General features: G+C 42.1%; 2 protein-coding genes and 1 long non-coding RNA gene across 7 annotated transcripts; all 3 read left to right on the forward strand.

Annotated features, from left to right (window-relative positions):
* The first annotated feature begins 28,685 nt into the window (after nucleotides 1-28,685).
* Nucleotides 28,686-34,578, forward strand: LOC124651400 (glutathione S-transferase-like). Of its 3 annotated transcripts, XM_047190490.1 has the most exons (9): nucleotides 28,686-28,823; nucleotides 29,094-29,138; nucleotides 30,768-30,853; nucleotides 30,961-31,032; nucleotides 32,680-32,733; nucleotides 32,829-32,904; nucleotides 33,091-33,152; nucleotides 33,306-33,365; nucleotides 34,139-34,578. In XM_047190490.1, exons 1-9 carry the CDS (start codon nucleotides 28,739-28,741, stop codon nucleotides 34,241-34,243), a joined length of 645 nt encoding a protein of 214 aa, XP_047046446.1. In that variant the 5' UTR covers nucleotides 28,686-28,738; the 3' UTR covers nucleotides 34,244-34,578. The 3 variants fall into 3 exon arrangements, with proteins under 3 accessions (XP_047046446.1, XP_047046447.1, XP_047046448.1); XM_047190491.1 differs by lacking the exon at nucleotides 33,091-33,152 and having other exon boundaries at nucleotides 32,809-32,904; XM_047190492.1 differs by lacking the exon at nucleotides 33,091-33,152.
* A 944-nt stretch (nucleotides 34,579-35,522) lies between these two features.
* Nucleotides 35,523-38,879, forward strand: LOC124651402 (glutathione S-transferase). 2 transcript variants are annotated; one of them, XM_047190494.1, is made up of 9 exons: nucleotides 35,523-35,776; nucleotides 36,520-36,564; nucleotides 37,209-37,294; nucleotides 37,414-37,485; nucleotides 37,630-37,683; nucleotides 37,794-37,866; nucleotides 38,238-38,299; nucleotides 38,413-38,472; nucleotides 38,557-38,879. In XM_047190494.1, the coding sequence occupies exons 1-9, from the start codon at nucleotides 35,695-35,697 to the stop codon at nucleotides 38,617-38,619; spliced, it is 597 nt and encodes a 198-aa protein (XP_047046450.1). In that variant the 5' UTR covers nucleotides 35,523-35,694; the 3' UTR covers nucleotides 38,620-38,879. The 2 variants fall into 2 exon arrangements, with proteins under 2 accessions (XP_047046450.1, XP_047046449.1); XM_047190493.1 differs by having other exon boundaries at nucleotides 35,525-35,776; nucleotides 38,588-38,879.
* A 389-nt stretch (nucleotides 38,880-39,268) lies between these two features.
* LOC124651403 lies at nucleotides 39,269-44,380 on the forward strand. Of its 2 annotated transcripts, none has more exons than XR_006987394.1 (4): nucleotides 39,269-39,396; nucleotides 39,501-40,569; nucleotides 41,502-41,683; nucleotides 41,758-44,380. It is a non-coding gene; the product is annotated as an uncharacterized LOC124651403 (long non-coding RNA). The 2 variants fall into 2 exon arrangements; XR_006987393.1 differs by having other exon boundaries at nucleotides 39,501-39,633.
* Nucleotides 44,381-72,089: the final 27,709 nt, after the last annotated feature.

A 72,089-nucleotide genomic window follows, 5' to 3' on the forward strand; every position in this document is an offset into this window, starting at 1 on the left:
AGGTGACACAATCATTCTTAACACTTCTGGACATTGCACAAAGCTACTTGGAAGGTAATGGAACAAAGAAATCCATCCAACACAGCAAAAGAGGCAATGCGAAATAAAAGGCAGAATCTGTCAAAACAGAACAGTCCGTAAAGACGAATTTTAAAATGGCACCAGACTTGCTCAGATGAAAATGCCCAAATTTAATGAAAGTTGCGTACATATCTGAGGATCACTCACGTAAATTTGCAGATTTTTCTGAGTTACCTACAGAGAGACATATCGAAATTCGTGACAGACAGAAATCTGTTTCTGCGCAGTAATCCAAATCTAGTATCAACCTTTCTATCAAAGACTTTACTTGGCACAACAATGCAACAAAACTAAGATAAGGAGAGGTTGCTACAGTAGTAACAACTTCCAAGACTCAAATATAAAACAAAAGTACTGTAGTAAAATAAACACATGGGTTATCTCCCAAGAAGTGCTTTCTTTATAGCCATTAAGATGGGCTCAGCAGTTTTAATGATGCACTCGCAAGAAATAGTAGTTGAAGCAAAAGAGAGCATCAAGAGGCAAATTCAAAACAAATTTAAGTCTAACATGCTTCCTATGCATAGGAGTTTTGTAAATAAACAAGTTCATGAAGAAAAAAGTAACAAGCATAGGAAGATAGAACAAGTGTAGCTTCAAAAATTTCAGCACATAGAGAGGTGTTTTAGTAACATGAAAATTTCTACAACCATATTTTCCTCTCTCATAATAACTTTCAGTAGCAACATGAGCAAACTCAACAATATAACTATCACATAAAGCATTCTTATCATGAGTCTCATGCATAAAATTATTACTCTCCACATAGGCATAATCAATTTTATTAGTTGTAGTGGGAGCAAATTCAACAAAGTAGCTATCATTATTATTCTCATCATCAAATATAGGAGGCATATTGTAATCATAATCAAATTTATCCTCCATAACAGGCGGTACTAAAAGACCAATATCATTATAATCATCATAAATAGGAGGCAAAGTATCATCAAAGTAAATTTTCTCCTCAATGCTTGGGGGACTAAAAATATCATGCTCATCAAAGCCAGCTTCCCCAAGCTTAGAATTTTCCATATCATTAGCAACAATGGTGTTCAAAGCGTTCATACTAATATGTTCCATAGGTTTTTTAATTTTCGCATCAAACCATCCATGTCTTAAATCAGGAAATAGAATAAGAAGCTCATTGTTGTCCATTATGCCTAACTAGTGTAAAGAAGAAACAAAAAGATGCAATTGCAGGATCTAAAGGAAATAGCTTCGAGCACACACACAACGGCAACAGAAAAGTACTTTACCTGGGACCGGAGTATGAGTGCCTTTTACCTTTCCTCCCCGGCAACGGCGCCAGAAAAGTGGCTAGTTGCCGGGGTCCGGTGTGTGAGTGTCGTTTACCTTTCCTCCCCGGCAACGGCGCCAGAAAAGTGCTTGATGTCTACGGGTGCTTCTATTCTTGTAGACAGTGTTGGGCCTCCAAGAGCAGAGGTTTGTAGAACAGCAGCAAGTTTCCCTTAAGTGGATCACCCAAGGTTTATCGAACTCAGGGAGGAAGAGGTCAAAGATATCCCTCTCATGCAACCCTGCAACCACAAAGCAAGAAGTCTCTTGTGTCCCCAACACACCTAGTAGGTGCACTAGTTCGGCGAAGAGATAGTGAAATACAAGTGGTATGAATGAATATGAGCGAGTAGTAACGGCGCCGAGAAAAGTGCTTGCTGGCGTGCGGTTGATGGTATTAATATTGCAGGAAGTAAAGATGCGAGTAAAACAGTAAACAAGCAGCGATAGCAGTATTTAGGAACAAGGCCTAGGGATCATACTTTCACTAGTGGACACTCTCAACATTGATCACATAACAGAATAAATAGATAGATGCTAGACTCTACACCCTCTTGTTGGATAATGAACACCACTAACTGTGTAGGATTACACGAACCCTCAATGCCGGAGTTAACAAGCTCCACAATATTCAATGTTCATAGTTAAATACCTTAGAGTGCATAACAGATCAACATAACCAAACCAAGTACTAACATAGCATGCACACTGTCACCTTCACACTACGAAAGGAGGAATAGATCACATCAATACTATCATAGCAATAGTTAACTTCATAATCTACAAGAGATCACAATCATAGCCTACGCCAAGTACTACACGATGCACACACTGTCACCATTACACCGTGCATGAGGAATAAACTACTTTAATAACATCACTAGAGTAGCACACGGATAAATTGTGATACAAAACACATTGCAATCATAAAGAGATATAAATAAGCACTTCACTATGCCATTCATAACGGTGAATAAGTATTCTATGAAATATAGCCTAAGAGACCCACACGGTGCACACACTGTCACCTTTACACACGTGGGACAAGGAGTCTCCGGAGATCACATAAGTAAAACCCACTTGACTAGCATAATGACATCTAGATTACAAGATCATCATATGAATCTCAATCATGTAAGGCAGCTCATGAGATTATTGTATTGAAGCACATAAGAGAGAGATTAACCACATAGCTACCGGTACGGCCCCGAGCCTCGATGGAGAACTACTCCCTCCTCATGGGAGACAGCAGCGTTGATGAAGATGGCGGTGGTGTCGATGGAGAAGCCTTCCGGGGGCACTTCCCCGTCCCGGCAGCGTGCCGGAACAGAGACTCCTGTCCCCCAAATCTTGGCTTCGCGATGGCGGCGGCTCTGGAAGGTTTTCTCTGGTTTCGTCGAACGTGGTAGGGTTTTCGCGACGGAGACTTTAAGTAGGCGGAAGGGCAGGTAAAGGGGCGTCACGAGGGGCCCACACCACAGGCCGGCGCGGCCGGGGCCCGGGCCGCGCCGCCCGGTGTCCGGCCACCTCGTGGCCCCACTTCGTCTATCCCTCGGTCTTCCGGAAGCTTCGTGCAAAAATAGGACCCCGGGCGTTGATTTCGTCCAATTCCGAGAATATTTCCTTACTAGGATTTCGAAACCAAAAACAGCAGAAAACGACAAGAATCGGCTCTTCGGCATCTCGTTAATAGGTTAGTGCCGGAAAATGCATAAATACGACATATAATGTGTATAAAACATGTAGATATCATCAATAATGTGGCATGGAACATAAGAAATTATCGATACGTCGGAGACGTATCAGTACTGCAAGCTCCCGTCACACGCCCGTCCTCTCCTCTGCATCGTTTTCACCGCCGTCAAGCCCTGTGTCACCGCCATGTCATCGCCAAGCCAGGAGCATCATCGCCAGTGCCCCAGCGCCGCTGTAGCACCGTCTCCATGGGTGACATCGTCACAGCACCACGGCCACCATCCGCCGCTATAAAAGGAGCCACCCCTGCGCTCCAATCTTCACACAACCTTGCTTCCCTCTCTCTTCTCAAGCTCCTCGACCACCGCCCCTGCTTGATTCACCTCTATAGCCAACCAATTTCATCGCCGGAGCCGCGGAGGTGCTGAGAACGCCGCCGTCGATTGGAGCCTCCCCAGCAAGCGCCGCTACTACCATCTGCTTCCTCGTCGTCGACAACCTCACCGCCGCTCGTCGCCGATCATCGCCGTGCCGCCGGTGAGCCTCCCACCCCCTAGCCTCGCCGCGCCAGTGAGCTCTTCTCGTCGCCGACGACGACGAACCTCGGCCGTTAGATCACATTCTAATCCTGCGGCTAGAATTGAATCTTACCGTTTCGCTGGTTATGTTAGGCTGACTGGGGGACCCCACCTTGTCAGGCAGCCCACGCGTGCTGGACGCGTGGTGGGCTGGCTTGTGCGTTTTTAAACGGTTTGGGCCCAGTAACGTTTCCCGCCAGCCCAATAAATTCAAATTGGATTTATCTGTTTAGTTCAAAATTCAATATTGGTTCCATTTTCAAAATTGCATAGTTTCAAATCCACTAGGCCAAATTTGATGAATTTGGTATTGTTGGAAAGCTTACAAAAAGCTCTACCCAACCCCGCCGGTCTCACCCTTAGGTTGTTTGTAGAATTAAAGTGACAAAAATAACAAGGCAGGGACTTTTGTATCTTCAAACAATTATTAAAAATCAACCCTAAGTGATTTTGAGTTGATTCGAACTCTCATAAATCACATTTCACATACTCTACATGTTTATGTAAAAACATCACATAGTTGTTTGTATGATCATGGACTAGATCAAATTAATGGCTATGTGGCTATTTCTAGTTCATTTAAACCATTCAAAAATTATTTTCCAAATAGTATGAGAGGTTCTCTCTCATTTAAATCATGGTCCTAAGCAAATCAAAGTGGTGTGTTGACTTAGTCTATATCCACTCATTTTGAATTACTTAGAGACATTAAATTGTTGTTAAAGTAAAAATCAAATGGTGTGAGGTTAGTACCTCATTTAAATCATTTTCCCCAAATGATAGATATGAATGGTTGAACTTGATCAACATGAATTCATACCTTATTATTATTTGAGGAACTTAAATCCTAAGAAGTTTCAATGAGAGGAAATTATTTCTCTCTTACAAGATTACTTAGCACACACAAGTCAAACCCCTTTTGATTGAGTAGTGATGCTAGCCTAGCATGTGTGACTCATGTGTGTGCTTAGTCTAGCCTTTAAGTCTTGTGTGGTGATTGTATGTATCGTATTCGTTTTTAGACGCTAGTACCGAGGAGTATCAAGAGGAGGAGGAGGTCTACTTCCAAGGAGAAGAAGACCACTTTGATCAGTACACCAACCAAGGCAAGCTAATAAACTTGCAAAGTGCAAAGCTCTACAAGAGCAAGGCATCACCATATTTTACTTTATGCTTAATGGTCCTATACCAAGTTTTTACTTTACAAGCTTTATTGAATTTTATTTATCAAAGGTACTTTTTGATTCATCTTTCACTTGGTCTAGAGTAGCACAAGAGTTTCAAACTTAGCCTAGAGCAATCAAAGCTAGTTAGCACCCCTCATGACTAGTTGCTAGTGCTAACAAATAAAATTGACTACTCTAGATGGGAACTTGGTGAAGTGAAGTGACTTGAATGATTTTTGAAGGTGAATGTGACTTGAATGATTTGGTGAACTTGATAAAAACTGACGGTTGGGTTTGGACGCGATACCTTTCCAATTTACAAGTACCCCCACAATACCTGATTATGGGTAGGGCTTAACTGGAAGTTTATGTGTCTTAGTATGGGTTCCCTCTAAACAAGCATCATAGGGGTTATGCCGAGGCTGCCTCCGTTTAAGTGAAATGATGTGAAATGACGTGAAAAGAGGTGAATGTCCGGCCAAGCCTCGTGCAGTTCCCGGCCGACGGTTTGTCTTCACTGGGAGGCCAAGCTCATGGGGAGAGGTGCCTATACTAGGATATATAAGTGAAAGGTTAGGGTTGATGATCCGCGTACTGAGTTACGATGATTCGGGGTTATCCCCGACGGATGTAATCAAATGTTGTGGCACAAGTGTGCAACCTCTGCAGAGTGTAAACCTATTCGAATAGCCGTGTCCACGGTTACGGACGATTAGAAAGGCCATACTGTTCCGTTGTCATATATTTTAAGAACTAAAAGGGTGACATGAATGGTGACTTGACTTGAATCACAACTGAGTTGTGGGAATGACACTAATGTTCCCACTTGAGTTAGTTAGCAAATGAGGAGTCTTTTACTAAAAGGTTTATGAACTAAAATTGGCTTTATGCAAATAAACCTAGAGCTTAGCACCCCTTTAATGAAATTAGTGTTACTTACCCTAGTATTAGTTTGCGAGTACTTAAAAAGTACTCACGGCTATGTCCCTGGCTATTCAAATGGCCAGACTATGAAGAGGAGCAACAGTATGAAGATGACGGCCAGCAGGACGGCTACAACAACTAGGAGTTCTTCGAACGTCAAGCGTTGGCCTGTGGAACTAGATAGTCCACTACTACTACTACGCTTCCGCTTTGTAATATTTGTGATGTTCGTTGATCAATAGATCAACTATGGTTGTAATATTGGATCATGTGATCTACTTTCGTAAGACGATTATGGTTTGTAATGAATGATGACTTATGATATCAACTGTTATGTCTCGCAACAAAATTATTCCTGGGATTGCGATGAATGGCATAATAGGCATCTGGACTTAAAAATCCGGGTGTTGAAACATATGGTGGCCGAACCAAATCCTAGAAGGCCTTTCCCCCTACAATACGGACTCTAAAAAGTGGCTGACTTAATTCCTGCGAAAATGACATGGGCCTGGCCCAAAACTAAAATTGACGCAGCACCATGTAATCATATGGACGAAATTATGAAGTGGAGAACTCTATATTTCATCCATGTCTTCATCTCCAATTATGGTGGCTTAAAATTTCTGAAATCTCCACTTGCAGCGTCCTCTTCAATCATGACATGTTGGTTGCCATCTCCTCCATGTGTGATCATGCTCCAATGCTTGTTCTTCTTATCCATGCTAGGTCCATCATTCCTAAGAGAAACAAACACATCTGATTTAGGCAGCATCATATTCTCATGTATATGAGGAATAGTTCGGAGAAACGAAAGTACCTGATAGTTAAGTTGTTTGGCACGAGCTCGAGTGATTGGTCCTTGTATTTGTGTGGCTGTAGGTACAGTGGTTGTATCAATAGATGGCATGTCCTCATCATGCTCCCCTTCTTGAATTGAAGCCGTCCTCGACGCGATCTCATCTTCTTCACCAATGTAAGGCTTCAAATCTGCAATGTTAAATGTAGGACTAACCAGACCCAATTCTGCATGAAGCTCAAGTTTATATGCATTATCATTTATTTTCTCAAACACCTTTAAAGGACCAGCAGCGCGTGACATTAACTTAGACTTGCGTAATTCAGGAAACCGGTCTTTGCGCAAATGCAACCAAACAAGATCACCAACATCAAACACAACATGCTTTCTTCCTCTATCCTCAACAATTTTATACTTAGCATTCATGCGTTCTATGTTGTCTTTAGTAGTCTCATGTAATTTTAATATCAATTCAGCATGTTGTGTAGCATCCAAATTATTTTGCACCGAAGATGGTAAAGGCAATAAATCAATAGGTGCACGTGGAACAAAACCATACACAATCTCAAATGGGCAATATGAGGTAAACATTCTTCCCACAATTTTAAGTTCTTCTTCAAAACACGCCGCAACATAGTAGACAATGTTCTATGTACTACTTCAGTTTGTACATCAGTTTGGGGATAACATGTAGTACTAAACAACAATTTAGTCCCCAACTTAGCCCATAAAAATCTCCAAAAATTGCTAAGAAACTTATTATCACAATCAGAAACAATAGTATTTGGTATACCATGTAAACGAACAATTTCACGAAAGAACAAATCAGCAACATGTGTAGCATCATCAGTCTTGTGACATGGATAAAGGGTGTTGATACGTCCCAAACGTATCTACTCCCTCCGGTTCATATTAATTGACTCTAATATGGATGTATCTAGACAAATTTTAGTTCTAGATACATCCATATTGGAGTCAATTAATATGAATCGGAGGGAGTATAATTTCTTATGTTCCATGCTACTTTTATGATGATACTCACATGTTTTATACACACTATATGTAATTATTATGCATTTTCCGGCACTAACCTATTGACGAGATGCCGAAGAGCCGATTGGTTGTTTTCTGCTGTTTTTGGTTTCAGAAATCCTAGTAAGGAAATATTCTCGGAATTGGACGAAATCAACGCCCAGGGTCCTATTTTTCCACGAAGCTTCCAGAAGACCGAAGAGGATACGAAGTGGGGCCACGAGGCGGCCACACACTAGGGCGGCGCGGCCTGGGCCTTGGCCGCGCCGGCCTGTTGTGTGGGGCCCACGTGTGGCCACCTGACCTGCCCTTCCGCCTACTTAAAGTCTTCATCGCGAAAACCCCAGTACCGAGAAACATGATACGGAAAACCTTCCAGAGACGCCGCCGCCGCCAGTCCCATCTCGGGGGATTCAGGAGATCGCCTCCGGCACCCTGCCGGAGAGGGGAATCATCTCCCGGAGGTCTCTTCATCACCATGATCGCCTCCGGATCGATGTGTGAGTAGTCCACCCCTGGACTATGGGTCCATAGCAGTAGCTAGATGGTTGTCTTCTCCTCATTGTGCTATCATGTTAGATCTTGTGAGCTGCCTATCATGATCAAGATCATCTATTTGTAATGCTACATGTTTTGTTTGTTGGGATCCGATGAATATTGAATACTATGTCAAGTTGATTATCAATCTATCATATATGTTATTTATGTTCTTGCATGCTCTCCGTTGCTAGTAGAGGCTCTGGCCAAGTTGATACTTGTGACTCCAAGAGGGAGTATTTATGCTCGATAGTGGGTTCATGCCTCCATTAAATGCGGGACGGTGATAGAAAGTTCTAAGGTTGTGGATGTGCTGTTGCTACCAGGGATAAAACATCGATGCTTTGTCTAAGGATATTTGTGTTGATTACATTACGCACCATACTTAATGCAATTGTCTCGTTGTTTACAACTTAATACTTGGAGGGGTTTGGATGATAACCTCGAAGGTGGACTTTTTAGGCATAGATGCATGCTTGGATAGCGGTCTATGTACTTTGTCGTAATGCCCTGATTAAATCTCATAGTACTCATCATGATATATGTATGTGCATTGTTATGCCTTCTTTATTTGTCAATTGCCCAACTGTAATTTGTTCACCCAACATCTGTTTATCTTAAGGGAGAGACACCACTAGTGAACTGTAGACCCCGGTCCTATTCTTTACATTTGAAATACAATCTACTGCAATTGTTCTTTACTGTTCTTCGCAAACAATCATCATCATCCACACTATACATCTAATCCTTTGTTTTCAGCAAGCCGGTGAGATTGACAACCTCACTGTTACGTTGGGGCAAAGTACTGTGATTGTGTTGTGCAGGTTCCACGTTGGCGCCGGAATCCCTGGTGTTGCGCCGCACTACACTCCGCCGCCATCAACCTTCAACGTGCTTCTTGGCTCCTACTGGTTCGATAACCTTGGTTTCTTACCGAGGGAAAACTTGCTGCTGTGCGCATCACACCTTCCTCTTGGGGTTCCCAACGGACGTGTCAACTACACGTCATCAAGCATTTTTTCTGGCGCCGTTGCCGGGGAGATGAAGACACGCTGCAAGGGGAGTCTCCCACTTCCAATCTCTTTACTTTGTTTTTGTCTTGCTTTATTTTATTTACTACTTTGTTTGCTGCACTTAATCAAAAACACAAAAAAATTAGTTGCTAGTTTTTACTTTATTTACGGTCTTGTTCTCTATATCGAAAACACAAAAAAATTAGTTACTTGCATTTACTTTACTTAGTTTGCTTTATTTACTACTGCTAAAATGGGTACTGTTGAAAATACTAAGTTGTGTGACTTTACTTGCACAAATAATAATGATTTCTTATGCACACCTATTGCTCCACCTGCTACTACAGCAGAATTGTTTGAAATTAAACCTGCTTTACTGAATCTTGTTATGAGAGAGCAATTTTCTGGTGTTAGTTCTGATGATGCTGCTGCCCATCTCAATAATTTTGTTGAACTTTGTGAAATGCAAAAGTATAAGGATGTAGATGGTGACATTATAAAATTAAAATTGTTTCCTTTCTCCCTAAGAGGAAGAGCTAAAGATTGGTTGCTATCTCTGCCTAGAAATAGTATTGATTCATGGACTAAATGTAAGGATGCTTTTATTGGTAGATATTATCCTCCCGCTAGAATTATATCTTTAAGAAGTAACATAATGAATTTTAAGCAATTAGATAATGAACATGTTGCTCAAGCATGGGAGAGAATGAAATCTTTGGTAAAGAATTGCCCAACCCATGGACTGACTACTTGGATGATCATCCAAACCTTTTATGCAGGATTGAATTTTTCTTCGCGGAACCTATTGGATTCAGCTGCTGGAGGTACCTTTATGTCCATCACTTTGGGGGCGGCAACAAAGCTTCTTGATGATATGATGATAAATTACTCCGAATGGCACACGGAAAGGGCTCCACAAGGTAAGAAGGTAAATTCCGTTGAAGAAACCTCCTCCTTGAGTGATAAGATTGATGCTATTATGTCTATGCTTGTGAATGGTAGATCTAATGTTGATCCTAATAATGTTCCTTTAGCTTCATTGGTTGCCCAAGAAGAACATGTTGATGTGAATTTCATTAAAAGTAATAATTTCAACAATAATGCTTATAGGAATAATTTTGGTAACAACTATAGGCCATATCCTTCTGCTAATGGTAATAGTTATGGTAATTCTTATGGGAATTCTTACAACAATAATAGGAGTGTACCCCCTGGTCTTGAAGTCATGCTTAAAGAATTTATTAGTACACAAACTGCTTTTAACAAATCTGTTGTAGAAAAGCTTGATAAAATTGATATTCTTGCTTCTAAGGTTGATAGACTTGCCTCTGATGTTGATCTTTTAAAATTCAAAGTTATGCCTAATAAGGATATTGATAATAATATTGTTACTACAGCAAATGCCATCCAAGTTCGAATTAATGAGAATATTAGATTGATGGCTGAATTGCATGCTAGGTGGGAAAGAGAAGAAAATGAAAAACTAGCTAGAGAGAATAATGTAGCTAAAGTTTGGACTATTACCACCACTAGTAATGATAATTCTTCACATGTTGCTACACCTCCTACTATCAATGGTAAAATAATTGGTGTTGGCAATGTTTCTACTCCTAGTGCAAAGCGTGCAAAATTACCTGAAACTGCTAAAACTGCTGAAACTGTTTGTGATAAAACTGCTGAAATTTTTCAAAATGTTGGGGACAATGGTTCCATTGCTGTAGGTCATAATGATTTAGACTTTGATGATTGTCACATCTCTTAAGTTATAAAGTTCTTACAAAAACTTGCTAAAAGTCCAAATGCTAGTGCTATAAATTTGGCCTTTACAAAACATATTACAAATGCTCTCATAAAAGCTAGAGAAGAGAAACTAAAACTTGAAACCTCCATTCCTAGGAAGTTGGAAGATGGTTGGGAGCCCATCATTAAGATGAGGGTCAATTATTTTGATTGTAATGCTTTATGTGATCTTGGTGCAAGTATTTCTGTTATGCCTAAGAAAATCTATGATATGCTTGACTTGCCACCATTGAAAAATTGTTATTTGGATGTTAATCTTGCTGATAATGCTATAAAGAAACCTTTGGGGAGGATTGATAATGTTCGTATTATGGTTAACAATAACCTTGTCCCCGTTGATTTTGTTGTCTTGGATATTGAATGCAATGCATCTTGTCCCATCATATTGGGAAGACCTTTTCTTCGAACTGTTGGTGCTACCATTGATATGAAGGAAGGTAATATTAAATATCAAATTCTTCTCAAGAAAGGTATGGAACACTTCCCTAGAAAGAGAATGAAGTTACCTTATGATTCTATTATTAGAACAAGTTATGATGTTGATGCTTCGTCTCTTGATAACACTTGATTCACAGTTTCTGCGCCTAGCTGAAAGGCGTTAAAGAAAAGCGCTTATGGGAGACAACCCATTATTTTACTTCTGCACTTTGTTTTATATTTGAGTCTTGGAAGTTGTTTACTACTGTAGCAACCTCTCCTTATCTTTATTTTATTGCATTGTTGTGCCAAGTAAAGTCTTTGATAGTAAAGTCAATACTAGATTTGGATTACTCGCGTGAAACAGATTTCTTGGCTGTCACGAATTTCGATCTGCCTCTCTGTAGGTAGCTCAGAAAAATCTGCCAATTTACGTGCGTGATCCTCAGATATGTACGCAACTTTCATTAAATTTGGGCATTTTCATTTGAGCAAGTCTGGTGCCTCAATAAAATTCATCTTTACGGACTGTTCTGTTTTGACAGATTCTGCCTTTTATTTCGCATTGCCTGTTTCGCTGTGTTGGATGGATTTCTTTGTTCCATTAATGTCCAGTAGCTTTGTGCAATGTACAGAAGTGTTAAGAATGATTATGTCACCTCTGAACATGTGAATTTTTGATTATGCACTAACCCTCTAATGAGTTTGTTTTGAGTTTGGTGTGGAGGAAGTTTTCAAGGGTCAAGAGAGGAGGATGATACAATATGATCAAGAAGAGTGAAAAGTCTAAGCTTGGGGATGCCCCGTGGTTCATCCCTGCATATTTTAAGAAGACCCAAGCGTCTAAGCTTGGGATGCCCAAGGCATCCCTTCTTCATCGACAACTTATCAGGTCACCTCTAGTGAAACTATATTTTTATTCCGTCACATCTTATGTGCTTTACTTGGAGCGTCTGTTTGTTTTTTATTTTTGTTTTTGTTTGAATAAGATCGGATCCTAGCATTCTTTGTTTGGGAGAGAGACACGCTCCGCTGTTTCGTATGAACACATATGTTCTTAGCTTTATCTTTAATGTTCATTGCGAAAGTTGGACTATTTCATTCATTGTTATATGGTTGGAAACGGAAAATGCCGCATGTGGTAAATGGTTTAATGTCTTGAATAATGTGATACTTGGCAATTGTTGTGCTCATATAGATCATGTTTAAGCTCTTGCATCATGTACCTTGTACTCAGGAATGAATAACTACATAGAGCTTGTTAAAATTTGGTTTGCATGATTGATCTCTAGAGTCTAGATATTTTCTGGTTGAGGTGTTTGAACAACAAGGAGACAATGTAAAGTCTTATAATAGTTACAATATGTTCATATGTGAGCCTTGCTGCACATTTTATACTTGAGTTTGCTTCAAACAACCTTGCTAGCCTAGCCTTGTATTGAGAGGAATTCTTCTCGTGCATCCAAATCCTTGAGCCAACCACTATGCTATTTGTGTCCACCATACCTACCTACTACATGGTATTTCTCCGCCATTCCAAAGTACATTACTTGAGTGCTACCTTTAAAATTCTATTCTTTGTCTTTGCAATATATAGCTCATGGGACAAAATAGCCTTAAAAACTATCGTGATGAAGAATATGTACTTATGTGTCTTATTTCTTAATAAGTTGCTTGTTGAGCGGTAACCATGTTTCTGGGGACGCCATCAACTTTTATCTTTGTTGAATATCATGTGAGTTGCTATGCATGTTCGTCTTGTCTGAAGTAAGGGAGATTTTCATGATCAAATGGTTTGAGTATGCATAATGTTAGAGAAGAACATTGGGCCGCTAACTAAAGCCATGATTCATGGTGGAAGTTTCGGTTTGGACAACTAATCCTCAATCTCTTATGAGAAAATTAATTGTTGTTGAATGCTTATGCATTAAAGAGGAGTCCATTATCCGTTGTCTATGTTGTCCCGGTATGGATGTCTAAGTTGAGAATAATCAAAAGCGAGAAATCCAATGCGAGCTTTCTCCTTAGACCTTTGTACGAGCGGCATAGAGGTACCCCTTTGTGACACTTGGTTGAAACATATGCTATGCAATGATAATCCGTGTTAATCCAAGCTAATTAGGACAAGGTGCGAGCACTATTGGTATACTATGCATGAGGCTTGCAACTTATAAGATGTCTTATACATAACACATATGCTTTATTACTACCGTTGACAAAATTGTTTCTTGTTTTCAAAATGAAAAGCTCTAGACAAATATAGTAATCAATGCTTCCCTCTGCGAAGGGCCTATCTTTTACTTTATTGTTGAGTCAGTTTACCTATTCTTTCTATCCCATAAGCAAACACTTGTGTCAACTGTGTGCATTGATTCTTACATGTTTACCTATTGCACTTGTTATATTACTTTGTGTTGACAATTATCCATGAGATATATATGTTGAAGTTGAAAGCAACCGCTGAAACTTACATCTTCCTTTGTGTTGCTTCAATGCCTTTACTTTGAATTTATTGCTTTATGAGTAACTCTTATGCAAGTCTTATTGATGCTTGCATTGAAAGTACTATTCATGAAAAGTCTTTGCTATATGATTCATTTGTTTACTCATTATCTTCATCATTGCTTCGAATCGCTGCATTCATCTCATATGCTTTACAATAGTATGATCAAGATTATGATAGCATGTCACTTCAGAAATTATCTTTGTTATCGTTTACCTACTCGAGGGTGAGTAGGAACTAAGCTTGGGGATGCTTGATACGTCCCAAACGTATCTATAATTTCTTATGTTCCATGCTACTTTTATGATGATACTCACATGTTTTATACACACTATATGTCATTATTATGCATTTTCCGGCACTAACCTATTGACGAGATGCCGAAGAGCCGATTGTTGTTTTCTCGTTTTTGGTTTCGAAATCCTAGTAAGGAAATATTCTCGAATTGGACGAAATCAACGCCCAGGGTCCTATTTTTCCACGAAGCTTCCAGAAGACCGAAGAGGATACGAAGTGGGGCCACGAGGCGGCCACACACTAGGGCGGCGCGGCCTGGGCCTTGGCCGCGCCGGCCTGTTGTGTGGGGCCCACGTGTGGCCCCCTGACCTGCCCTTCCGCCTACTTAAAGTCTTCGTCGCGAAAACCCCGATACCGAGAGCCACGATACGGAAAACCTTCCGCAGACGCCGCCGCCGCCAATCCCATCTCGGGGATTCAGGAGATCGCCTCCGGCACCCTGCCGGAGAGGGGAATCATCTCCCGGAGGTCTCTTCATCGCCATTATCGCCTCCGGATCGATGTGTGAGTAGTCCACCCCTGGACTATGGGTCCATAGCAGTAGCTAGATGGTTGTCTTCTCCTCATTGTGCTATCATGTTAGATCTTGTGAGCTGCCTATCATGATCAAGATCATCTATTAGTAATGCTACATGTTGTGTTTGTTGGGATCCGATGAATATTGAATACTATGTCAAGTTGATTATCAATCTGTCATATATGTTATTTATGTTCTTGCATGCTCTCCGTTGCTAGTAGAGGCTCTGCCAAGTTGATACTTGTGACTCCAAGAGGGAGTATTTATGCTCGATAGTGGGTTCATGCCTCTATTAAATCCGGGACAGTGATGAGAAAGTTCTAAGGTTGTGGATGTGCTTGTTGCTACTAGGGATAAAACATCGATGCTTTGTCTAAGGATATTTGTGTTGATTACATTACGCACCATACTTAATGCAATTGTCCGTTGTTTACAACTTAATACTGGAGGGGGTTCGGATGATAACCCGAAGGTGGACTTTTTAGGCATAGATGCATGCTTGGATAGCGGTCTATGTACTTTGTCGTAATGCCCCGATTAAATCTCATAGTACTCATCATGATATATGTATGTGCATTGTTATGCCTTCTTTATTTGTCAATTACCCAACCGTAATTTGTTCACCCAACATCTCGTTTATCTTATGGGAGAGACACCACTAGTGAACTGTGGACCCCGGTCCTATTCTTTACATCTAAAATACAATCTATCGCAATTGTTCTTTCATTGTTCTTCGCAAACAATCATCATCATCCACACTATACATCTAATCCTTTGTTTTCAGCAAGCCGGTGAGATTGACAACCTCACCGTTACGTTGGGGCAAAGTACCGTGATTGTGTTGTGCAGGTTCCACGTTGGCGCCGGAATCCCTGGTGTTGCGCCGCACAACACTCCGCCGCCATCAACCTTCAACGTGCTTCTTGGCTCCTACTGGTTCGATAACCTTGGTTTCTTACTGAGGGAAAACTTGCTGCTGTGCGCATCACACCTTCCTCTTGGGGTTCCCAACGGACGTGTCAACTACACGCCATCAGGTGTCATCTTAGAAAACCAATCCACAACAACAAAAATACTATCCCTCCCCTTCTGTGTACGAGGAAATCCCAAAACGAAATCCATAGAAATATCCTCCCAAGGTACACTAGGAATAGGAAGAGGCATATATAAACCATGTGAATTAAGTTGAGACTTAGCTTTTTGACATGTAGTGCTGTGTGCCATAAATCTCTCAACATCTCGACGCATACATGGCCAAAAGAAGTGTGCCGCAAGTACATCCTCCGTCGTCTTCACACCAAAGTGACTCATCAATCCTCATCCATGCGCCTCCTGCAACAACAAAAAACGAACGGAATTATCTGGGATGCATAGCTTGTTAGCACGGAACACAAATCCATCATTGAGGATGTTCTATCATCTCTACAATTCAGCAACACATCTTTAAAATCAGCATCATGGAAGTATGTTCCTTTATAGTTTCTAATCCAAAAATCTTGAAGTCAAGTTGAGATAGCATAGTATAATGACGCGACAAAGCATCAGCAATAACATTATCTTTACCTGTTTTGTGTTTGATAACATAAGGAAAAGACTCAATAAATTCAACCCACTTTGCATGATGGCGATTCAGGTTAGCTTGACTACGAATATGCTTCAAAGATTCATGATCAGAATGTATAACAAATTCTTTAGGCCATAAATAATGTTGCCAAGTTTCTAATGTCCGAACCATCATAAGTAGAATAGTTCAGACTAGGCCCACTCAATTTCTCACTAAAATATGCAACAAGTTTGCCCTGTTGTAATAACACACCTCCCAAACCAATTCCACTAGCATCACATTCAAGCTCAAAAGTCTTATTGAAATCAGGAAGTTGGAGTAATGGAGCATGTGTTAACTTATCTTTCAATATCATGAAGGCGTCTTGTTGTGCATCGCCCCACACAAAGGGCACATCCTTGTCGGCAAGTGCATTCAGCGGCGCAACAATGAATCCAAAATCTTTCACAAAGCGCCTATAAAAACAAGTGAGGCCAAGAAAACTCCTCACTTGCGTGACCGTCTTGGGCTGCGACCAATTCTCAATTGCCTCAATCGTGGCTGGATCAACTTCAATACCCTGCGCTGTAACAACATAGCTAAGAAACGCAACTCGATTGGTGCAAAAGGTGCACTTCTCAAGATTACCATACAAACGTGCATCACGTAAAGCATTGAAAACATCACGTAAATGATCCAAATGATCCTCCAAAAATTTGCTATAAATCAGAATATCATCAAAGTATACCAACACAAATCGTCCAATAAAAGCACATAAAACTTCGTTCATCAGTCTCATAAAAGTACTAGGAGCATTAGTTAATCCAAAAGGCATTACTAACCACTCATATAAACCGAACTTAATTTTAAACGCTATTTTCCATTCATCTCCTAATTGCATACGAATCTGGTGGTAACCACTACGCAAATCTACTTTAGAGAACATAATAGAACCACTCAACTCATCAAGCATATCATCTAAACGAGGAATAGGATGACTGTATCGAATGGTAATATTATTAATATCTCTACAATCAGTACACATGCGCGAATGACCATGTTTCTTAGGTACCAAAATAATAGGAACATCACATGGACTAACGGACTCACGAATGTAACCTTTATCTTGGAGAACCTGAATTTGTCGCTGAATCTCTTTGGTCTCTTCAGGATTGGTACGATATGGCGCACGGTTGGGCAGCGAAGCTCCTGGAATCAAATCAATCTAGTGTTCTATCCCACGAATATGTGGTAGTCAAGGTGGAACATCTTGTGGGAACACATCAATGAATTCCCGCAAAAGGTTAGCAACCGCAGGTGGCAAAGAAAGAGGCATATCCTCAAATGAAAACATAACTTATTTGCAAATAATAGGATAGCATGGAGTAGTGTTCACATAAAGTTCAGCAATATCAGATTTGCTAGCAAGCAAACAAGGATTTTTCAAACAAATTTCAGTAGCATGGTTCGAATCAGATTTAGTATTAGTCTTATGTGGCACAAAATCTGCAACAACAATCTGATTTTCACTCTTATATTTCTCCTCGTTTTTTACTCTACTAGCTCTAGCAAGATCATCTTTTAGAATTTGTTCAGGAGTCATAGGTTTGAGACCAATTTTCTTTCCATCATGCATAAAAGAATATTGATTAGTTTTACCATTATGAGCAGATTGTCTATCAAATTGCCAAGGTCTACCAAGTAACAAAGAACAAGCTTGCATAGGTACAACATCACAATAAAAAAATCAGAATATGTACCAATAGTAAAATGCACACGTGTAGTTCTTGTTACCTTGAGCTTCCGAGAGCTCTCAAACCATTGAATGTAATATGGATGTGTGCGCTATCTTGTAGGGAGAGAAAGCTTCTCCACCATGTCAATGCTAGCCAGATTATTATAGCTCCCTCCATCAATGATGATCCGTATAGCTTGCTCTTTTACAATGCCTCTTGTTTGAAACAGATTGTGGCGTTGATCATGCTCATATTTTCTGAATTGCACGCTCAACACACGCTGTGCAACTAAGCTCTTGTACTGATCAGTAGTGTCATCTTCCATTACCTCCATCTCTCTCTTAGAATCAGAATTGGCTCCATCATGCGCAACAATAAGGGCCAATGTATCTTCATCAAAGTCACTTGCAGAATCATATTCTCTATCTTCACACACCAACATCACACGCTTGGTTCCGCATTCTCTTTCTATGTGACCAAATCCCTAGCATTTACGACATTGAATATCGCGCGTCTTCCCCGTGGAGGCCATGGAAGATGAACTCCGAGGAGGACCAACAGATGGTGGTGGAGTAGCAGCAGGTGGTGCTCGTGATGCAGGCGCGGTGTACTTGGAGGTAGTAGGTGCCGGTGCAGTTCCACGAGATGGTGGCACTGATTGTCGCGGAGACCATCACGATGTACGACCTGCAGAAATATTAGCTCTTCTCCATGGTGGTTGACGATCCTGCGCTTCACGTTCAGCTTTGCAAGTAAGATGAAAAAAGGCAGTAATAGTGTTGTACTCCTTATAGTCTAAAATATGTTGAATCTCTTTATTCAAACCACCAAAGAAACGTGCAAGCATAGCTTCATTATCCTCTACAATACCACATTGAATCATGCCAGTTTGCAATTCTTGATAATAGTCTTCTACATAATTTTTTTCCTTGTTCTAAACGAGATAATTTCTTAAGCAAATCACGCTGATAATGTGGAGGAACAAAACGAGTACGTATAGTAAGTTTTAAACCAACCCAAGTAGTAGGAATATTAGCATGATATATTTTACAATGTTCAGACCACCAAATAGATACAAAATATGTGAACTCACAAGTAGCAGCACTAACGCGTAAATGATCAGGATATCGTAAACATGCAAAACGTTGCTCTACTTCCAATTCTCAAGTAAGGTATGCATCAGGATTATATCTACCCTCAAATGGCGGAATATTCAGTTTAAGTTTAGCAACATGATCATCATCACGTACCGGTTGTGGAGTGGGCGAGCGTTGCGGTTGTATTGTCGTGGACGACCAGGTGCAGGTTGTTCGACCTCCTCGCCGTCCAGCACATTCTCATCTACCAGCTCGTCCTCCCCTGCATAATCATCGTATCCTTCATCAGAAGGCGCGTCATGCGCGGCCTGTGAAGCAGCACTAGCAGTACCCGCAGGCACCTCCGCACGAAGAACGCAGCGTGCACGTCGTCGCTCGTTGTCCCGAGGTGGCGGTAACCAAGCCAAGACCTCCTGGAACTTGGCGTCAAGATTGGAGTTGAAATATTCCTCGAGGCCATCCATCTTCTCCAGCGCGTCGGTGAGTTTGGCGTCAACGTCACCAAGGCGTGCATCTACATCGTGTGCATGCCCACCCAAAAGGTGGGTGAAGTGAGCATGCAACTCCGTGGTCATCATCTTAGGCGGGTCAACAACATCCGTCGTGGTTTATGTCATGATTAGTACTCAAAAAGCACAAATATATATGCCTACAAACTACATAATATGGTGGTTCACGCGCAATTCATCAAGCAAAATACAAAGCTCTTACAAGTTCTTACCAAACATGAGGAAGGTGATATGTCAACCAGCAAGGATCAGCGTCTCCAAAGATTACAAAAGTGATTACCAGGTGTCGACACCGAGCACATGGAGACAATATGTAGAGCTGTAGGAAGGCTAATATGGTAGCAAAACAACAATTGTGAAAACAACAATGCAATATTGAAAGTATGCTCAACAACGGTACTGTGCTAGTCCTAGACTAGACCGTACTAGACGCGCGAGCCTAGAACACTAACGAGGTCACAGTACGGCACACAAGAAATTAGCAGCGATAAGGTGGCAAACCGAGATGCAAAAAATCACCGAGTGTCTCAAACTGATTCCCGAGGTCTAAAAACAGTGTAGCCTCAGAAAAAAATTTCTCGAAATTTCTGAAAAGTGCTTCGGAAAGCACGCAGGCGCCAAAAAAATGTCGGTAGAACGGCCAGTGGAGAAAAGTGATCCCCAAGGTCTAAAACTAGTGTAGCCAGAAAAAAATTTCGAAGGCGTTTCCAGACTTTTTTTTTGCTCCTTCACAATTCTTTACCAGCGGCCGAAACTTATCTCACGGAATTTTTTTTCTACAGCACGGATGAAAGTAGAAGGCAACAGCTAAGAGGGAAAAACAATAAAACCTAATTCTACAAGGACTCTATCGCGGCAGAGAAACAACAACAATCCGTGTCACGGTAGGAAGCGAGGTATATGGTAGATGCAGAAGTATATGGCAGGTGTATATGGAAGTGGCAGAAGTATATCGCAGGTGTATATGGTAGTGGCGGAAGTTTATGGCAGGTGTATATGGCAGTGGCGGAAGTGATCTGCGTATAGTGCGAGCGGGCGGCGGCGTGACTAATATGACCAGAACTCGAAACTCTAAAGGAACTAGACGCTAAAACCAGCAAATCGACACGAAGATGCAGACACAAATTCAACTATGCAAAACTGAAAAGACAATGCAAAGGCGTGACAGGGGCTATGGGACGATGATCTAAACCTAATATTTTTTTTGGCTTTTTCGTGGGTTTATGGGTATGAAGGCAGATGCAATCTACACTAGGAAAACTGTAAAATCTCACCAAGCAACCTGAAATCTGATACCACTTGATAGGGCAAAGGTGTCCGATCTTTCGATGAGATGAAGATAGATCGATTTGTTGGTGGAGTTCGTGCTTGACGATCCGACTACACGTGCAAAGCTCGTGCGCCAATGCAATCGCTAGGACAATCTCCGGGAGTTACCGATCTTGCGGGAGCACGATCAGCCTGACCATAAGGTCTTAATTCCTACCTGAAATCGAGAACAAGTAAGAACTAAATATGCAATCAGAATATTGCGGATATAGATGAATACTTGATTGATAATGGTGAGATTCTGAATAGTCGGTCTTGTTCTGGGCGTTGTCATTAAAAGAAGTACACGAGAGTTGCAGCAAGTGGCTAACTTTTAATCTAATCAAAATCCAAGTCTAAACGTGATTACTATGGGGGTATTCAAAGGAGGAAAAGGTGGGGTTTCGGCCATCCATACGTATGGTGGCCGAACCAAACCCTAGAAGGCCTTCCCCCTACAATACAGACTCTAAAAAGTGGCTGACTTAATTGCTGCGAAAATGACATGGCCCTGGCTCAAAAATAAAGGTGACGCAGCACCATGTAATCATATGGACGAAATTATGAAGTGGAGAACTCTATATTTCGTCCATGTCTTCATCTCCAATTATGGTGGCTTCAAAATTCTGAAATCTCCACTTGCAGCGTCCTCTTTAATCCTGACATGTTGGCTGCCATCTCTTCCCTGTGTGATCATGCTCCAATGATTGTCCTTTTCATCCATGCTAGGCCCATCATTCCTAAGAGAAAAAAACACATCTGATTTAGGCAACATAATATTCTCATGTATATGAGGAATAGTTCCAGGAAACGATAATACCTGATAGTTAAGTGGTTTGGCACGAACTCGAGTGATTGTTCCTTGTATTTGTGTGGCTGTAGGTACATCGGTTGTTTCAATAAATGGGATGTCCTCATCATGCTACCCTTTTTGAACTGAAGTCGTCCTCGACGCGATCTCATCTTCTTCACCAAAGTAAGGCTTCAAATCTGCAATAAGGATGCTTGCATATGGAGCACCTACCGATGCACAGGACGACTACCTCCGTATGAGTAAGTCCACCGCCATTGTGTCCATGTACAGAATCTGCCGAGCAGTCGTGGAAAAATTTGGCCCGTACTATTTAAGAGGGCCAACTGAAGCAGAGACAGATAAGGATCATGGCACAAAATACGGCGAAAGAATTCCTTAGAATGCTTGGAAGCATCGATTGTATGCATTGATCATGGAAGGACTACCCATTCACCTGGCAAGGTTTTTACGCAGGACACCATGGATACTACAGTGTGGTGGTTTAAGCTGTGGCGGATTATGACCTATGGATTTTTCATTCTTTTTTTGGCAAAGCGGGATCACACAATGAAATCAAGGTCCTGCAGCGCTCTCCGATGTTTTCCAAACTCGTGGAATGTCATGCTCCACAATGAAACTATGAGGTCAATGGCAACCAATTCACCAAAGGCTATATTCTAGCCGATGGTATATATCCAACATGAGGGACATTTGTCAAGACAATCGCCGCGCCAATGGTTCAGAAGAATTGCCACTTTGCGGAGCGCCAAGAGAGCTGCCGGAAGGATATCGAGCGGGCATTTGGTGTGCTTGAAGCTCAATTTGCTACTGTTCGGTACCCTGCTCTTTCATTGTCTGACGACCAACTGCAGCAGGTGATGCAAGCTTTTGTGATCATGCCCAACATGATCATCAAGAATGACCGCAAGACTCGTGCGAGGCATGTTGTCCCTACGAGTGTCAGGGACCTCTTGCAGAGGTTGATCACCCCAGGTGCCTGCAGAATTTGCTGATTTCCTCACCATGCATGCGGAAATCCGTGACAACAACATTCACACTTAGTTGCAATATAATTTTGTAGAGCATCTATGGAGGCTCAAAGGAGAGGCAACAACTGCGCCGGCGCCTTGATCTAGCCCAACTTCTATTTGTTTGCTTTATTATTTGTTTAAATGCTTAATTTAGTTGATGTTGAATAAATTCTATAAAAACCATTTGGGGGACGCCTTTGAGGGACGCGGTTGAAAACACACGCGTCCCTAAAACGACACCAAGGTGCGACGTCCCTCAAATGCTCAATCCAGCGCTCAATTCAAACACAGTTTGAAGAACACGACTGAAGATGCTCTTAATAGGGGTCCAACTGGGCATATTCCACCATTTTCTTTTTGGTTCCCTCATGCAGCGCTCGAGTGCTCAACCGCGTTGGTTCCATGTGTGTGGGACATGCTTTTCCAAATCGAGAAAGATTAGCGATGTTTTTAAAAGGCTGTTGGAGCGAACTCGTGTTAGCTTAAAACAAGCTTAACAAACAAGTCGTGAACCGTTTTTCCCTCTCTCTCTCTCCCAGGCGGCGGGCGGCCAGATCCCATCTCCACCGGCAGTAGCGTTGGGCCCCTCTCCCTTCGCTTGCCACTCCGGCGACAAGAGAGGAGGGGACCTTGTTCCTCTTTTTTGTAGTTAGGGTTTTTGTCTGATGTGGCGCATCGTTGGGTTGGTGGGAGCGGCACCCGGGCAAATAAATCTGCCTCAACTCCAATCCCACACTGGCGGCGTGTCAGAGTTGTTAGCAATGTGTGCTTGCCGATCTATTAGGTCGGCAACTTGGTCTTCTCGCCATTCTTCAGATCTGGCAAGATCTATTTCTCAACATGTCGCTGGCGTCTGTCATTATGCATGACGGCGCTGGGGGCCGGGGCGAGGTGGATGCACTGAAGCAAGGATGCTGGTCCGGAGGTGGTGGATTTGTCGGTATTCCTCTACTTTGTCGATGGGTTGCGGCTGATCTTGGTCCAAGATAGCACGGGGACGTCCCCGGTCGACGTGCCACAACGGACATCTGCCTTGCTACTTGCAGCGGGCCTATTCATCGACTCACAAAGCTTCGTTGGCGATGGTGCGTTTTTTTGGTTCGGGCAATGGTGGAGGCTCGGAGTCTCTTCCAACGTGCGTCTTTGCGGCGTTGGAGTTTGGCGGCGGCCGCTGGCTTCAGCGAGTGCAAGAAACCCGAGGGATAGATTTGTATATTTTCGTCCTTCAGGACTTTTTTGCAAATTTTCCAGGACAACTCTTTTCTCTTGTTTGTCTGGTAGTTTCCAAGTTTGTTTACTCAGATCATCTCCAACAACATTGCTATATTTCCGCTCAATTTGTAAAAAAAACTTTTTTAGCAATCCGTGACCAAAATGCAGCTCCAGCAACATTTGTATAAGTGGTCCCCAACCAAAAATTATACAAAGTTTGGTAAAACTTTCCCTCCACTTCGCATATTTGCAAAGTCTGTGGCCACTTCATATAACTCATACTAAGGCTAAACTGCTCGCACATGGAACGTTCCCGAGCATGCCCTTTTCCTCTTGTCGTCGCCATGCTCCCTTCTCGGTCGCCATTTCACCCACGGGCCGCCGTGGCCCCTTCCCGGACCTTCTACACTGCCCCTCCCTTTGTTTCGCCGCCGGTGCGAGCCTCCACGTTGCCAAATCAAAGCCTCCCTGCCTGGAGCCGCACCGCTCGAATCCGGTTGATTCACGCTGAGGTAGGTTGGTGCCATCCGATTCGGGTAAGTTGGAGCTTCTCCTCGACCATGTCGTGCTTCTCCAAGCCCCCTCCCTATCCCACCCGTACTCCATCGCCCCACACCGGACAGCCAAATCGAGGTCGCCCTGCTTGCATCGTCTTTCGATTCGGTCGGCATGGGCAAGCGGCGGACTGCTCCATGGGTTGGCGCCGGACAACGTCATGGGCTGGCGGCGGGCGGCGGTGTGCGGGCGGCAGGCTGGGTAGTGGCCGATTGTAGGTGGAGGAAGAGGAAAAGAAAAAAGGGATGAAAAAACAGAAGGAGAAGGTCTAATCCACTGACATATGGGTCCCACATGTACATTGCCAGTTTTGGATTGCTATTATAGCAATGCTAGCAAAGCACATTTTAGCTAGGATTGCTATACCTTCTCTCTTATCTTCTGATACCCAAATTTTGAATTTCTATTATAGCAATCCTATCTCATGTAATTTGATTTTCTATTAATGAAATAGGTGGTTGCTCTTGAAAAAACGAGCTTACATCATGGCCAATGCACTACCTAAACATGCACTACCTAAACTTGCTTCCCCGCAGGCCATGTAGGCTCGGTTTTAGGTTCGGAGCAAAAGTAGCTGCCCTGCATGTCAGAGTCTTCTGCTCCATGGAAAAAAGTGTAGTCATGCTAGGAAAATTGGAGAGAGAATGCGAGAGATTGAGATTTGAGAGAGATGCGTGTATGCAGTGACCGGTTTCCTTGCTTTTGATTTTCTACTGATGATTATTTAAGAACTACTCGTTCGCTTGGCAAGGTTTTTACGCAGGACGTCATGGATGCTGCATTGTGGTGCTTTAAGCTGTGGCGGATTATGACCTACAAATTTGTCATTCTTTTTTTGGCAAGGCGGGATCACACAATGAAATCAACGTGCTGCAGCGCTCTCCGATGTTTTTCAAACTTGTGGAAGGTCATGCTCCACCATGAAACTATGAGGTCAATGGCAACCAATACATCAAAGGCTATTATCTAGCCGATGGTATATATCCAACATGAGGGAAATTTGTCAAGACAATCCCCGCGCCAACGGTTCAGAAGAATTTCCACTTTGGGGAGCGCCGGGAGAGCTGCCGGAAGGATATCGAGCGGGCATTTCGTGTGCTTGAAGCTCAATTTGCTACTTTTTGGTACCCTGCTCTTTCCTTGTCTGACGACCAACTGCAATAGGTGATGCAAGCTTGTGTGATCATGCACAACATGATCATCGAGAATGACCGCAAGTCTCGAGCGAGGTATGTTGGTCCCTACGAGTGTCAGGGATCTCTTGTAGAGGTTGATCACCCCAGGTGCCTGCAAAATTTGCTGATTTCCTCGCCATGCATGCGGAAATCCGTGACAATGGCATTCACACTCAGTTGCAATATAATTGTGTAGAGCATCTATGAAGGCTCAAAGGAGAGGCAGCAACTACACCGGCGCCTCGATCTAGCCCAACTTATAGTTGTTTGCTTTATCATTTGTTCAAATGCTTAATTTATTTGATGTTGAATAAATTCTATAAAAACCATTTGGGGGACGCCTTTGAGGGACGCGGTTGAAAACACACGCATCCCAAAAATGGCACCAAGGTGCGACGTCCCTCAAATGCTTAATCCAGCGCTCAATTCGAACACGAATTGAAGAACACGACTGAAGATGCTCTTAATAGGGGTCCAATAGGGCATATTCCACCATTTTCTTGTTGGTTCCCTCGTGCAGCGCTCGAGTGCTCAACCACGTTGGTTCCACGTGTGTGGTCCATGCTTTTCCAAATCGAGAAAGATTAGCGATGTTTTTAAAAGGATGTTGGAGCGACCTCAATTTAGCTTAAAACAAGCTTAACCAACAAGTCGTGAACCATTTTTCCCTCTCTCTCTCTCTCTCTCTCTCTCCCAGGCGGCCAGATCCCATCTCCACCGGCAACAGTATTGGGCCCCTCTCCCTTCGCTTGCCACTCTGGCGGTAGGAGGGGAGGGGACCTTGTTCCTCTTTTTTGTAGTTAGGTTTTTTGTCTGCTGTGGTGCATCGTTGGGGTGGTGGGAGCGGCACCCGGGCAAATAAATCTGCCTCAACTCCAATCCCACACCGGCGGCGTCTCAGAGTTGTTGGCAACGTGTGCTTGTCGATCTATTAGGTCGACAACTTGGTCTTCTCGCCATTCTTCAGATCTGGCGAGATCTGTTTCTCGATGTGTCGTTGACGTTTGTAATTATGTATGACGGCGCTCGGGGCCGGGGCGAGGTGGATGCTCTGGAGCAAGGATGCTGGTCCGGAGGTGGTGGATTTGACGTTATTCCTCGACTTCGTCGATGGGTTGCAGCGGATCTTGGTCCAAGATAGCACGGGGACGTCCCCCGGTCGACGTGCCACAGCGGACATGTGCCTCGCTACTTGTAGCGGGCCTGTTCATCGACTCACAAAGCCTCGTTGGCGATGGTGATTTTTTTTTTGGATCAGGCAATGGTGGAGGCTCGGAGTCTCTTCCAACGTGTGTCTTTGCGGCGTTGGAGTTTGGTGGCGGCTGCTGGCTTCGGTGAGTGCAGGAAACCCGAGGGATAGTTTTGTATATTTCCGTCCTTTAGGATTTTTCTGCAAAGTTTCCAGGACAACTGTTTTCTCATGTTTGTCTGGTAGTTTCCAAGTTATTTACTCCGAGCATCTCCAACAACATTGCTATATTTCCCCTCAATTTGTAAAAACAACTTTTTTAGCAATCCGTGACCAAAATGCAGCTCCAGCAGCATTTGTATAAGTGGTCCTCCACCAAAAATTATATAGAGCTTGGTATAACTTTCCCTCCACTTTGCATATTTGCAAAGTCTGTGGCCACTTCATATAACTCACACAAAGGCTAAACTGCTCGCACGTGGAACGTTCCCGAGCATGCCCTTTTCCTCTGGTCATCGCCCTGCTCCCTTCTCGGTCGCCATTTCGCTCGCGGGCCGCCATGGCCCCTTCCTGGACCTTCTACGCTGACCCTCCCTTCGTTTCGCCGCCGGTGCGAGCCTCCACATTGCCAAATCAAGGCCTCCCTGCCTGGAGCCACACCGCTCGAATCCGGCTGATTCACGGTGAGGTAGGCCGGTGCAAGCCGATTCGGGTGCGGTGGAGCTTCTCCTCGACCCCATCGTGCTTCTCCAAGCCCCCTCCCAGTCCCGCCCGTACTCCATCGCCCCACACCGGACGACCAAATCGAGGTTTCGCTGCTTGAATCGTCTTTCGATTCGATCGGCATGGGCAAGTGGCGGATTGCTGCATGGGTTGGCGGCGGACGAAGTCATGGGCTGGCGGCGGGTGGCGGTGTGTGGGCGGCAAGCTGGGTAGTGGCCGATTGTAGGTGGAGGAAGAGGAAAAGAAAAAAGGGATGAAAAAACAGAAGGAGAAGGTCTAATCCACTGACATATGGGTCCAACATGTACATTGCCAGTTTTGAATTGCTATTATAGCAATGCTAGCAAAGCACATTTTAGCTAGGATTGCTATACCTTCTCTCTTATCTTCTGATACCCAAATTTTAGCTAGCAAAGCACACTACCTAAATTTGCTTCCCCACAGGCTATGTAGGCTCGGTTTTACGTTCGGAGCAAAAGTAGCTGCCACTGCTCCATGGGAAAAAGTGTAGTCATGCTAGGAAAATTTGAGAGAGAATATGAGAGATTGAGATTTGAGAGAGATGCGTGTATGCAGTGACCGGTTTCCTTGCTTTTGTTTTTCTACTGATGTCACTACTTAGGTGCTTCTATTGCGGAAATTCAATTCGGCTCCCGGGTGCGTATGCTCCCTCTACCAAACAAACATATTTCGAAATGTCAAAAAATTTGGATAAAAAATTCTACATGTACATCTCCATAATGTATGTGCATTCGCTAAGTTTCACGAAAAACCAATATTTTTTGTGGTCTATGTAAAAAGGAGAAACTTTATCTTGTGAAAAGCATTATTTTTAATCAACATAGATACTTTACCTACTTTTTACCATGAGAGAGTAGGTAATGGTGGCTCATGCCCTTAACCTTTCAATCATTTTCAAGAGAAAAAAGGCAACAACTGGCCCACGAGGAAAGAACCTATGTTATAGCGGGATTTTTATTTCTTAGTTTTCTTTTCTCTTTTTTAGCTGCTCAGTACTGCCGTTAGGGTGTTGCGTTGTTGTAGTTGGTATCTTTTGATATTAATATATTTTTTTATCAAAAAAAAATGGAAATGGCTCCCGTCGCGACAATAAGAGAAAAAAGATGTAAAGATAACAAATTCGATTTCCCCAATAGAAAAACAGTTGGGGTAAGCTGGGCTGCAGGCTGCAGGCTGCAGCAGGAGGAGGCAGCCATGTCCGCTACGGGGAAGCCGATCCTGTACAGCAAATGGTTCAGCTCCTGCTCACAAAGGGTCCGGATCGCCCTCAACCTCAAAGGTAAGTGTGTACTAGCAACCATCCTCGCTTCTTGATTCTGCCGCATAGGTCGCAAGATCACAAATCATGAAGGATTATGGATGCTCGGTTGTCAAAGCTCTAGGTCAACCTTGTCAGTTACGGATGAAGAGCTTTTCTTGACTAGTGATGTGATTCAGAGAAAGTAGCTCCGGATTTTGGAGGGCCGGAGTTTATAAGATTTATTTAGATGTTATTAGTACCATTTGATACTGTCTGTACTAATTTGCATCGTTCTTACCTGTGTTCAAGGTGTGGATTTTGAGTACAGGGCGACCAACCCCATGACAGATCCAGGTGCGCAGCAAATTCTTCCTCTTTATTACAGCCGAAGTGTCTTCAGTTTGTGACGGCAAGCAGCTGTAACATGCTCTACAGACTGACAGATTTTTTTCTTTTCAAAATGGGGAAGTACCCAGCCTATGTATAAGTGATACATACGACCTTTATTCATTTATTTATGCAATAAAGATTGGCAAAAGTCTTACAAACAAACATATAGACCGAAGCCGTACAAACAAGGTGACAACGTATCACGTACTAGCTCGACGATAGGGGGCCTAGTTCCCAGCCACAACCATCATCGGGTCACCAGCCAAAATGAACGCCTATGCATCATCGGCTCACCGACAAACTAGAGAGAGCGCCTCATGCGCATGCTTCGGAAGTCGCAGCCGTCATCTTCCGCTAACCCATCTCCAAGCTGTAGAACGAAGTGAAGGCCCTCGCCAGGCCCGTCACTGACACCACCATGATGCCAAACAGCACCATCACCCTGCGCGCGAACACTTACACACGAGCGGTCACCACCGAGACCCCTCGGCACCAAGCCACCGAGTCCTACCAACTGACGCTACTTGAAGTCTCCGGAAGATTTGCCGCACGTAGCATCTACCGGACCAGGCATTAGGCATGACTTGACATCTCCGCCGAAGAATCCGTGCAAGAAAACACGCCTCTCCATCTCTTGCCTCTTCCCTCCAGAGCTGCTCCACGAACGATGTCCCCAAGTGGGAACACGACACCACAACGCTGCCATCTCCGATCCGGAAGACAGGATCTTAAGGTTCCCAGGAACAACACGAATGTGGGTTGACAATAGTTGCTTGACGATGCCTTCATCAAAGTAACAACGCAGAACGCCGCCGCCATGACCGCAGTCGGCTTGGTTTTCACCGCCGACTATGTCTCCCCAACTCGCATCTGGGACTAGATGACGGATCTTGAGATCCGCCAATCCAGCTTTGGGCCGACCACCTTCGACGGAGGAGATGACCACCACCACCACCACCACCACCAAGCCCTGATGAGCTATCGCCATTACTAGCGTCATCCTGATCATAATGTTCACAGTGATTTCTAAATAGTGATCACAGCTGGCATTTTCTAGTTACTAAAGAGGCACGTCTGCCTATTGCTATATTGGTGGACATGATTTTACCTTAATCGATTGTTCTCTAAAGTGAAATTATATTGGTAGCTTTGTTACTGCAACCATGTGTAGATAATGAAGTATGTATCAATGATTACTGAGATTTTTCCTCCTTCAAATTCCTCCTTTGTTACTTGCTATCATTCACCATAGAAAGGAAATACTTGCTTCAGTCTGTGAGGCAAATGTGTTTCCCTGTAGGCTCTCTTATGTCTTCATGAAATTGCAATGAAGCTTTTGAAATATTCATATTGTAGAAGTTAGGGAACCATATAGAAGCATTACTCTTGGCCTAAAAGATGGACATTATAGGCCATATTAGTTCGCCAGAGTTAGTATGTTCCTAGGTTTATAAATGGAAGTTTCATACCTAGTTTCCTGGATCCAAGTAGGTTACTCTTTGAGTTTGTTGTTACTATGTTTCTTGCATTCTGTCACCATGCTAAAAATCTTATGCTTCATGATGTTATTTCACAGTCCTTGCTACTTTGTAGATTATGAGAAAATCAATCCTGTCAAGTTTGTCCCAGCATTAGTAGATGGGGATTTGGTTGTTTCCGACTCTTTTGCAATCATATTGGTAAGCTCTAAATGTTCACGGCATCTGTTGAGCTTATAAAATTAACTCTTACAACGTGTGTGCAGTGATATACTAGAAATTAACGTATTTTTTTTTATATTGAGCAGTATATGGAAGACAAGTATCCTCAGCATCCTCTCTTATCCCAAGATCTAAAAAACAAAGCTCTTAATTTGCAGGTACTTGTCTGCTTAAAGTTATATTGGCACGATGATGTGGTATTTGTTTGCACATTTATGGTCAACATTGCCATTAGCACGAAACACTTTGAATTGTTGAAATAAGGTTTAGATCTATATTGGATAAAAATTGTGATGAGTTGGCAAATCTTACAGACAGGTGGAAATACCAGCTAACGATATCTAGAACCCGAATCATATCTATTTCCGATCAGTAAGAAAGGCAGATGCAGGCTTCGGTGGGTCTCAGATTTCCTGAACCATGATGGTACATGGAATGTGCAGCTGCTACAACGCTGGTTTCTACCCATTGATGTGCAGGAAATTCTAAAGATCCATACGTCTGGCAGAAATGAGGATGATTTCCTGGCCTGGCACCCAGAAAAATTTGGTGTGTTCACAGTCAGAAGTGCATACCGGCTTGCCCTTGAGGAGCAACTTCGCTCTGATGGACGCCAGGACACAAGTGCTAACCCTCTGGGAACCAGTACAGACTGGAAGTTGATTTGGCAAACTCCAGTACCACCCAAAGTTCGTATCTTCGCTTGGAAATTGGCGAGGAATGCGCTGGCCACCCAAGTTAATATGGCACACCGGAAGATGGAAACATTTGCAACTTGCACAATATGTGGTAATGCTGATGAAACAACCTACCATGCAATGATTCAGTGTCCACATGCTCGCGGCCTTTGGAGCGTTATGCGTGAGGTGTGGGATCTGCCAACAGAGGAGATGCTGTTTGAGCATAATCCGGACTGGTTTATGCATGCGCTCAAGCGCCTGGACATTGATCAGAGGGTGTTCTTTCTTATGACCATGTGGAGAGTTTGGCACATACATAACGAGCTTACACATCAGAAGCAACCAGCTCCTATTGAAGCCTCAAAGCGGTTTTTGATGAGCTATGTACAATCGCTATTGTTGATCGAGCAAAACGTAGTGGTTGATCTAGAGAAGGGCAAACAGAGTGTGGACCAACTGAAAGGTTTCAGTAAGCGTGGGAAACCAGCCGAGAAAAGGCCTCATGTGAAGGATAAGTGGAGGCCACCTGATGAGGGAGTTGCCAAGTTAAACGTCGATGGGGCGTTCTCGATGGATGGGCGTGCGGGGACGGGCATGGTCATGAGGAGGAGTGACGGATCCGTGGTCTTTGCAGCTTGCAGGCAGCTGAATGGGTGTGCTGACGCCCTTGAAGCGGAGATAGCAGCTATGGAAGAAGGGCTGGCACTAGGCCTGGCCTGGGAACCAGGTCCATTCATCCTTGAGTCTGACAGCGCGGACGCACTAATGCTCGCGAAGGAAGGAACCCCGAACTTGTCACGCCATGCTATGAGGATTAAATTGATTCGTGATAGAATTAGGGAAAGAGAGGTAGGTTTACAAAAGGTAAGTCGGGATGCCAATGGTGCAAGCCATGGCCTCGCCTTGTTAGGGAGAGTACATGAACGGTCTGGTGTTTGGCTACAGAACTACCCGCCTGAAATCGCTGACGCGATCAAGGCTTATTGTATTCCCCCTGTTTAATTAATGAAACCTCTTTCCTTGCAAAAAAAAAACGATATCTAGAACCCATCTTATGCAGTTTCTGTTGTTGATTACTCGTTTTAATTTGCACACACCATAAAGTATGTTTGTCTCTTACCGCAGATTGCAAGCATAGTGTGTTCAAGCATCCAGCCTCTACAGAGCCACGCCGTCATCGTATGTAAAGATAAAATCCAAATGTTAAACTTTCAATTTACTTATTAAAGTGCGATAATATTCACTTAGGCTTAGTTTTACATGATCTTCTGTAGGGTTCATTTCTTGGCACAATGGACGCTGACGAGAGCCTCCAGATGGTTCAGCAGTATATTGACAAAGGCTTCAGAGGTGCTATTTCTCCCACTCTGTCAGTTTGCTAGATAATTACCGTACTAGGATCGTATCATACTTTCAGCGAAACGACATAGAAAAACTTACTATTTTCATGTTCTTTCTTCTGTCCCATGTTTGTCATTATGTACAGCATCGCTGTTGGTGTGAAGTCTGAACTTATCCGTAGTAATTTTGTTTCAGCGATTGAAAAACTATTGGTAGGATATGACAGTAAATATGCCACCGGAGATGAAGTCCAAATGGTTTGTGAAAGGCTTTGTTCTTTGACTCTTGTCTTCTTTTCCTACAAGGCTACCTACAATTCCCGTTGACTCTGTTAGTGTAGCATCAACTAAGTTTCTTTAACTGAATAACATCAACTAAGTAAGTGTTATATATATTGCGTCCATTTTCAGGGAGATGTGTTTATAGCACCCCAGATCCACGCTGGTGTGACACGCTTCCAGATCGATATGGTATGCAACGTTTCACAATGCGACCTTAATAGAAATAGGTGACATGCAAATAAGCAATGTTCTTGCCTGATTATGGGGAAACCATTGTTTGTGATAAGTTTCTATCAAGGTTTTAAATAGCGCGCTATTTCATTTAGCGAGGACCTTCTCCAAACGCTATGCATGTTATAGCACGCTATAGCACGCTAAATGTAAAATAGCGTTTTGCAAAAAGATAGGCAAATGTTAAGGACTTCGGCAACTAAAATCTTGTCCAGCAGACTAATTGCATAACCAGAACATTCAAAGTAGATCCCATGACCAAATTAAAGACAACATTTTCTAAGACATACTAATATGATGATTTAAGAGCCAAGGAGGCAACAACAGAGGTGAAATCACTCATTCAGAATCGGAGGAAGAATGTATGGCTTGATCTTTCGATCCAGAAGAACCCGCAGACTGTAGCTCGTCAAAGCGATAAACTGGAAGCAACTTTTTCGTCTTTGGGCGAGAAACTTTCTTTCTTGATGCAACACTTGTTGTTTCAACTTTAGGTTCAGCTACAACAACAACCGGCACAATTTAGCACGATTTTTTGCAGCTAAAGGTTTTAGCGCCGCTACGTGTTATGCGTTTTAGCACGATTTAGCGTGTTATTTCGTGTTTAGCACGGTAGCGACCATTTTCTGTCAAATATAGCGTGGAGGGTCCAAATCCGCTATTGCGCGCTAAAACCGGCGAAATTGCGCGCTATTTAAAACCTTGGTTTCTATTGATACTTCCTCTGGCAGTCAAAGTACCCTATCTTGGCAAGGCTTCAAGCAGCTTACAATGAGCATCCTGCATTTCAAGCCGCACTTCCCAAAAATCAACCTGATGCACCTCCATCACAGTAATCAGGACTTCGATCGAGCTACGTACGACCGATCGAGAAATAATTCTAGTAACAGCTTGCAAGTGTTTTCAGTGTATGTCAAGATTCTACGCTGTACTAGCAGTACACCGCATGTAACTTCAGAATTAGGTGCCCAGTGTAAGCAAAGTAGTATGGAGGATTGCCCATGGATGAGCTTGACGCGTTGCTGTGAAAGTAAATAAATGCAATTTCGTTTTTTGAACTTAATAAATGTAATTAGTGATATGTGTGTAAAATTCTGTTTTATCATGTTAGGCAACCGATATGTCAGTGATATCGGTGCAATCAAATCATATCTTGTGCCTTCTGTTTATAGGAGATTGAGGCCATTATGGTGAAGATTGTAAAAGGGTTCATTACCTTGTAATCAGCTATTTATATCAAGGTTTTAAATAGCGCGCAATTTCGCCGGTTTTAGCGCGCAATAGCGGATTTGGACCCTCCACGCTATATTTGACAGAAAATGGTCGCTACCGTGCTAAACACGAAATAACACGCTAAATCGTGCTAAAACGCATAACACGTAGCGGCGCTAAAACCTTTAGCTGCAAAAAATCGTGCTAAATTGTGCCGGTTGTTGTTGTAGCTGAACCTAAAGTTGAAACAACAAGTGTTGCATCAAGAAAGAAAGTTTCTCGCCCAAAGACGAAAAAGTTGCTTCCAGTTTATCGCTTTGACGAGCTACAGTCTGCGGGTTCTTCCGGATCGAAAGATCAAGCCATACATTCTTCCTCCGATTCTGAATGAGTGATTTCACCTCTGTTGTTGCCTCCTTGGCTCTTAAATCATCATATTAGTATGTCTTAGAAAATGTTGTCTTTAATTTGGTCATGGGATCTACTTTGAATGTTCTGGTTATGCAATTAGTCTGCTGGACAAGATTTTAGTTGCCGAAGTCCTTAACATTTGCCTATCTTTTTGCAAAACGCTATTTTACATTTAGCGTGCTATAGCGTGCTATAACATGCATAGCGTTTGGAGAAGGTCCTCGCTAAATGAAATAGCGCGCTATTTAAAACCTTGATTTATATGATACACGAGGGGAGGTCCATGTGTGGCCTAATTCACCGAATCCTTCCTTTCTACATATCAAAAGAGAGAAGAAAAGAAAGATCAGACGGAATTGCCTGGTCAAAGCAAAAAAAAAAGGATTTCGCCCTTATCTTCTTCTCCTTTTGTTATTTTCTCTAGCTTCCGGACGGAGAACCAATCTTACACCGTGACTTCATCTCCCTGACTTTCTGGGCATCATGTGGGCCCTACCTAATCTGATCTGCAGGCTTGGGCAGCATCTTCCACCGTGCGCCTGTTCTGTTCTCCTCGTGTTCACATGAGGAGAAGACAAATTTAGTCACCTACTCATCATACTAATATGCAGTACTGATGTCTACTAGTTGAGGAATACTGGAATAGGTGGAACATCTTGAAGCAATGGCGAAGGCGAAGCCCATCCTCTACGGAGCCTGGATCAGCTCCTGCTCTCACCGTGTCAGGATAGCTCTCAACCTCAAAGGTGAGCACTTCATAAGATTTTGGAACTTGGTTGGTCAGTTGGTTCTCCATGCCTACAGTCTTAGAGTTGACTGTTTTTATGTTATAACCTTGCTTAGGGCTAGTAAAGCTTTTGAGCTTCTCCATGCCAATAGTCTTAGAGTTGACTGTTTTTATGCCAAATTTTGAACATTCTTCAGAAGGGACAGGACTCCGGATTCTGACAGGCTAGCAGCTGTGTATGTCTTAGTCTATTAAATGCAAAAAAGATTATCATAAATTGAATCTCACAGGGCAGGAATGTTTTGTGTCAAAGTCCTTGAGCGAAAAGTATCACAATTCAGTGAATTTCCTTACTGTATATTTTTTCTTCAATTGTCATCTCACTTGTTCTATCATTGTGATAGCAACCTCGTCCACTTCCGAAAACTTTAAACAAGGATTAGGGACACAATTCTTAGTTTTGATCATAGAACTTGGTGCACACTTATAAATGATAAAAGTTTTAGGCTCTTATAACTAGATGGAAGGCTCGAAATGAGCATGGCTTTGAATCAACGAAGCCAACAACCGGCTAGGAGAAGTACAATACAAGCAATACAAGCACTACAGAATGCCAGCACATCGAACAATACAAGAGTGCAAAACACAAAAGAAACAAGCAGAAGGGCTCTTATAATTTAGCAGACTAATTATATAAGAATGGAAACAGCAACTTTAGCACCATCTCCATATCTTATTCAACTAATTCTCTCTATGATGCAGGTGTGGACTATGAGTACAAGGCAGTCAATCCTCGGACAGATCCAGGTAATCAAATTACTGGATAACATTTTGTATACTAATTATAATAGCCATCTCATTTCTGGGTTTGAGGGATGGTCAGAGTAGATCCAATGAATGTAATACGACCCTGTTGTCTGTTGAGTTTATATGTGATAGATGTTGCCTCATGATGCCTCTACTTATGTATTATTGAAGGCTATTAGCTTCCTATAATCCGTAGACTATTCCATTCCCAGACCGCTTTGTCTGCTAGATAAATTTTATGCACAATTTTGATGATGGAACTCTTTGCTGGATGGATGATACAATTACATTGCATGTTACGCCCATCTATTCCCTGCATCCCATCACTGGAATCGTCAGAAACTTGCACCAAATAATTCTGTCTACCATCACTTCTCCCCGAACACACATCTAAATGCGTGCAATTTGGTTTAGGAGGTTTTTTTTCAATCTTTTGCTCTGATTTCGTTGGTATCCGCTAGTATCTACGGTGGTTGTGTAGGTTTTAAGCATGCCTCTGCAACCACATTTATCATCTAGCCCCTCCTGTCCAAAATACAATGATTACAATGATTACAATAATGATTACAATGCCCCTTCTATATTCTTTTTCGTTTTTATTTAAGTTTACAGCACAGTTCACCGTAATGAATTTCTTATTGTAGACTATGAAAAAATCAACCCGATCAAGTACATACCAGCATTGGTAGATGATGACTTTGTTGTGTCTGATTCGCTTGCTATCATTTTGGTGAGTCACTTTTCTTGCTTCAGTGCATTTATTTTTTGCCAGCCAAGAATGTTTACTTCTTTCAACATTCCTGTTCATATATTAGTAGTTAACATGTGTCTTTCTTCTGCACTGAACAGTACCTGGAAGATAAATATCCTCAGCATCCTCTCTTACCTAAAGATCCCAGAAAGAAAGCTCTTGATCTTCAGGTATATGGCCAGCTAAAAATCTTGTATAATTCTACAGTTATAGTACTTTGGAGCATTGAAAGGATTCTTTGGGCCAGTCTAATACTTTCAAGCACACTTTAATGAAAACTCCGAATAGCTAATTGCATTGTTTGCTTAGTGCAGATTGCAAACATAGTTTGTTCAAGCATCCAACCTCTCCAAGGCTATGGCGTAATTGTAGGTTTTTACTGAGAGTTAGCTACCGCTGACAAGACGTCTTTTGAACGAGCAGTTCAGTACCAGTTTGGTGGTGTATTTGCAATTTCACCAACACAACCATTTTGCAGGGACACGAGAGTAAGTTGAGCCCTGATGAAAGCATTCAGTTGGTTCAACGTTATATTGACAAGGGCTTCAGAGGTGTGATCTTTTGCAGCATATTGTCTTCACAGTTATATACCTGCAGTTCTGGAAAAGAAAAGGGAATTCAGAAACTCTTTGTAGACCTGGTTTCCTGGTATTAGACAGATATGTTCGTTTGTGCTGTTTTAACCCTATCGACCATACTTTTCGGTGAGATAGAGAAGTATTAAAGTAACAAATTAAAGAATTCGTTAATCTTATTTTTGCATAAAAATTTGGAATTTAAATCTTCCAAAGAGCCTAATCAATATGTCATCGAGTACCAGAACATATAGCATGCTTTATGTCTGCTGTTGCTAGTATATCCTTTTATGGTCTCCATCATTACTTCCAAATTTATCTTGGTTTGCTCTTATTATTCACCGCAGCAATTGAAAAGCTTTTGGATGGATGTGACACTAAATATTCCATGGGAGATGAAGTCCACCTGGTTTGTGTTTTTAACCGACACTTCGCTGCTATGTTTGCTGTTCTATGATACGTTTGCTACTACTTGTTAAGCTTGCTCTATTCTGATTCCTGCACATTTTGTGGTGTTGGCAGGGAGATGTATTCCTAGCACCACAGATCCATGCCGCCATTAATCGCTTCAAAGTTGATATGGTATTCTCCTTCTCTCTGATATGATTGTTTAAGGTTTATGGCGTTCTGCTAATGGCAAGGTGTGCTCTCACCCTACTTATTCAGAAATCATACGACAAACATTCCTTTTCTTCAGAAAAAGTACCCAATTTTGGCGCGCTTCCATGACGCGTACATGGAGATTCCGGCATTTCAAGCTGCACTGCCCCAGAATCAGCCAGATGCACCTTCAACCTAACAATCAGAAACTCGATACGTCTATCAATAGCAGTGTCTGTGTAATTTCCGCAATAATGAGGATGGTAGTCATTGCTTCCTGCTGACTGCCATGCAAGAACGTGTCATAACTTTCAGAGAGTTACTGTGCGTGAGTGTTAACTCAGGATGATGCTCGTCCTGAGTATTATAGAAAGAATGTTAAAACCTGATATGTACGTGTGAAATTGTGGTCATTATTTACAAGATATAATCCTGTTGCGATCGCTGCCTTCTCAGGGCTCCAGCGCTCCATGCACTGCCTATGGGCCCGCGTAGGAAAAGGTACTTTTTCTCTTTGCTCTGTACGCCTGTCTCTCACTTCTCTACCACGGCATGCTGATGGAGAGCTAGGGTTTCGCCGCCGCCGCCGCCGCCGCCGCCGCCGCCCTGCCCTGCCCTCGCCGCGTAACCCGCTGCTCGGACGTCCCCGCTGCTCACCCCGCCGCCGAGGCTCACCCCGGCTCAAGTCGCGGCCCTCCTCTCTAGGCGCAGCGGCGACCGGCGTCGACGACCGGCGTCGACGACCGGCGGTGACAATCGGCGGCGACGACCAAGCCCGTCTCTCCACGCGCAGCGGTGAACGGAGGCGTCGACCGAGCCCGCCTCTCCACGCGGCAGTAACGACTGGTCCCATCTACGTCATCTTCGATCCAGTCCATCCCTCGACGTCCCCCTCTCTGTTAGACGGTAAAAATTGAACTCACCTTTTTTTGCACCATGGAATCCTTCCATGTTCAGGTTCATGGAAAATTTGTTTCAATTAGCTTAACTATTTGCAAGTTCATGGACAGAATGTGGCATCCGGACGCCGCCTTGGCTCCCTTTACAGGGAAGGTTGTTTGCAGTGATGGGTGACAACATATGCGCAGGATTTTTCTGAAGTTCATGCTTGGGTTACATCAGATACACAATGAGAAGCCCGCGGTGAGGCAGTCGTATTCTTTTGCAACTCATCCCCCATAAATGTGATGTACATAGAGATGTTTCCCCATAAAGCAAACATGAATAATTTTGAATAGAAGGGACCCGCATTGCCTGATGCTATCTGATGCCATGATACCACTGAATGTGTGTATGAGTGCTTGAAAATTAATGAGTATACTATTGTAAAAGGATATGACACGCAAGTCAACAAATATGAAAATATCCACGGTTGATTTTCTTTGTCATCTTTTTGTTGAGAAGCTTTACAGATCATATTGTTTCAGAGTGATTACAATCAGCATAAACAAGCTCTTCAATGGAACTACAGATACCATTTCAAAAACTTTGATATCCAACCGATCTGGCAAGCTTTGCCTGGGAATCAGCAACCCTATTCCACTCATGGTGGGTTTGCACCACCATACAGCCACAAAGCCATTTCATCAAGGTCTTTGCCTTCTGATAAATCGCCCATAATATGGATCTGCTCTGGTTCCTTGACGTGAGTGCATTGGCCATAATCGAGCACTCCATCTCCAGAATCACCTACCCAGAAACATAGTTGAGTGCAATGTTGATGCTCTGTAACTGCAAGGCCACCCAGCAGGCTTCAGATTTCTCCGTGTCTTCGCAGTTCGGGATAGGGCTGCAAGCAGCTAGCAGCATCGAACCATAGATATTCCTGGCCACCTTACCAGCAGGTCCCAAGCTGTCCTGGTTGTTGAAGGAGCTGTCGATGCTTATCTTCACCCAGCCCGTGGCCGGAGCCGTCCAACTATGAGCCAAAGTTTGCTCATCTGTGGACCTACAGGGGTAGGAAGGAACCAGCCGCCCTTTACCTTTGTGGTCACAGGGGTATGTGGTCGACCTGTGGTCGGTGGCTCGAATAGTGTAGAGGAGAGTGAAGGCATTGTTTGGCAATGTGAATAGCTTCAGGTTTGACATTGTCTCTTGTGTTTCAGTTGGTTGGTTAATGTGCTATTCTTCATGAGGGTGTGGTAGATTGTGATAATTTGAATCGGTGGATCTTTTTTGTAATCTTTGGAAATTTCACTTATACACTACTACCTGACAGTAGAAGAGTACAGCCAGGATTTAGTAACCATTTTGTTTCAATATGCCCTATGCCATGCTGCCATCATATCCCGGAATTGACTTAGATTTAATAAAATTGAGAAAATTATTGAATTTGGTTAACCGTATGTTACATGTGTTTTGTGTCAGTATCAAACTCTCAGCTATAATATCATTATTGAATTTGGTTAACCGTATGTTACATGTGTTTTCTGTCAGTATCAAACTCTCAGCTATAATATCTTTATACTTATTCCAGTATATTTGGGGAGTAGTATCCGATTAAATCTCATATCTCCTTTGTTTCGATCTAAATTTTGTTTATCGGTCCTAAAATATCGGAAGTGCGTTGATTTAGAAAATCTGCATATGCAGGTCGTGTTTAAATTTCCTTATTCATGTTGCTATTCGAGTCAGTTTGCTGCCAGGATATCATGGCAGCATTAACATGAATTGGACTTGACTTGGTATGTTTTTGGTCAGTTGAAGTTGTTTCAGTGTTCGGATTGTTGTGATTTTTAATTGAATTCGACCAGTACAGGGTACATCTGTGGCAAATAATATAAACTTTATTATAAATGCATGAATTGGACCTGTCAGTTGGTTGTTTCTAGGTTATTTTGGGGTACATTTGTGACAAATAATATGAACTTTGTTATCAATGCTTGAATTGGACCTGTCTGTTGTTGTTTGTAGGTTATTTTGGTGTAATTCTTGATAGCATCCTGTAATCAACATCATTCTCCATTTTTTTTGTATGATGAAAACCATGTCATGTTTGTTGCCATATACAGGTTCAAGTTGGGCGACAACCTCATCAAATTATGAGAGAAGATGTGGCGGATTGGCATGCACGGCAAGAAACGAAGAATACCACAGGCAAATGGCGCTATCTGGGAGTTTTACAGTAGTATGAAGTTTTCAGTCTGCTCCTATTAAAAGTCATGCAAATTCGTATGGAGTACCAATTATCTGGGTATGCTTATGGCTTGGTTTTTTTTCCCGTAGAGGGTGATGATGCATTTTAACAAAATTAGTTGGTTGCTGCAGGTTGATGCAGAATGGAAGAGGAGGAGTGGGGTACCAATCTAGAAGTTTAGTGAATGGAACAAGTATGTGAGTCAACCGATGAACAACTAGATAAGCATTGGAGGTCACTCCATTCTGAATCTAGAAGGCACTGGATGTTGTATGATAAAATTGTTAACATGAAGTCTCCTCGAGCAGAGCTCTGCTTCTTTCCTTTTAGTTCGGTGCATCACAGCTTTCCCACTGTGCCACCATCCATCTTTCCCATGTGTGAGCGTGTGGTTTCCATAGAGGGGTGTCAAAAATATGAGTCAAGACTCAAGACAACATAAACTAAGTTCTTAATTTGCACAGACTATTCAGTGTTCATATTCCCAGGAGTTCTAAATTTTGTGGGGCATTTTGTCATGAAGTTGGTTCTTTGCTTCCACAAGATGTTATCCCAATTTGTGGGGCGTTATGGAAAATGAGTTGGACCACAACATTAATATATTTGCTTCAGATGATGAAGACGACGAGATTGTTAATGTGAATGGTCAGCTACCGTCTCAGACTCGTGGTCGTTGCCGACAGAGGGAGGAACCGGGTGACCCAAAATTGGACGATGTGATCTTGCGCCCAGTTTGCCATCGATGGTGGCGGCGAAGGGGAGAACCGGATCCTGTTATAATTATGTCAGAATCCTCGACAAGGATGCTCAATGATTGTAAGCCTAATTGTTTAGTTTGGCTTTCTAATCAAGGATGCTCTATCTACATGTATTTATTTAGTGCTTTTCCCCATGTTGTGCTAGGTTATATCTGTACGTTGTTTTCCAAGTAAAAAACACTCTAATTATGCCTATTTATTTTGTATATTTTCTCCATGTTGTACCAAGTTGTATTTTTGCCGCGGTCTATCTACTTCAGTGATATGTATTGTCATGAACTCAAGCTGCTATACAAAGATTTGAGAATAGTGATCAAGTAATGTTAATTTTTAAGCTTACCTGTGAACATTCAGTTACATATAGTTATCCATGCCGTGCTGACTTCTCTGTTCTTTTTATTTAATTTTTCATATATAGATAGAATATAGTCTGATTTTATGTATGTTCTAACTATTCTTATGGCCATGAGCAGTTATAGCAAAATACTCATATTGTGAGCATTTTGTGTAGTATATTCACACTCTATGAGTACTTGATCCTTTAGAATCTTCTACTTTTCCTTAAAAATAACTGTTAGCATAGTATGACAAAGCATCAACTGCACAAGTGTACCTATTATATGATTATATCAGGTACTAATTACACAAGTGTACATATAAGTTATTTCTTATACTTTCTATAATGGCATGCCTTTATCCTTTGCTCTACCGACTACAGTTTTAACGTTTCCTTAACATTCACTTAGGCACCTTTCCTATCTCACCATTTGAAACTATGGCAGCCAAAATAAGCTCAGTGTATATTGGATATTTAAAAAATTATGTACATTAGTGCTAGAGCTTGATTTTACCAGTTTAGTATGTCATAATATATTTTCATCAACTTCTTTTTGGGCTATGTATGGTTGCTTTGGTTAACCAAAAGTTCAAAACTGAAGTATATTGTAATGAAACTACAACAAATGAACTTCGGTAAATACCTTGCCTCAACATTTTTCTTTAAATGTGTTTAGTACGTTATCTTTTCCAGCTGGCCTTTTAATTCATGCACCAAGCTAATCTGTGTTTGTTTCAATGAAACTTACAGGTTCTACGTTATCTCGCAAAGTGACCTCACATGACATAATTGCCAAGATAGGCCTCACTGTTTATTCAGACGGATTACATGATATGCCTATTTAATCACTATAATAGATATGAAAATTAGGGGGTGAATGGTCTTCTATACAGCAGCTCGACAGGCCCCAAAAACTAGCATAGTTGACAGGCTGACAAACAGTTACGTAGTAAATCAATGCTAATTCAAATAAAATTGCGGCAGTTCACAATCTTAGTTTAATCAAAAAACATGTAAGTTGGTGTGATCATGAACAAGTTTTCTTCGTTCCTTTAGATTAGTCTCTTATGAAAGTTTGTGTGACCCAACATGGAAATGGAAGTCAGGGAGTGGATGAAAAATAAACACTGATTCATCATAGTCTAGCATTAGTTTTGTCTATAATTCTTTAATTCTGCAGGCCGAGAAGACTTTACCTGCAGACCCGTTCAGGCACAACCAACATCAGGGAAGAAAGGAAGAAACAACAAGGTGGTCCACTTCATGTGATCAGATTTTCCAGAGTAGTATCTTAATCTGGTACTGCCACTCGTGATGTAGTATGCGTTCTGATGCTCTGAAGTAGAGTGTAAAATGTATGGTACCGTGTAGGAGCTGTGGTACATGCAAAGCGGATTACCGTGTCCATAGATCGATCGCCAGCTTGGCAAGGTTGTTTAGTGATTGCTAGAGAACAGAACCACGAGCTTTGCGTGTGTTTAGGTGTAAAGTTTATTTCCGAGAAAGCAACCTCAGATGCATTCTGAACATTTGCCGGTATGAATGCTGGTGTCAGACCGAGAACCCGTGTGTCCATGGTCGGTCATTTGACATGTTTTGGGCTGTGTAGACTTTGAAGAGTCGATCGGCGGAACCCAATGTTTTTGGTTCTAACTGAAACTACATGCATCATTTGTTCAACAGGCTACCATTGCCATGCTTTGCTTTTAAGTGAACTTTCAGTTATCATGCACAAACATTGATTGTTGTTAATTTATGAGGATACTATTTGACAAATGAGAGAAGAAAGATAACGTGTGTACCTATTCCCTAACAGGAAGGACAGAGATTATGTGGTAAAACTTTAAGATATATGTTGTCTTCTCAGATTTGACAGGAATCATCTCAAGGGTTATTGGGGTAGCAAAATGATTGCAAATGCTCGCAATTTTACCATGCGGGTTAGGATGTGTCTACGAAATGTAGGCGGCGAGGCGAAGCTCGCCTATTCGTCTAGTACTGAAATAAGCCCAGCGTGATACATGGGTTATCTTGAACATTGCGGCTTCTCATGCTTTGAGAAGGCTTCATCTTGCCTGAAAGCATAGCGCTTTTGGCTCCTGTGCTCCTGCCATTTTATTAAAAAAATCAAAAAACATTTTTACAAGTTATCAAAAAATATGACAATAATTTTGAGGATTGTCAGTGATACATCTCACAATTATGCAAAATCTTAACCCGGAATTCTTTTTTATTTTGTGCTAGACAAAAAGATAATAAAATCTGATATGTTTTGGAGATTTCAAAATGACTACTCAGATCAACACATTTGTTATTTTTACACGTTTGGGGATACATCATTGACTATATGCGGATTTATTTTCAGAATTTTTTAAATCTCAAAAATATGATTTTTTTGGTGCCCATGTGCACCAAATCTCTATCCGCTTGTGCACTAATTTCTTTCCCTCGAACTATTTTCGCGTGAGATGATCACCCCCATTTGTTACGGTGACAGAGTTGAACAAATCAATATGGACAAAAAAAATCTTATTTGCGGAGTCTTATGATGACAACAGAATTTTGCGAAGACGTACAGGTAATAAGGATGGCATGTAGTTATCGTTATCCAGGGCAGCAAAATGCTTTGAACTTGTTGCTTGGATACTTTGAAACTGAAAGCATTTGACAGTTAAGTTACCATTCTTTTGTTTGAAAAGGGACGGTAGGATAGGCTAGAGTAAACACGGTAATCTTGCTCGAGGGTTCAACGCGACAATGGCCTGAGCTCAGCTTACTTGTTCAATCCATCGCCAGCATACATAGGACCTGGTCCTGGCGTGGCACCCTAATGTCAACCCAGTGGGACACGTTCTTATCGAGAGTGACATGGTGGGCATGACCTAGATCTGTATGAGGTTAGCTGTCTCATTTTTTCTCTTAGGATGAAAATGACAGGTAATCTACTTGTCTGATTGAAGATTTGAAGGCATATGATGGATCACTCGACAGCGCGGTTTGCTCGCAAAGCCACCGTGGTCCTTGACTCGTTAATTGGGCGCAAGTCGAGTCGCGTTGGCCCGTCGACGGAGACAGAAGTACAGAATACGGCAACGTCCCCCTGTGTACGTACTCACAAGTTACAAATGCAGGTTTTTAGTACCACATCGCCAACGCTGGTGAAAGCAGCGCTGCATAAAAGGCGTGACCCAGCAGCATGTTTCACACCGTGCGGCAAGCACGGCCACTGATTGCACAAAACTGACCATTGATCAAATGCTCAGGCGCCAAAAATGCGACAGGTATACATAACGCACCCCTCATTCCCAGTCCAAATATATACAACTGCGCAGGTCACGAAAGCTTGGAAATCTAACAAATCTATAGCATGTCTGTCATTGCAGGGGCAGCCTTTTTATTTTAATTTTATTTTTGCCCAATGTATACGGAAACCACAAGTCAAATCATCTCGTCTATACCCCGGCCCCTGTCACAAAAACCACAACTTCCACAATACAGTCCACATTAGATTGTCGTATATAGGCTGCAATTTGCAAAAGCATCTCTCTTTTTTCTTTTGCTACAGAGGAGTTTTTTTTGTTTTCTTCTGTTCTGCCGACGCACTTGTTTGATCACTCCCTTGGTTATATACCGTTTTGGTTGAAATTGCTGGCCGTCGTTGCCACTATTGTTTGGTGAATATGTTCCCAAGCCAAAAGTCAGTACAGTACCTTAAATCCAATGCAATGATGTATATGTGGAAGAGGAGCTCTATCAGAAAAAACGGTTCTTTCTCGCCCGCGCGTCGTCCCCCAGGGCGATGCCAGGGCGAACCCTAGCGCCGCCAGCCGCTGTCTCCCCTCCGTATCCCTCCCTCCGCCGCTGCTGTCGGCGCTGGCCACGGTGGCGGCGGGCCCCGGCGCCAAAGGGAGTCGGGGGTGGCCGCGACGACGACCTGATGTGGCGGCTGGGGCGGCTGCTGCAGGGAGGCGAGCATGGCATCCGGGGCGGCGATCCCCTGGTGTGCGGCGGCAGCTACTCCTTCCATGGCTTCCTGGCGATGGGGGGTGGTGGTGGCTGCGGGTCTAGTTCCCACACAGACCCGTCGTCGGTTCTCCTGATGGCGCGAGGAGGGGGCAGCGACTTTGCGAGGTGTGGATGGTGTGGTACCGGCGTCCAAGACTGCGTGGCGTGGCAGGCCCGATCTTTGATCTGGGTCGTGTGGGTCTCGGGTGGTGCGTTCACCGATTCCTCCTTCGTTTTCGCTGGCTAGCAGATGACGGTGAGGGGGCCTGTTCATCTGTTTCACAGTTTGAAGGTGGTGGTCCTAGGGTTTCTCTTGCACGAAGATGGAGACTTTCCTGAGGTCCGCCCTTCTTGATCTAGCTGGAGTGTTGAGTTCCGGAAGGCGCCGCCGGCGAATGTAACAGTGCTTCTTTTGCCTGGAGTTTGCTCGGATCGGGTGGTATTCGGTCGTGCGCACCCATGTTTTTATTCCTGCCGTTTGGTTCTGGAGGGAGCGGCGCGAAGCTCTGTTCTGTGTTGACACCAAGTGACATTTTGGTCCATGGTGAAGTCAGAAGAAGAGAATATCATGAAGGCCGGATCGGAGGTCTAGCTAATAGGGATTTAAGTCTCCGTGTTGTTGAGGGACTTGCTTGGTGTTCCGGGCTTCGCAGCAGTGGTATGCAAGTGGGGGCGGCAACACAGGTGAAATTCAGAGTCTTACCTTTCAGGGTGAAAATCCAAGGTCTGGCCTTAACTGATTGTGTCTGGCAATAATCTTGTTGGAGGCATTATTTTTGAGAGCGGGGACTATCTTCAGGGTAAAAACCTAAGATCTTTGATCGGGCGACGACGGCACTGGTGCACTGTTTCCTTCTTGGAGGCGTCGCTTTTGGAGAGTCTGTATTTCAGGTGTTGTCTTGGTGGTGGATGTATTGCTGTTGCTAGGCCTAGAATGATGCAGCGGGACTTTTGTTTCTTAGTGTTTTTTTTTCCTTTTTTGACTGTGTGCATCCGTACTGTCATTAGGGTGTTGCGTTGTTGCAGAGGCTAGGTGTAATTGGTATCTTCTGATATTAATATATTCCCCGAAAAATCAGAAGATTGTGAACAAAGGTTTTTCTCAAGGGAAAACAACAGGATTCGGCTGCGATCTTTATTAATCTAACAAACTTGCGAGCCAGTTGTTTCCCGCACTCTCTACCTAAAACATGAGCTACGACATTAGCATTCCTGGGACAAAAATATATTCTACTTTTATTAACGTTGTCGCTTGAATGCAGATATCTTGGATAATGCGTACAGCCGCAGTTGATGTGAATCCTCCCGTCCTGGGAACCGCTACAATTTTGAGAGAATGATTGAATCATCAGTGTAGTCATGCCTATTTGGTTTGCCAGGTATAAACCATGTTTGATCACCATAGCTTCAGATGTCACTAAGAAAAAGAAAGAGAAAAAACAATTATTATTGTTACTAGCTGCAACAAGATTGCATATGTCATCACAGATCACCGATCATGTAGTCATGTTGCTCCACTCCTCAATTCTAGCCAAAAGCTAGGTCAACATTGATGGATACAAACCCTTCTCTTGCATTTGCCCATTTAGAGCCTGATTGGTTCCTTGCATGGGTTTTTCTCCCTTGTGCAACTAGCCCGTTAGAGGTTGTATAAGTGAAACTTGACTTCGATTGGTTGCCACCAAGCCTATTTCCGCACTATAGGAGAAACGGAAGCCCGCTCTTGGTTACATGTAGTGTTGTGTTTAACTAAACTAGCAAAATCATAATCTCCTCTAATTACCCAACCATGCTTAGGTCTACATGAAAATGATGAGCCTGGACATTGTGATTCCATTCCCACAATCGGTTCCTAGTTTCGGCGAGTGTTTAAAGCCTATTTCATTTCCATGTCTGGAGCTTTTATGGAAGAAAAAATTGTCAAATTCATCGCACACGGGATACCATTTGAAATTTCCTTCGAGGAGTAGCTTCATATCATCGTTTCACACAACTTTCATGTTCTAAGCTTTCAATGTTGACATTCGTAGACGAGTAGATCTAGAACTTTGTACGGTGTATTAGGGAGATGTAGATCTACTACATCTACAAATTCCAAACAGAAAACTTAGAATACCAATGTTGATGAAACGATGAGATGAAGCAACTTCTCAAAGGAAATTTTAAACGTTCGACCAATTTAACAAAGTTTTCGAAAACAAAATCCAAATATGAAGACAAAATAGGCATTCAAAAACTCAAAGAAACTAGGATCCCATCGCAAGAATGGATTCACAACGCCGAGGAACATTTTTGTCATGTATACCTTATCTTGAATCGAAACACGGTTATATAGATCAGAGAAGGATTAAGATGCTGAATATATAAGGAAATTATCATGTGAATTAATCCGAACTAATACTTGACAAATCATGACTATAGAAATAACAGATGAACTAATCATGCAGATCAACATAGTAGATGAACAGATAACATCTAGACAAGATAAACCCATCACATCTACTCCAAATAGTAGTACTAGAGACTCTAGCTAGATCTGAAACGAGAATGACAGATATCTGTATCGTCCAGTGTTGGCCGCTGCAGCAGCAACATCGTCGTTGTTGTCGCCCATGCTGAGGTTGCCGAAGAAGTCGTCGATGTCCGGAAAGAAGTCGTCGTTCGGGAACTCTTCGTCAGACGGCGTCGTGTTGCTAGTAGTCGCGCGTAAGGGCTCCCCAAAAATCTTCCCCTCACCCGTACAGGTCTGCGAGAGGCAGGGTTCTGGAGGCCTACTGTCTGGCCGCTCGGTGCACACCGAATGACTGGATGAGGAAGACGAAAAGAGGCAGTCGCATATGGTCTCGTGCAGGCTAGGGTTCTTAAGAGGCAGTCGCATATGGTGTCTCGTGCGGGCTAGGGTTCTTAATTAATCACACGATTAATTTCCTGAATAGCAGAAAGATAACCTCATCTCGGCGAGATTCCAAGAACCTGCGGCATGTCGTGACGTGCGTGACGAGTCGAGGCGGGCGGCAGAGGAGGAGGAGTGCGCGAGAGCTCACACTCTCTTCTCACTCACTTACAAGGACTATAACATCCCACCTTATATACCACTCCAACTCTCTCTGAACTAGAAATATGGGACTAAACTTTAGTCCCACCACCTGCGATTACCACATGGGCCAAGAGAATTTTAGAATTTGTATTGGGACATGGGCTAAGGCCCAAGCCCAAATTCCCAATTTCCCACAAAGTCTCATTGGCACATTTAATACCATTATTCCAGAACATTATTTTATATACCGGTGCGCGGTAGAGACTGTTAAGTTGAACTTCCACTAAGAACTTCATATTACACTATTTGCAACTTGAATAGTGGACTATACCTTGAACTTCCACTAAGAACTTCAAGGCTTCCTCGCGGTGTAAAGCTTATACGTCATACTCCAAGACCTTTCATGAGTTTATTAGAGAGCACCCAACTCTCGCAGATTGCGATGTTTAACAATCAGACTCATATAGGTGTGTTTTTCAGAAGATGTTCTGCAAGACAACATCTTTGCTTAAATAATTCACTTAAAACACCTTAAGATAAATATCAACCTACCATGCAGATCGAGAGATTATTGCATCTTCACAGAGAGGGTAAATTCAGTGTAGGCATACTCTTCTCCCAGCAGACTAACAACTTGTCTCCTAGCTCTAATTGACGGGATCTTCGATCACATGGAGTGGGTTACCACTGTAGTATAACTGCGCATTCAGTTAAATCGGTTCGGTTTATACGGTTTTTTCGGTAAATATGATTTCAATACTTCGGTTAATACGGTTTTATACGAGAATACGATTAGGTTTCGGTAATAACCAATAACTTTCGGTTCGGTTTCGGTAATAACCAAATTAACCAAAGTTGACGCTAATTTTTGAATGACAGGCGGGGACAACTTTTGGCATGACTTTCTGTGAGCATTTGGTCAAGTAAAAAATATTTGCATAACCTTTTGGAAATGGGATATAAGTAATTAAGTAGCATTTGGTCAAGTAAAAAATATTTGCATAACCGGTCTGCAGCCATCAGTAACATGAGATACAATACAAGTCACCAAATCACACATTCCAATGATAATATATTCTGTCTCAAACTCAAAAGATTTTACTAAACTATAGATTCAAAGGATAATATTTGTCTCAAACTCAAAAGATTTCATCAAGCTGGAACAACTACTACAGTTCTGGAACAACTACTGCAGTCTAACCCTCACATTGTGACCTTGTAGTAAGTTTACTAGAACAACTACTTTAGCTTCCTGGAACAACTACTTTAGCTTAGTACGAGTTCGGAACAACTACTGCTCGTCTAGACCTACAGTAGTAAGCTATTTAAAACTTAATATCACTACAGTCTACAAGAAGTTAGGCAACATTTAGCAGCTTCCCCTCCAGGCCTCCACGCATGAAGATCAATCAAGAGATATTATCTCATCATCATCATCATCCACTTCGAGGCATCCAAATTCTACATTGTGAAACACCATTAAGATAATTAGGATGGAAGGTTCATAATACATAAACAATATAAATGTCCGCTGTGATGTTAATTCACTAGGAGATTCAATACAAATGCACCATGTTGGTTCACCAGAAGGGAGACGCAATAGAAATGCACACTGTTTTTACCTTCCTCTAGTTTGGTCAACTCGGCAAGATCAGCTTCAACATTCATAGGCTTACAGCGCAACCAGCCTTGTGTGCATATCAAGGCTTGGAATGTCATTGGTGTCAGAGAGCTTCTAAAGTCATCTAGAATACGACCACTATTACTGAAAGCAGATTCGGAAGCAACCGTTGAGATGGGGATTGCTAGTATGTCGCGTGCCAATTTTGAAAGGACAGGAATGCTAGCCGAGTTGCACTTCAACCAAGAAAGAATGTCAAAATCAGGAGACTGCTCTTCTACATCCTCTGCTAGATACTTGTCCAATTCACTTCTGCTATTTGCGCTACCATCCCCACTATTAAGTCGCATTCTCTTGTTGTATCGTTCTCTCATAAGAGAATTCTCAGGGACATTTTTACTTGTTTCAGACTGTGATGTTTGTTCACAAGAAGTAGAAGGAGAACCATACAATTTTTTGTATTCTCCAAAGAGAGATAGAAATTCTGTGTGTGTCGCAGTCAATATTGCGTTACCTTTAGTACTGCCATATGTGTCTTCAAGTAGGTCCTTAAAGAAATGAGATTTCTTGGTCCTTGCATAAATAATCAAGAAATATATGTTAGAATATATCATCAGCCATACAATAAAGGCTATACAACAGCCAAATGAAAAAAGGATATACAACAGCCATAAATAGACAAAGAGCTAACAAGTTAATACCTAGGGTCAAGGGTAGAAGCAATGAATATATACTTGTTCATCTTCACCGGATCACCCCAATACTTGTCATACTTGTCCTTCATCTTTGTAGCCATGCTTTTGAAGATTGCATCATCACCACAAATCACATGATCACTCCATTCACCCAACAAATAGTTGACAGCAGCAATCTCTTCAAAGAAGGTGTTGGAAGTGACATACTTGGTGCCATAAACCTTATTGGTGAGGTCATAGAAGTGTTTGAGGAATTGTTTGAACTCGCGAACATAAACCCAATCACCATGAGTTGGAGCACCGCGTTCAGTAGGAACTGAACCCATTTTTGCTAACTCAATCTTGTAATTGGGATCATCAAGTGAGTACTGACCAAATGCTCTCTCAAACTTCTCCGCACTATTTACCATCAGATAAGTGGAGTTCCATCGAGTGCACACATCAATATATATGAAGCAACCCTTTACTCTCTACTTTGCTTTTTAGCACACACTTTTTAAACAAAGTCATTCTAGGTGGAGAGCTTCTCACATATTTGATAGCATTTCGAATTCTGTTAATAGGATGGCACATTATCTTTAGCCCATCTTGGACTACAAGATTAACAATATGAGCCACACACCTCATGTGAAGATGTTCCCCTTTTGCAATAGTACAGCCCATATAAGTCAAAGAGCTCTTCATGTAATTTAAACAAGTATCATTTGAAGAAGCATTATCTACTGTAATAGTGCACACTCTCTCAATGCCCCATTCAATTAGTAGTTTATCTAATGATTTCCCAATGTCCTCACCTTTGTGGCCATCTAGCAAGACGAAGCTAAGAATTCTTTTCTCAAGCTTCCACTCAGGTGTGATGTAATGCCCAGTTAGAACCATGTACCCTTGAAGCTTTGACGATGTCCAGCAATCAGTGGTGAGGCAAACAGTTTGACGAGAATCAATGAAATATTTTTTGAGCTTCGCTTTCTCAGCTTTGTAAAGAGCCATAACATCTCTATACATGGTTGTCCTAGATGGAACAACGAACCTAGGGCAAGCTTTGGACATGAAGAACCTAAAACCTTCTTTTTCTGAAAATATGAATGGCAGCTCATCCACAACTATCATGGGAGCAAATGCTTCCCTAATCTCTTTCTCGTTGTACTGCCAAGTACCTCCCGAAACAACAAAATTGCCATCAACACTAGGTTGGTACATAAGCTCTGTTTGATGGCCACCCAGCTTGCTAGGATTCTTTTTGAAAGATTTCATATGGTTGATAAGGGAAGAAGTACCTGCACTTGCAGACTTGCAGCCCAGTTCTGCACCGCAATAGTTACAATTAGCATGATTCGCATTCTTGTCCTGAACTGTGAAGTGCTGCCATATCTTGCTGCGTGTGTTTCTTTGTTTCTTGACAATAATGTCTGGGCTCTCATCTGGTGTATGGAGAGAAGCTGCAGAGTCATCAGGACCAGCACCGAGGTATGACATGCCCTCACTCTCGGACATCTAAACAACACAAAATGTATCTCTGTATCATACATTCATACATAGCGTGATAGCTAGGGACATGCAAAACACTGAAATTTCTCAAAGCATTTTCAGAGGAGTAGAGTTAGTGATGAATTGCTACCTGAGCGCCGAGTAGGGGACTAGGGGATGACCGGCGACGATGCCCTGAAGGAGAAACGAGTGTGGAGCCTTGATGTGCCGAGGTGGGGTCGTCATGCATCCGCAGTGAGGGTCGGCGCGGGTCACCGTGGTGGTCGCCGCAGGTCGCCGTGGTGGTGGGCGTGTTCGCCGTGGTGGTGGGCGCGGGTCGTCTTGGAGATGATGGAGTGGAGGCCAGCAAGGAGGGGCGGGGATGGCCGGCTAGGAGGGCGGCGGCGGCTGGATAGAGGAGCGCGTCGCCGGACGGCCGAGGAAGGCGCGCCGCCAGCAGTTCTATGGTTCGCGCGCATCACCTCCTTCTGCCTGGTTCGCGACTTCGCGTCTGGACGAGGACGAGGCGACGAGCGACCTGAGCGTCTCTGCGTCTGGGCGTGGCGGTTGTTGGGCTGGGTACCTGGGCCGCTGCCCGCTGGGTGGGCCTTGCCCACACTTCGGTTAATTCGGTATAAACCGCGGTTTTTTGTTTTAAAACCGGAAAAACCGAGTTTCATATGGTTAGTGTTTCTGTTAACTGTAACCTTAACCAGAAACTGAAAAAACCGAATTTTCAGGTGCAGTTAGGTTTTTTCGGATTCGGTTTTTGGTTTCGGTTCGGTTATGCCCGGTCGGACACCGTAGGCAACTCATAGTATGGGTCTCAAGCCCATCTCCCTCGATGCATTCTCTATCACATTTCATGATAGACCCTTTGTGAAGTGATAGGGCAAAGGTGGCCGATCTTTCGATGAGACGAGGATAAATCGATTTGTTGGTGAAGTTCGTGCTTGACGATCCGACTACACGTGCAAAGCTCGTGCGCCATTGCAATCGCTAGGACAATCTACGGGAGTTACTGCTCTTGCGGATGCACGATCAGCCTGACCAGTGAGCATCTTAATTCCTACCTGAAATCGAGAACAAGTAAGAACTAATGATGCAATCAGAATATTGCGGATATAGATGAAAGCTTTATTGAATAAGGTGGGATTCCGAATAGTCGGTCTTGTTCTGGGCGTTGGCCTCAAAAGAAGTACACGAGAGTTGCAGCAATGGCTAACTTATAATCTAATCAAAATCCGAGTCTAAACGTGACGGCTATGGGGGTATTTAAAGGAGAAAAAGGTGGGGTTTCGACCAGCCATACGTATGGTGACCGAACCAAAACCCTAGAAGGCCTTTCCCCCTTTAATACGGACTCTAAAAAGTAACTGACTTAATTCCTACAAAAATAACATGGGCCTGGCCCAAAACTAAAGGTGATGCAGCACCATATTATGGTATGGACGAAATTATGAAGTGTAATCTTGTATATTTCGTCCAAGTCTTCACTCATCATTATGGTGGCTTCAAAGTTCTGAAATCTCCACTTGGGGCGTCCTCTTCAATCCTCACATGTTTGCTGCCATCTCCTCCATGCGTGATAATGCTTCAATGCTTGTCCTCCTCATCCATGCTAGGTCCATCATTCCTAAGAGTAACAAACACATCTGATTTTGGCAGCATCATATTCTCATGTATGTGAGGAATAGTTGTAAGAAACGAAAGTACCTGATAGTTAAGTTGTTTGGCACGAGCTCGAGTGATTGGTCCTTGTATTTGTGTGGCTGTAGGTACATCGGTTGTATCAACAGATGGGATGTCCTCATCATGCCCCCCTTCTTGAATTGAAGTTGCCCTCGATGCAAGCTCATTTTCTTCATCAAAGTAAGGCTTCAAATCTGCAATGTTAAATGTAGGACTAACCGGACACAATTATGCAGGAAGCTCAAGTTTATATGCATTATCATTTATTTTCTCTAACACCTTAAAAGGACCAGCAGCGCGTGGCATTAGTTTAGACTTGCGCAATTTAGGAAAATGATCTTTGCGCAAATGCAACCAAACAAGATCACCAATATCAAATACAACATGCTTTCTTCCTCTATCCCCAACAATTTTATACTTAGCATTAATGCGTTCTATGTTGTCTTTAGTAGTCTCATGCAATTGTAATATCAATTCAACATGTTGTGTAGCATCCAAATTATTTTGCACCGAAGATGGTAAAGACAATAAATCAATAGGGCACGTGGAACAAAACCATACACAATCTCAAATGGGCACATCTTAGTGGTAGAATGCAGCGAACAATTGTAAGCAAATTCAACATGAGGTAAACATTCTTTCCACAATTTTAAGTTATTTTTCAAAACAGCCCGCAGCATAGTAGACAATGTTCTATTTAAAACAACAATTTAGTACCCAACTTAGCCCATAAACATCTCCGAAAGTGGCTAAGAAACTTAGTATCATGATCAGAAACAATAGTATTTGACACACCATGTAAACGGATAATTTCACGAAAGAACAAATCAGCAACATGTGTAGCATCATCAATTTTGTGACATGGAATAAAGTGTGCCATCTTAGAACCCGATCCACAACAACAAAGATACTATCCCTCCCCTTCTGTGTACGAGGCTATCCCAAAACGAAATCCATAGAAATATCCTCCCAATGTACACTAGGAACAGGAAGAGGCATATATAAACCATGTGGATTAAGTCGAGACTTAGCTTTTTGACATGTAGTGCAGCGTGCCACAAATATCTCAACATCTCGACGCATACATGGCCAAAAGAAATGTGCATCAAGTACATCCTCCGTGTTCTTCACACCAAAGTGTCCCATCAAGCCGCCTCCATGCGCCTCCTGCAACAACAAAAGACGAACGGAACTATCTGGGATGGATAGCTTGTTAGCACGAAACACAAATCCATCATTGAGAATGAATTTATTCCATGTTCTACCATCTCTACAATTCAGCAACACATCTTTAAGATCATCATCATGCAAGTATTGTTCCTTTATAGTTTCTAATCCAAAAATCTTGAAGTCAAGTTGAGATAGCATAGTATAACGGCGCGACAAAGTATCATCAATAACATTATCTTTACCCTTTTTGTGTTTCATAACATGAGGAAAAGACTCAACAAATTCAACCCACTTCGCATAGCGGCGATTCAGCTTAGCTTGACTACGAATATGCTTCAAAGATTCATGATCAGAATGTATAACAAATTCTTTAGGCCATAAATAATGTTGCCAAGTTTCTAATGTCCGAACCAGCGCATATAATTCTTTATCATAAGTACAATAGTTCAGACTAGGCCCACTCAATTTCTTACTAAAGTATGCAACAAGTTTGCCCTCTTGTAATAACACACCTCCCAAACCAATTTCACTAGCATCACATTCTAGCTCAAAGGTCCTATTGAAATTAGGAAGTTGGAGTAATGGAGCATGTGTTAACTTATATTTCAATATCATGAAGGCTCCTTGTTGTGCATGGCCCCACACAAAGGGCACATCCTTCTTTGTAAGCTCATTCAGCGGCGCAGCAATGGATCCAAAATCTTTCACAAAGTGCATATAGAAACCAGCGAGGCCAAGAAAACTCATCACTTGTGTGACCGTTTTTGGCTGCGGCTAACTCTCAATTACCTCAATCTTGGCTGGATCAACTTCAATACCCTGCGCAGTAACAACATAGCCAAGAAAGCAACTTCATTGGTGCAAAACGTGCACTTCTCAAGATTACCATACAAATGTGCATCACTTAAAGCATTGAAAACAACACGTAAATGATCCAAATTATCCTCCAAAGATTTGCTATAAGTCAGAATATCATCAAAGTATACCACCACAAAACATCCAATAAAAGCTCGTAAAACTTTGTTCATTAGTCTCATGAAAGTACTAGTTGCATTAGTTAAACCAAAATGCATTAATAACCACTCACACTACAAGAAAAGTTCTGATAGACAACGTCCCAAAATCGTCCGCTAAGGGCCATTTTTCGTCGCCTATGGGCCTAACCCGACGATATGGGTTCTGTTGTCGAAACTGCGTCCGGCAAAGTCCTACGACGTTTTTTTCGGTCCGTCGCGCTTGGGCGCCCTTCCGCCACGGAAAATCGGACCATTGCGAAGTGTTTCGGGAGCCCGTTGACTGCTGACGTCATGAAAACTGACACGTGGCAGACGTCGTTAACTGGCTGTTAACGGCGTTAACCGGCTGAAACCCCGTGGTAGATGGTAGGCCCACACGAGGCCTGCCACGTCTTAAGCGAGCCGGCCCATTAAGTTTGCGGGCCCGACCAGCTGACTTAGTTTGACTGGTCAACTATATAGCTGGGCTGGTCCATTAGTTACGTGGGCCGGGCCTAACCTCTAAGGTTGACTGGTCAAAACTTAAATGGCCGGCCCACTAAGCATGTGGGCCGGGCCGAATGCACACGTTTGACCGGTCAACAGGCAAAAGGGCCGGCTCATAAGACATGTGGGGCCCACTTTCCTGTTATCGGGCCGGCCCATTTAACAAGTGGGGTCCACCTTAAAGCAAGTGGGCCGGCCCAAAAGTTAGTGGGTCGGCCCAATTAGCATGTGGGCCCCACTTTCCTGCTATCGGGCCGGCCCATTTAGTACGTGGGGTCCACAATAGATCAAATGGGCTGGCCCAACAAGAAAGTGGGCCGGGCCAAAAACACAGGTGGGTCCCTCTTTCCTGTTAAAGGGCCGGTCTATTTAGTATGTGGGGTCCACCATATAGCAAGTGGGCCGGCCCAACAAGATAGTGGGCCGGGCCAAAAAACATAGGTGGGTCCCACTTTCCTGTTAAAGGGCCGACCCATTTAGTATGTGGGGTCCACCATATAGCAAGTGGGCTGGCCCAACAAGAAAGTGGGCCGGGCCAAAAACACAGGTGGGTCCCACATTCCTGTTAACGGGCCAACCCATTTAGTATGTGGGGTCCACCATATAGCAAGTGGGCCGGGCCAAAAACATAGGTGGGTCCCACTTTCCTGTTAAAGGGCCGGCCCATTTAGTATGTGGGGTAAGTGGGCCGGCCCAAAATGAAAGTGGGTCCCACACTACTGTAAGTGGGCCGGCCTAATCTGTTGTAGGGCCCTGGTTGTTTGACTAGTCAATGCCTATGACGGTAAAGCACACGTCCGTTGGGAACCCCAAGAGGAAGGTATGATGAGTACAACACCGAGTTTTCCCTCAGTAAGAAACCAAGGTTATCGAACCAGTAGGAGATGAAGATCACGTGAAGGTTGTGGGTGAAGGAGTGTAGTGCGGCGCAACACCAGGGATTCCGGTGCCAACTTGGAACCTGCACAACACAATCAAACTACTTCGCCCCAACTTAACAGTGAGGTTGTCAATCTCACCGGCTTGCTAAAAACAAAGGATTAAACGTATGGTGTGGAAAATGATGTTTTCTTGCAGAAAACAAAAGAGAACAATGATTGCAGTAGGTTGTATTTCAGATGTAAAAGAATGGACCGGGGTCCACAGTTCACTAGTGGTGTCTCTCCAATAAGATAAATAACATGTTGGGTAAACAAATTACAGTTGGGAAATTGACAAATAGAGAGGGCATAACAATGCACATACATATCATGATGACTACTATGAGGTTTACTTAGGGCATTACGACAAAGAACATAGACCGCCATCCAGCATGCATCTATGCCTAAAAAGTCCACCTTCGGGTTAGCATCCGCACCCCTTCCGAGTATTAAGTTGCAAGCAACGAGACAATTGCATTAAGTACTGTGTGTAATGTAAACAATACAAATATCCTTAGACAAAGCATTGATGTTTTATCCCTAGTGGCAACATCACATCCACAACCTTAGGGGTTCTTTGTCACTCCCCAGATTCAATGGAGACATGAACCCACTATCTAGCATAAATACTCCCTCTTGGAGTTACAAGTATCAACTTGGCCGAGCCTCTACTAGCAACGGAGAGCATGCAAGATCATAAACAACACAAATATGATAGATCAATAATCAACTTGACATAGTATTCCATATTCATCGGATCCCAACAAACACAACATGTAGCATTACAAATAGATGATCTTGATCATGATAGGCAGCTCACAAGATCTAAACATGATAGCACAATAGGAGAAGACAACCATCTAGCTATCGATATGGACCCGTAGTCCAAGGATGAACTACTCACGCATCAGTCCGGAGGCGGGCATGGTGATGTAGAGCCCTCCGGTGATGATTCCCCTCTCCGGCAGGGTGCCGGAGGAGATCTTCTGAACCCCCCGAGTTAGGGTTGACGGCGGCAGCGTCTCTGGAACTGTTCTGGTATTTTGGCTCTCGGTACTAGGGTTTTCGGGAACGAAGGAATAAATAGGTGAAGGGGCAGCGTCGGCGGAGCCAGGGGGCTCCCTCCCTACGTCTCGGCGCGGCAGTGGGGCCCCCCGCGCCGCCATATGGGGAGGGCCCCCTGCTGGCCTTCCTCGACTCCTCTTCGGTCTTCTAGAACACTCCATGGAAAATAGGGCCGTGGGCTTTTGTTTCGTCCAATTCCGAGAATATTTGTAAAACAACTTTTCTGAAATAAAAAACAGCAGAAAACGAGGAGCGGCACCGTGGCATCTTGTTAATAGGTTAGTCCCGGAAAATGCATAAAAACATTATAAAGTGTGAATAAAACATGTAGGTATTGTCATAAAACTAGCATGGAACATAAGAAATTATAGATACGTTGGAGACGTATCAAGCATCCCCAAGCTTAGTTCCTACTCGCCCTCGAGTAGGTAAACGATAAAAAGAATACTTCTGAAGTGACATGCTACCAACATAATCTTGATCAATACTATTGTAAAGCATATGAGATGAATGATGTGACTCAAAGCAATGGTATATAGTTTGCTAACAAAAAGATAATGACTAAACAACTGAATCATATAGCAAAAACTTTTCATGAATAGTACTTTCAAGACAAGCATTAAAAAGTCTTGCATAAGAGTTAACTCATAAAACAATAGATTCTTAATACAAGGTTTTGAAGCAACACAAAGGAAGATTTAAGTTTCAGCAATTGCTTTCAACTTCAACATGCATATCTCATGGATAATTGTCAACACAAAGTAATATAATAAGTGCAATAAGCAAGCATGTAAGAATCAATGCACACAGTTGACACAAGTGTTTTCTTCTAAGATAGAAAGAAGTAGGTAAACTGACTCAACATAAAGTAAAAGAAAGGCCCTTCGCGAGAGGGAAGCGAGGATTAAATCATGTGCTAGAGCTTTTCAAGTTTTGAAATCATATAGAGAGCTTAAAAAAAAGTTTTGAGAGGTGTTTGTTGTTGTCAACGAATGGTAGTGGGCACTCTAAACCCCTTGTCAAACAGACTTTCAAAGAGCGGCTCCCATGAAGGACGTTATCTCTACCAGCAAGGTAGATCATCCCTCTTCTCTTTTGTTTACACATGTATTTTAGTTTTATTTATAGATGACACTCCTCCCAACCTTTTGCTTTCACAAGCCATGGCTAACCGAATCCTCGGGTGCCTTCCAACATTTCACATACCATGGAGGAGTGTCTATTGCAAAATTAAGTTGCTTACTGATAAATCAGGGCAAAACATGTGAAGAGAATTATTAATCAAAGTTAATTAATTGGGGCTGGGCACCCCGTTGCCAGCTCTTTTTGCAAAATTATTGGATAAGCGGATATATGTGCCACTAGTCCATTGGTGAAAGTCTGCCCAACAAGATTGAAAGATAAAACACCACATACTTCCTCATGAGCTATAAAACATTCGCACAAATAAGGAGTAATAAAGCTTTGAATTGTTTAAAGGTAGCACATGAAGTATTTTCTTGGAATGGCAGAAAAATACCACATAGTAGGTAGTTATGGTGGACACAAATGGCATAGGTTTTGGCTCAAGGTTTTGGATACACGAGAAGCATTCCCTCTCTGTACAAGGCTTTGGCTAGCAAGGTTGTTTGAAGCAAACACAACTATAAACCGGTACAGCAAAACTTACACAAGAACATATTGCAAGCATTATAAGACTCTACACTGTCTTCCTTGTTGCTCAAACACTTTTACCAGGAAATATCTAGACCTTAGAGAGACCAATCATGCAAACCAAATTTCAACAAGCTCTACGGTAGTTCTCCACTAATAGGTTTAAACTACATGATGCAAGAGCTTAAACATGATCTACTTGAGAGCTCAAAACAATTTCCAAGTATCAAATTATTCAAGACAATATACCAATTACCACATGAAGCATTTTCTGTTTCCAACCAAATAACAATAAGTGCTGCGGCTTTCAGCTTTCGCCATGAACATGAAAAATAAAACGAAGAACACAAGTATTCAAATGAAAAAGCGGAGCGTGTCTCTCTCTCCCACACAAGCATGTTAGGATCCGATTTATTAAGAAACTTAAAATAACAAAACGAAGATAAAAGCACACGGACGCTCCAAGTAAAGCACATAAGATGTGACGGAATTTAAATATAGTTTCATTAGAGGTGACCTGATAAGTTTGATGAAGAAGGGGATGCCTTGGGCATCCCCAAGCTTAGATGCTTGAGTCTTCTTGAAATATGCCGGGATGAACCACGGGGGCATCCCCAAGCTTAGACTTTTCACTCTTTTGATCATATTATATCATCCTCCTCTCTTGATCCTTGAAAACTTCCTTCACACCAAACTCAAAGCAATCTCATTAGAGGGTTAGTGCATAATCAAAAATTCACATGTTAAGCAAGGACACAATCATTCCCAACACTTCTGGACGTTACCCAAGGCTAATGAAATTTAATGGAGCAAAGAAATCCACTCAAACACAGTAAAAGAGGCAATGCGAAATAAAAGGCAGAATCTGTCAAAAACAGAACAGTCCGTAAAGACGAATTTTTTCAAGGCACTTAACATGCTCAGATGGAAAAGCTCCAGTTGAACGAAAGTTGAGTACATATCTGAGGATTACTCATGAATTTTTTCAGAAGTTTTAGATTTTTCTACAGAGAGAAAAGCTCAAATTCGTGACAGCTAAAAATCTGTTTCTACGCAGAAATCCAAATCTAGTATCAACTTTCTATTAAAGACTTTTCTTGGCACAAAAATGCAAGAAAATAAAGATACAAAGGTATTGCTACAGTAGTAACAAGCACATTGACTCAAATATAAAACAAAAATTACAGAAATAAAATAATGGGTTGTCTCCCATAAGCGCTTTTCTTTAACGCCTTTCAGCTAGGCGCAGAAAGTGAAAATCAAGTAACATCAAGAGAAGAATCATTAACATTATTACCAAGGGCTTTACGCCTACCCCTCTACTCTTATTCTTACTCTTTGGTCAAGGGAATACATGACCACATCCGGGTGTAGAGGTAAAATTTAGAGTGCCTTTTCCCACATCTACGGTTGCTCCCAAGAGTTTCAGCAGGGATCTTCCAAGTGTGATTTGTCATGTCCCTACACATTCAATAACGAGATAATCAGTGGATACCGTTCTTAAACCATAAACCCTAAAACCCTAATCCCTAATCCCTAAACACCCTAAACACTAAACCCTAAACCCTAAACACTAAACCCTAAACCCTAAACACTAAACCCTAAACACTAAACCCTAAACCCTAAACCCTAAACCCTAGACCCTAAACCCTAATTAACACTAACCCTAACCCTAACCCTAATTAAACCCTACATATATAGGCCAACGACACTTAATTGCGCATCAAGCAGGCGACCAACTAATTAGCGCTGATAAATTAATTAACTTGAATTTTGACAAGTTATCGATCTCGAATGAAAACACATTTGATTAAGTTGTCTCATAATATATATATATATATATAATTAGTGTGCATGCGCGCATGGCATACCTTGCATATCATTCCTGCATATATTTTAATATATATTTGAACATATTCTTGGGGATATATATATATTTCAATCTCTCTCTCTCGATCTATATATCGTTGGTGGCCAAGAAACACACTTATATATATACGCATGCACTTTATGCGCAAAGGCGCGTGTGCCTCTAATAATGTGTGTGTGCACTCGATCGATGATCCCTAAACCTTAAACCCTAAAACCCTAATCCCTAATCCCTAATTATACCCTAAACGTACACCCTAAACACCCTAAACACTAACCCTAAACCCTAGACCCTAAACCCTAAACACTACACCCTAAACCCTAAACCCTAAACCCTAAACCCTAACCCTAGACCCTAAACCCTAAACACTAAACCCTAGACCCTAAACCCTAAACCCTAGACCCTAAACCCTAACTAACCCTAACCCTAACCCTAAAACCCTAGCTAGCTAACCCTAAACCCTAATTAAACCCTACATATATATATATATATATATATATATATATATATATATATATATATATATATATATAGGCCAACGACACTTAATTGCGCATCAAGCAGGCGACCAACTAATTAGCGCTGATAAATTAATTAACTTGAATTTTGACAAGTTCTCTCGAATGAAAACACATTTGATTAAGTTGTCTCATAATATATATACAACTAGATGATTCCCCGCACGTTGTTGCAGGAATTTATAGACTTCTCTTGATGAAGAGCAAAATAAGAAGACATGCTAATTTCTCATTAGGTAGAACGGTCATAAACGGAATAGGAGGGACATGTAAAAGAGTCCTTTTATGGGAATATTGGAAAATATGTTGGGCCATTAGGCCAGGTTAACACAATAATTAGAATGCTTATTAGTATTCACAACAATGGAATATTAATCACACAAAAAAATTAAGAGCTTACTTCTTACTTGGTTGAGATGGGCAACCTAGCCCATTGAGTATTTTTTGTAAAATTCCATGAGGCCCAATAATGATGTGCTTAGTAGTTCACGGGACCAATTGTGGTATCAAAACACATAAACTCCAGAAAATCAGTGAGAAAATCCCTTGAAATGTTTGAATCAAGTATATGTTAGGTTTCACATAAGTACGATCTGCTTCCACTGAACCAAAAACTCAGTTAACCAAGCAAAATCAGAAACTAATCATGTAGCTGCGGACAAATGAATATGGCTTTTACATAGCTCAAACGCATCAAGTTGGGGTTTGCATGTTGCAAGAGATAAAGAATGTACGGAACAACATACCGTAGTAGTACATGATAGTGGTTAATGCAGAATCTAAAAATCTCGGATGTCATATACGTACCCTTCAAAATCTTGAACATGTATATATCAAATGTAATCAAATAGAGGCCTTGTAGTAAAAAAATATGGTACTAACTCCAAATAAATTAGCGGCAATAAAGAATATTGACAGCAGGAAAAGATCATGCATGGCATGCTAGGATATGTAATGAGCAAAATAGAAAGTAACTTTCGTAGTAGCAAACCTGGAAAAAAACTGGAATTCAGTTGTACGCAGTTATACATGCTTACATTCAGATATTTCAAGGAGAGTTTAAGTGAGATAAAAAAAATCAACCACACTTTCATAGAATAAAATAATACCACCGTGGTCAAGAAAGTGGAACTTCAAAAGAACAAATACCTGGTTGACTGGATATTACAGCTGACTTCAGACGCACCATTCGGAGAGGCAAACCAAAACTCTGAATGCTCTGAATCCCTGGCTTGGTTGTTGACTGCACAATCGCTAAAAGGCTCTAACCTTATCTTGATGTTAGAAATTATCCAAGCTCCTCCATCTGTGTCTTGCAATTAAATCATAAAATATGAGACCAGGGAGTCATCGTGAAGGCGAAATTCCTATTCTCCGTCTCTTTCATCTGCAAAGCCCGCACCTTACCACAGGCGACCAATTCCATATACAGCTAGAAGAGTATTACTGAATGGATTAGTAGCCTCTGTCAAAGAAACCCAAAATCAGGGTATGATGCCGCCAAAAACCCGAGAAGAGGCTCCACTTGAGAAGGACCACATCAGCTAGATGGGTGGAGGTGATGTTGGAGGATGGTATACATGGTTTCTAGTTGGGAAGACGAAATACATGAAGTGACGGATGCCAACTGAGTGGAAATTTTAAATTATGAGAAGAGGAAGGAAACAGACTCCATTAATGTTAAGTAGCCCACCAAAAAAAGTGAACAATTCACATTAAAACTCAGATAATTAGATATGATGCATGGCCTAAAAAATAGTTAGTGCAATATCTAACGTGGCATGGTTGCATGAGGTGAAAGCCAATAGGAAAAATTGAGGTGATGTGTCATGCTTGCATGTTAAGAGAAATCAACTTAGTGGGTTGCTCCTATTTAGATATTATAGATTAGTGTGCATGCGCGCATGGCATACCTTGCACATATCATTCGTGCATATATTTCAATATATATTTGAACATATTCTTGGGAGATATATATATTTCAATCTCTCTCTCTCGATCTATATATCGTTAGTGGCCAAAAAACACACTTATATACGCATGCACTTTATGCGCAAAGGCGCGGGTGCCTCTAATAATGTGTGTGTGCACTCGATAGATGATCCCTGAACCTTAAACCCTAAAACCCTAATCCCTAATTAAACCCTAAACATACACCCTAAACACCCTAAACACTAAACCCTAAATCCTAGACCCTAAACCCTGAACCCTAAACACTAAACCCTAAACCCTAAACCCTAAACACTAAACCCTAAACCCTAAACCCTAACCCCTAGCTAACCCTAAACCCTAAACCCTAATTAAACCCTACATATATAGGCCAACGACACTTAATTACGCGGGTGCCTAAAATAATGTGTGTGCGCACTCGATCGATGATCCCTAAACCTTAAACTATAAAACCCTAAAACCCTAATCTCCCTAATCCCTAATCCCTAAACACCCTAAACACCCTAAACACTAAACCCTAAACCCTAAACACTAAACCCTAAACCCTGAACCCTAAACCCTAAACACTAAACCCTAAACCCTAAACACTAAACCCTAAACCCTAGACCCTAAACCCTGATTAACCCTAACCCTAACCCTAACCCCTAGGTAGCTAACCCTAAACCCTAAACCCTAATTAAACCCTACATATATAGGCCAACGACACTTAATTGCGCATCAAGCAGGCGACCAACTAATTTGCGCTGATAAATTAATTAACTTGATTTTTGAAAAGTTCTCTCGAATGAAAAAACATTTGATTAAGTTGCCTAGCTCATAATATATATATAATTAGTGTGCATGCGCGCATGGCATACCTTGCATATCATTCGTGCATATATTCAATATATATTTTGAACATATTCTTGGGGATATATATATTTCAATCTCTCTCTCGATCTATATATCGTTGGTGGCCAAAAAACACACTTATATACGCATGCACTTTATGCGCAAAGGCGCGTTTTTTCTAATAATGTGTGTGTGCACTCGATCGATGATCCCTAAACCTTAAACCCTAAAACCCTAATCCCTAATCCCAAATTAAAACCTAAACAAACACCCTAAACACCCTAAACACTAAACCCTAAACCCTAGACCCTAAAGCCTAAACCCTAAACATTAAACCCTAAACCCTAAACCCTAAACCCTAAACAATAAACCCTAAACCCTAACCCTAACCCCTAGCTAACCCTAAACCCTAAACCCTAATTAAACCCTACATATATAGGCCAACGACACTTAATTGCGCGGGTGCCTCTAATAATGTGTGTGCACACTCGATCAATGATCCCTAAACCTTAAACCATAAAACCCTAAAACCCTAATCTCCCTAATCCCTAATCCCTAAACACCCTAAACACTCTAAACACTAAACCCTAAACCCTAAACACTAAACCCTAAACCCTGAACCCTAAACACTAAACACTAAACCCTAAACCCTAGACCCTAAACCCTGATTAACCCTAACCCTAACACTAACCCCTAGGTAGCTAACCCTAAACTCTAGACCCTAATTAAACCCTACATATATAGGCCAACGACACTTAATTGCGGATCAAGCAGGCGACCAACTAATTAGCGCTGATAAATTAATTAACTTGATTTTTGACAAGTTCTCTCGAATGAAAACACATTTGATTAAGTTGCCTAGCTCATAATATATATATAATTAGTGTGCATGCGCGCCTGGCATACCTTGCATATCATTCGTGCATATATTCAATATATATTTGAACATATTCTTGGGGATATATATATTTCAATCTCTCTCTCTCGATCTATATATCGTTGGTGGACAAAAAACACACTTATATACGCATGCACTTTATGCGCAAAGGCGCGGGTGCCTCTAATAATGTGTGTGTGCACTCAATCGATGATCCCTAAACATTAAACCCTCAAACCCTAATCCCTAATTAAAACCTAAACATACACCCTAAACACCCTAAACACTAAACCCTAAACCAAAGACCCTAAACCCTAAACCCTAAACACTAAAGCCTAAAGCCTAAACCCTAAACCCTAAACACTAAACCCTAAACCCTAAACCCTAACCCTAACCCCTAGCTAACCCTAAACCCTAAACCCTAATTAAACCCTACATATATAGGCCAACGACACTTAATTGCGCGGGTACCTCTAATAATGTGTGTGCGCACTCGATCGATGATCCCTAAACCTTAAACCATAAAACCCTAAAACCCAAATCTCCCTAATCCCTAAACACCCTAAACACCCTAAACACTAAACCCTAAACCCTAAACACTAATCCCTAAACCCTGAACCCTAAACCCTAAACACTAAACCCTAAACACTAAACACTAAACACTAAACCCTAAACCCTGATTAACCCTAACCCTAACACCTAGGTAGCTAACTCTAAACCCTAAACCCTAATTAAACCCTACATATATAGGCCAACGACACTTAATTGCGCATCAAGCAGGCGACCAATTAATTAGCGCTGATAAATTAATTAACTTGATTTTTGACAAGTTATCTCGAATGAAAACACATTTGATTAAGTTGCCTAGCTCATAATATATATATATAATTAGTGTGCATGCGCGCATGGCATACCTTGCATATCACTCGTGCATATATTCAATATATATTTGAACATATTCTTGGGGATATATATATATATATATATATATATATATTTCGATCTCTCTCTCGATCTATATATCGTTGGTGGCCAAAAAACACACTTATATACGCATGCACTTTATGCGCAAAGGCGCGGGTGCCTCTAATAATGTGTGTGTGCACTCGATCGATGATCCCTAAACCTTAAACCCTAAAACCCTAATCCCTAATTAAACCCTAAACATACACCCTAAACACCCTAAACATTAAACCCTAAACCCTAGACCCTAAACCCTAAACCCTAAACACTAAACCCTAAACCCTAAACCCTAAACACTAAACCCTAAACCCTAAACCCTAACCCTAACCCCTAGCTAACCCTAAACCCTAAACCCTAATTAAACCCTACATATATAGGCCAACGACACTTAATTGCGCGGGTGCCTCTAATAATGTGTGTGCACACTCAATCAATGATCCCTAAGCCTTAAACCATAAAACCCTAAAACCCTAATCTCCCTAATCCCTAATCCCTAAACACCCTAAACACCCTAAACACTAAACCCTAAACCCTAAACACTAAACCCTAAACCCTGAACCCTAAACCCTAAGCCCTAAACCCTAAACACTTAACCCTAAACACTAAACACTAAACCCTAAACCCTAGACCCTAAACCCTGATTAACCCTAACCCTAACACTAACCCCTAGGTAGCTAACCCTAAACCCTAATTAAACCCTACATATATAGGCCAACGACACTTAATTGCGCATCAAGCCGGCGACCAACTAATTAGCGCTGATAAATTAATTAACTTGGTTTTTGACAAGTTCTCTCGAATGAAAACACATTTGATTAAGTTGCCTAGCTCATAATATATATATAATTAGTGTGCATGCGCGCCTGGCATACCTTGCATATCATTCGTGCATATATTCAATATATATTTGAACATATTCTTGGGGATATATATATTTCAATCTCTCTCTCGATCTATATATCGTTGGTGGCCAAAAAACACACTTATATACGCATGCACTTTATGCGCAAAGGCGCGGGTGCCTCTAATAATGTGTGTGTGCACTCGATCGATGATCCCTAAACCTTAAACCCTAAAACCCTAATCCCTAATTAAAACCTAAACATACACCCTAAACACCCTAAACAGTAAACCCTAAACCAAAGACCCTAAACCCTAAACCCTAAACACTAAAGCCTAAAGCCTAAAGCCTAAACCCTAAACACTAAACCCTAAACCCTAAACCCTAACCCTAACCCCTAGCTAACCCTAAACCCTAAACCCTAATTAAACCCTACATATATAGGCCAACGACACTTAATTGCGCGAGTACCTCTAATAATGTGTGTGCGCACTCTATTGATGATCCCTAAACCTTAAACCATAAAACCCTAAAACCCAAATCTCCCTAATCCCTAATCCCTAAACACCCTAAACACTAAACCCTAAACACTAATCCCTAAACCCTGAACCCTAAACCCTAAACACTAAACCCTAAACACTAAACACTAAACACTAAACCCTAAACCCTGATTAACCCTAACCCTAACACCTAGGTAGCTAACTCTAAACCCTAATTAAATCCTACATGTATAGGCCAACGACACTTAATTGCGCATCAAGCAGGCGACCAATTAATTAGCGCTGATAAATTAATTAACTTGATTTTTGACAAGTTATCTCGAATGAAAACACATTTGATTAAGTTGCCTAGCTCATAATATATATATAATTAGTGTGCATGCGCGCATGGCATACCTTGCATATCACTCGTGCATATATTCAATATATATTTGAACATATTCTTGGGGATATATATATATATATTTCAATCTCTCTCTCGATCTATATATCGTTGGTGGCCAAAAAACACACTTATATACGCATGCACTTTATGCGCAAAGGCGCGGGTGCCTCTAATAATGTGTGTGTGCACTCGATCGATGATCCCTAAACCTTAAACCCTAAAACCCTAATCCCTAATCCCTAATTAAACCCTAAACATACACCCTAAACACCCTAAACATTAAACCCTAAACCCTAGACCCTAAACCCTAAACCCTAAACACTAAACCCTAAACCCTAAACACTAAACACTAAACCCTAAACCCTAACCCTAACCCCTAGCTAACCCTAAACCCTAAACCCTAATTAAACCCTACATATATAGGCCAACGACACTTAATTGCGCGGGTGCCTCTAATAATGTGTGTGCACACTCGATCAATGATCCCTATACCTTAAACCATAAAACCCTAAAACCCTAATCTCCCTAATCCCTAATCCCTAAACACCCTAAACACCCTAAACACGAAACCCTAAACCCTAAACAATAAACCCTAAACCCTGAACCCTAAACCCTAAGCCCTAAACCCTAAACACTTAACCCTAAACACTAAACACTAAACCCTAAACCCTAGACCCTAAACCCTGATTAACCCTAACCCTAACACTAACCCCTAGGTAGCTAACCCTAAACCCTAAACCCTAATTAAACCCTACATATATAGGCCAACGACACTTAATTGCGCATCAAGCAGGCGACCAACTAATTAGCGCTGATAAATTAATTAACTTGATTTTTGACAAGTTCTCTCGAATGAAAACACATTTGATTAAGTTGCCTAGCTCATAATATATATATATATATATAATTAGTGTGCATGCGCGCATGGCATACCTTGCATATCATTCGTGCATATATTCAATATATATTTGAACATATTCTTGGGGATATATATATATATATATTTCAATCTCTCTCTCTCGATCTATATATCGTTGGTGGCCAAAAAACACACTTATATACGCATGCACTTTATGCGGAAAGGCGCGGGTGACTCTAATAATGTGTGTGTGCACTCGATCGATGATCCCTAAACCTTAAACCCTAAAACCCTAATCCCTAATCCCTAATCATACCCTAAACGTACACCCTAAACACCCTAAACTAAACCCTAAACCCTAGACCCTAAACCCTAAACACTACACCCTAAACCCTAAACCATAAACCCTAAACACTAAACCCTAACCCTAGACCCTAAACCCTAAACACTAAACCCTAAACCCTAAACCCTAGACCCTAAACCCTAATTAACCCTAGCTAGCTAACCCTAAACCCTAAACCCTAAGTAATCCCTACATATATATATATATAGGCCAACGACACTTAATTGCGCATCAAGCAGGCGACCAACTAATTAGCGCTGATAAATTAATTAACTTGATTTTTGACAAGTTCTCTCGAATGAAAACACATTTGATTAAGTTGCCTAGCTCATAATATATATATATATATAATTAGTGTGCATGCACGCATGGCATACCTTGCATATCATTCGTGCATATATTCAATATATATTTGAACATATTCTTGGGGATATATATATATATTTCAATCTCTCTCTCTCGATCTATATATCGTTGGTGGCCAAAAAACACACTTATATACGCATGCACTTTATGCGGAAAGGCGCGGGTGACTCTAATAATGTGTGTGTGCACTCGATCGATGATCCCTAAACCTTAAACCATAAAACCCTAAAACCCTAAT

The sequence above is a fragment of the Lolium rigidum genome, chromosome 5, assembly GCF_022539505.1.
Source record: "Lolium rigidum isolate FL_2022 chromosome 5, APGP_CSIRO_Lrig_0.1, whole genome shotgun sequence".
In the NCBI taxonomy this organism is placed as follows: Eukaryota; Viridiplantae; Streptophyta; class Magnoliopsida; order Poales; family Poaceae; genus Lolium; species Lolium rigidum.

Bases quoted from the DNA above. Each gene is read 5' to 3' on its own strand.
- LOC124651402 (XM_047190493.1), top strand. From the start codon at position 35,695: ATGGCGAAGGCGAAGCCCATCCTCTACGGAGCCTGGATCAGCTCCTGC. The intron at 36,565-37,208 runs GTAATCAAATTA...TTCTTATTGTAG, and splicing joins CAATCCTCGGACAGATCCAG to ACTATGAAAAAATCAACCCG. The intron at 37,684-37,793 runs GTAGGTTTTTAC...ACCATTTTGCAG, and splicing joins TCCAAGGCTATGGCGTAATT to GGACACGAGAGTAAGTTGAG.
- LOC124651400 (XM_047190490.1), top strand. From the start codon at position 28,739: ATGTCCGCTACGGGGAAGCCGATCCTGTACAGCAAATGGTTCAGCTCC. The intron at 31,033-32,679 runs GTACTTGTCTGC...CTCTTACCGCAG, and splicing joins ACAAAGCTCTTAATTTGCAG to ATTGCAAGCATAGTGTGTTC. The intron at 33,153-33,305 runs GTTTGTGAAAGG...GTCCATTTTCAG, and splicing joins CCGGAGATGAAGTCCAAATG to GGAGATGTGTTTATAGCACC.